Source organism: Lygodium microphyllum, chromosome 16 (assembly GCF_053477565.2).
Source record: "Lygodium microphyllum isolate KBCC chromosome 16, Lygodium_microphyllum_v1.1.10, whole genome shotgun sequence".
Classification (NCBI taxonomy): Eukaryota; Viridiplantae; Streptophyta; class Polypodiopsida; order Schizaeales; family Lygodiaceae; genus Lygodium; species Lygodium microphyllum.
Genome location: NC_141150.1, coordinates 53,870,338 through 53,942,426, shown reverse-complemented (window position 1 = coordinate 53,942,426; position 72,089 = coordinate 53,870,338). Strand labels below are relative to the sequence as shown.

Genomic DNA, 72,089 nt, shown 5'->3' with positions numbered 1-72,089 from the left:
AGTGCCATAACCAAGGATGGACTATGTGGGTGTAGTCCCAGATATAGAATCGCTGGCATATCCTCATGTTGGTCACCTAACATGCTAATGAATAATATCCTACCACATGCCCAAGGTGCGTAGTGGATGCTAACTCATGTAGAGCTCGACATCTCAACACTCCTTCTCGAGATCAGCATGAGCTCATGAACTCCAAGTATAGTCTTGAAGTGTTGAAGCTTCTCAGCTCCCAAGGCCTGGTGAAAATATCAACAGCTTGATCCTTTGTGCTTACATAAACCAAGTCAATATCACCTCTACCGAAACCCACTCTTGAATGAAATGGTAATGGACCTCTATGTGTTTGGTCCATGCATAATACACTAGGTTCCTAGTCAATTGAATGATACTAAGGTTATCATAGTAAATGATAACCTTCTTGTCCACCTGCATCCCCAAATTACCAAGTAGTTTACATAACCAAGCTACCTCACATGCTACAATTACAGCATCTCTGTACTCTGTGTCTGTACTAGACAAGGCCACTGTTGGCTATTTCTTGCTATTCCAAGTAATTGCAACATTGCTAAAGGAAAATATAAAACCATTGGTAGACCTCTTGTTTACAATACTACCAACCCAATCTGCATCTGTGTAACCATGCAAGTCCAATGTTACACCTGTACCATAGAATAAGGCATAGTCCAATGTGGACTTAGCATAGCGCAAAGTGCATTGCACTGCATTGAAATGTGACTTCCATGGAAGCTGCATAAACTAACTCTCCAAACCAATTGTGTAGTTTAGGTCTAGCCTAGTGATCATCGAATAAAGAAGGCTGCCCACAATCTTTCGATATAGAGTGACATCCTCAATCAAGTGTATACTAGGCTTAACATTAACATCCAAAGGTATAGAAATAGATTTGTAATCAACCATACTATAATTCTTTAATATATCCAATGCACACTATCTCTATGACATTTATATACCCCCTGGAGTCTTGATTATCTCTATGCTGAGAAAATAGGGCAACTCTCCCAAATCCTTCATCTCAAATTTAGTCTTGAGGAGACCCCTCACATTGTCAATCTCTATCTCACTATCACGCACATCAAATCATCCACATATACAGTAATGATCACAATACTTGCATCACTCTCATATACATAGAGTGAGTGATCAGTCTATGCTCTAAGAAATCTAATGTTGACAAGGTATTTTGTAATCCTATCATGCCATGCCTTGGGTGCTTACTTTAGCCCATACAAGGCATTGCAAAGCCTACATACATAATCTAGATGATTCTCATCCACATAACCAAGTGGTTGTTGTTGGGGTAAAAGGCCATTAGACCTACACATGTATATAGACCGTCCATTCTTTATTCATATATAATACGAAAGTGCAATAAGACTATCAATCATTCTTAACAGCACCTACATTGTGTGTGCTCTTCTCTCTCGCATCTTCCTCTTCTCCTTCTCCATGGCCATTGTATCCCCTTCAACTAGTATCAGAGCGGGTCCTTCGTGAGCGCTTCCAAGCCTCTTCACGACTTTTTCCACACAAGGTATGAGATCTTCACTTCAGCCATTTTCATAGACAGCAGGGTTTTGAAGAGGGCAGCCATTGTTGAGCTTGCGCGTGAAGCTTGAAGCTTCCCCTCCACCTTTAGCTTGATTAGTGGCCTTCCTTGGCCCCTTGGGGACCCCCCCACAACTTGGAACCTTCGTAGAAGCCCCCCAGCTCCATATCTATAGCTGGCGCAATCACACCATGTTGACAAACGTTTTTCCAGCATGATAGAGATCTACAGTAGCTCCTCACACACTTGGCACTTGTTCATGGTCTATTGAGAGCCCCAGCAATTGGTATTGAGCTTGGGCACTTACATTTGACTTGGGGCTTTGATCTTGAACTCCTCTTGGCTGTATAAATAGTAGTAGTCCTGATTTCAGCCTGTCCTAGACATTTACAGTAGCCCCTAGCTCATTTACTTTATCTGGCACTTGGTTATGGCTTGTTGAAGCCTCCCGACACTTGGCTTTGGGTTTGGGCACTGATATTAATGGTTGGCATTGAGCTTGGAGATAATTTAGCTCAGCCATGGACTATTTGAACAGTCCCGTCATAAATAGGGCAACACCCTATCATTGATCTTTATAGATATATGTGATAGTCATTCGATGCCCAATTATCCTCGGATGATGCCTACATGTCAGGGAATGTATGCCTATGATGTGAGATGCTTTTGGGGATGAATTTTCTCAACCATTTACTATTTTACATAGTCCATAGGCAGCCCAAAATAGGGCAGCCCCCTGTCATTACATTTTATGCTTGTGCTACATGATCTCGATTATGCCCGGTCGGTGCCTATACATATGGGAATGTACACCTATGGTTTGCCTATCAATTTGAGCTTGGTTTGAGCATTGATTTGCTCAATTATAGAGGTTATTTGCTACTGGAATATTCAGGGCTGAAGCTATTTATGCTACAGTTGGGCTGTGCCTATTGGTCATCGGGTGCTCCCGACTATTTGGGGTTATGTATTGATGTATTTGGATGATGCCACGTGATTCTTTTTTGCTCCCAGAATGCTTTTGAGCAAGAAGTAGAGCTCCACTTTATGGTTCACTGTCATTTTTTTAAATTTACAGCTAGCATTCCACTTATGACTGCTTATGCCTAGGCTACCCATGTGGGTTTATGTGTTGGTGGATGCTTTTGGGTTCGTCGACGCTGCAGTATGGCAGATGTTTGGGCTTGACAAGACTTGCATTTGAGGACTTTTGTGGAGCAGTTGGACATTGATTTGGTTTGTTTTTTTCTGTTATGACCTCGGATGCTACTTGGCCTTATGCTCCAATGGATTGGATCCTTGGGTGTTTGGTTTATGTGGACATGTATTGAGTAGTGTTGCTTCCTTGTCTTGGCAGTTGGTTATTGAGCAGTGATTGCTCATTGATACTTGGATTTATTGCGGGTTATTTGGTCGATCAGTGGACTTTACAGTGCTTGGGATTAGCAAATAGTTATGGCTTTCTTGCTCCTTTGTTGTCTAGCTTCTATGGTAGTTGGGCTACTACCACGTTAGAGAGAGGATGCTATGTATGCTTACCCATCTATGCACATGGTCTACTATTGTATACCTTATAGAGCCACTTGTATGGATGATGTTGTACATGTATTTGGGCTTCTCTTGGAGCTTGACCATTGCAGGATCTTATGCCACTTACCGGTCTTGCATTGACTTTGATGCTACTATGTGGTCTGATATACTAGAGAGTCATGTTTGCCATTATGGTTATGGGCTGATTTCATGGCTGAATATTGTATGCTCTTTTGACAGATGTGTTGCCTTTTACACTGTTGTGGTTGGTTATGTCATGCACTTAGCTACGAGTCTTTTTCATGTGGGAGCTTTTGCATCCCTAGTTGATGCTTCTGTGCTTCCCTCTTCAGTGTGGATGGAAGAGTGCTGCATGAAGAGTACTTGCAGCAGCATGCTTCTACCACTTGTGCTTCTACTGACAGTTGTCTTGATGAGCAGGTTCCCTATGTTAGGACAGCCCTAGACTCTTTGAGTTCCTTGGATGTGGATAGCCCTATTCATGATGACTTAGATTCCTTGTCGTCTTCTTCAGGTTCTTCAGTACAGATGTTGTATGCTTCCATTATGGAAAGCTTGGGCATGTTAAAAGAAAATGTTTTAGATGGATTAGAGAGCAACAAAGACAGAGGCGGACTCAACATGAGCAAAGAGTCAATGATGCAGCAGGTGTTACCACTCTTTCTTGTGGTGAGGTATATGTCGTTACCCATGATGATGCAGTTGAGCATGTCCTCTTATCATCTAGTTTCCCTACAGCTTGCTTACTCAATGATCAGGCCTATGTCTTTGATTGCCTGTTGGATTCTTCAGCCTCTTGTCATGTTACCCCTCATAGAGCATGGTTCTCTTCTTACAGGGAGGTTGATAGATGTATTGATTTGGGCCTTGAGCAGACTTATGCTATTGTTGGTACAGGGGACATACATCTAGCTTTGCCTGATGGGACTTCTCTTGTGCTCCATGATGTATTACATATTCCTATGATTAGTAAGAGCTTGATGTCTATCTCAAAGTTGCATGATGCACATTACTTTGTTTCTCTTGGGGATAGGTCATGGAAGATCTATCGTGGTTGCTATTGAGATATCAAGCTCCACTCGTGATATGCTAGGGTGACCGTTGTACATTTATGTCACCGACTTGTCAGTTATAGATGTGGTTGGTACACCGCCCATGAATAATAGCTAGATGACATCTATCCTTATCTACTCTAGTTCGTGGCTCAGTTAGTATGCCACCTTAGTTAGTTGAGTTTGGTTTGAGACCCATATATAGGGTTCTTCTATTTCTATGTACTTGAGTTCTTTTTGGCTTACACAACTAAGAAGAGGAAAACTGTTTTCAGCCTCCACCTTTGTGTGTATTCCCCCATTGTGCAAGCAAGAAAGCTACAAGTGAGACTCCTTCCTTCTCTCCCACAATCTTGACATGGTATCAGAGCCTTGTTCGTGGTAAGGAGCTCAAGAAAGCAAGCCAAGTTCGCGGTGTTCTAGTAAGAGGACCAGTGTTGCTTTCATTTTTCTGTTTGGGAGCAAGTCTCTGTAGGTAGCACTGCCGGAAAGTGCAAGAGTGCATTGTCTCAGATTGAGACGCCCTTCGCGGTGTAGCAAGAGGGCAGTTTTTTGATTTGAGGCCATTTCGGGGCCTGTTTTGGAGGCGGAGGTTTTCTGCACGCACTCAGGAAAAGGCCATGTTTTATGCTGTGCGACCACTGCTCTACAGGTCGGTGAAAAGTTACTGTAGAAATTGCATTGTATGCCTGTGCACAGAGACATTGGGAGGTACAGAATCATCCTTGTTGCCTGTTGATGCAAAATCGTCACTAGGAAGTGACTGTGTGGTCAAATACCACTTTCGTCAGTTTTGTAGATTTGCCCTTGTGAGGCTGAAGCTGTGTTCTTTGCAGTGCCAGAATTTTTTGCAGTGTTGTGTAATGGCGTCTAACTCTCTTTCACAGATTGTCACTGAAAAACTTGACAAGAACAACTTCCAAGCATGGAAGTTTAGAATGACGAATTTCCTTATGGGAAAAGGATATTGGGAATTTGTTGCAGAAAATGAAGAAGAACCAGTTCTTCCTGATGTTCCCAATCAACAGCAAATGCAGGCATTTAAAGCATGGCATGAGAGAGCCAGGAAAGTTATGTACTGGCTGTCTATCAGCATTTCAGACTCTATGATTGTGCATATTCAAGATGGAAGTACACCAAATACGCAAGCCAGGAAAATGTAGCTCAAGCAAGAGTTGCACAATGTGCAAAGAGAAAGTATGAGCATCAATGACTACCACATAAAGGTGAAGAAGATTGCAGATGCACTTGCTTCCATTGGGTCGCCAGTGGAAGATGATGATTTAGTTTCTGTGACCTTGAATGGTCTAGGAAAGGATTATGCATAGTTCCGAACATCCATTTCCGTCCGTGAAAGATTTCCTAATTTTGAGGAGTTGATTGCTCTTCTAATTTCTGAGGAGCAGAGAAATAGTGGTACATCTTCTTCAGGAGGAACTTCAAAAGAAGTTGTCTTCTACTCAAATGCTGGAAGAGGTAGAGGCAGAGGTAGAGGAGGCCGTGGTAGAAATCAGAATATGCAGCAACCTCAAGAAAACCAGTTCTATGGAGGAGGACGTGGTAACTCTAGAGGCAGGGGGAGCCAAAGAGGTCGTGGTGGATGGCAAAGAGGCCAAAATACAAACAGCAATGTTGAATGCTACTACTGTGGTAAAATGGGTCATATGGCTAAAGACTGCTATAAAAAGCAGAATGACATTATGAATGGAAATTTGCAACAAGGAAATTATGCATCTTCTAGTAGACAGGGTGATGTGACAGAAATGAGCACTTGTTTATGGTGCATCACATGACCAATTCTGTGACAAGTGTAGGAGAAAACAACGATGTGTGGTATGTTGACTCAGGTGCATCAAACCACATGACAGGTCATGCAGAATGGATGCAAGATGCAAGGAAAATGGAAAAACCAAGATTTGTGGAGACTGGTGATGATACTGCACATCCTATTGTGCAAAGTGGAAAAATTCCTTTGTCTATGCAGGATGGGAAAAAGAAATACCTGTCGGATGTATTTCATGTCCCGAATATCACCAAGAACCTGGTTTCTGTTGGTCAAATGGTTGAGCAGGGCTTGCAGGTCAGATTTAATTCTCATGGATGCTTTGTTGAGGATATGAAAAATAAAGGTTGCTTGATAGCAAAAGGAAAGAAAAAAGGCAGAATATTTACATTGGATGCAGACATGCCTAAATTGAGTGCAGCAATGTTTGCACATGGGACCGGTGTAGTTGCAGATATTGATATCTGGCATAAACGCATTGGTCATGTTAATGTACAACAACTTAAATGAATGCAAGCCCAAAATATTGTTGCAGGATTGCCTAAATTTAAGGTTGCAGAAATGCATAAGGTATGTGAAGCCTGTCAATTTGGAAAATAGGCAAGGAAACCATTTCCTAGACATGTTCAAGAGAGTAATAAGCCATTGGAATTAATCCACTCTGATGTGTGGACTACTAAAGCTGCATCTCTTGGAGGCTGTCATTATTTTGTTACTTTTATTGATGACTATAGCAGAAAACTTTGGGTGTATTTTATGAAAAAGAAAAGTGAAGTGTTTGGGCATTTCAAAACTCTTAAAGCTACGATTGAAAAAGAAACAGGCCTGCAAATAAAATGCCTAAGGTCAGATGGAGGGGGAGAGTACCTCTCAAATGAGTTTGCAAGGTTCCTACAGGAGCATGGCATAAAGCAGCAATATTCATGCAATCATACCCCACAACAAAATGGAATTGCAGAAAGGAAAAACATGCATATTGGAGAGGTATCTCATGCCATGCTCAACGAAAAAGACTTGTCATATTTTTACTAGGCTGAAGCAGTTGCTACAGCAGTCTACATAAGGAACAGGACTCCCACTACAGCAATACATGGGATGACTCCAGAGGAGAGGTATACTGGTAGAAAACCAGATATTTCTCATTTGAAGATTTTTGGTTGCATTGCCTATGTTCATGTGCCAGATGAGTTGAGATCTAAGTTGGATCCAAAGGCTGAGAAGTGCATCTTTATTGGTTACTCTCTAGCAGCAGAAAGGGTATAGATGTTATAACCCTTCTACTCGTAAGTTTACAGTGAGCAAAGATGTTGTTTTTTATGAGATGAGTAGCTGGTATAAACCAGTAAATGTGATTGATAATGTAGATGCACAAAATGGTAATGCTGCACAGAATTCACAGCAGCAGTCACAAGATATTAGTGGACTTGGAGTGTCCTCTAGCAGTGGTTTGCATTCTTCGCCATGGACAGGCAGATTGAGATCAGGAGAATCTCCTCAAAACAATGCAGATAGTGGTATGCAGGTTTCATGAAAAGGAAAAGAGAAGGTAGATCAGCCCATGTTTGATGTGAATGCAGGTCACTCTTATGTGGATGGTGAATCCAGTGGCTCAGAACAGAGCATTGATGATGAGTTGGGTATTCCTTCTATTGTTACACGTGGAGTAAGGAAGACCAGGGATGTTTTAAGATCACCTAGGAGTGAACCTACTTTGCGCAGGTCTATCAGAGCTAGGTATCCTATGGATAGGCTGAAATATGATGGATTTACAGCCATTCACTATGCCTATATGGTCAAAGTGATACAGGAACCAGAACCCACTTCTTTTGAGCAAGCCATGGGAGAAGAAAAATGGGAGAAAGCCATGGATGAAGAAATGGATACCTTGGAAGTAAATGCTACATGGGAATTGGTACCTTTGCCTAAAGGTAAGAATGCAATTGGTTGTAAGTGGATTTATAAGGTGAAGCACAATGCAGATGGTTCTATGAATAGATACAAGGCAAGATTAGTAGTCAAGGGGTATGCACAAACATATGGCATTGATTATGAAGAAACATTCAGTCCGGTTGCAAGGATGGCAAGCGTAAGAGCAATCATTGCTATGGCTGCATCAAAGGAATGGTCTTTACATCAGATGGATGTAAAGAATGCCTTCTTGCATGGTGATTTGCAAGAAGAGGTCTATATGGAGCAGCCACCAGGTTATGTGCATGCTGTTCATCCTGAGTTTGTTTGCAAGTTGAAGAAAGCCTTGTATGGCTTGAAGTAAGCACCTAGAGCATGGTCTGACAAGATAGGACAGTATCTTGTCACTATTGACTTTCAGATTTCCAAGGCAGATTTCTCACTTTATGTGAGAAAAACAGAGAAAGGTATTATGCTACTTGTCACTTATGTTGATGATTTGATTATGACAGGTGTCAGTGATGAAGATATCCTTCATATGAAAATGCTATTGAAGCAAAAGTTTGAGATGAAGGATTTGGGAGAGCTGAGTTATTTCTTGGGCATTGAGGTGATTAGATCACCAAGTGGGATACGGCTCTTGCAGAGGCAGTATGGATTGAACATGCTGTCCAAATATGGGATGACAGGCTGTTAGCCTATTTCAGTTCCTTTGGAGTAGAATGTGAAGCTGAGCGCAGATGCAGGTGAACTTCTGGAAGACCCTACTATGTACAGACGCATAGTAGGAAGTTTGATTTATATAACTATTGCCAGGCCAGATTTGAGCTATGCTGTTGGATTGGTAAGTCAGTTTATGTAGGCTCCAAGGAAACCGCATTTGGATGCGGCTAGATGCATACTCAGGTATGTGAAGTCCACATTGCAGTATGGACTACTTTATGAGACTGGGGTTCAGATATAGTTGTATGGATACACTGATGCTGATTGGGCTGGTAGTATTTCTGATAGACGATCTACCAGTGGATATGTGTTCTCTTTTGGGAGTGCTGCAATCACTTGGAGTAGCAAGAAACAGCCTACAGTTGCCTTGTCAAGCACAGAGGCTGAGTACAGGGGCGCAGCAATGGTGGCTGCATGTGAGGTAGCTTGGTTGCATAAGCTACTTTATGATATGCATCAGCCTACAGATGGGCCAGTTGTCATTTATTGTGACAACATGAGTAGTATACACTTGGCAAATAACCCAGTCTATCATGCTAGAACAAAGCACATTGAGGTGCATTATCACTATGTGCGGGAGGGGGTTTTACTAGGTCTTATTGATCTAGTTTATGTCAGCACAGAGGATCAGGTAGCTGACATATTCACGAAGGCATTTGGGCGCAGAGAAGCTGCGCAAGTTCAGAGACCTGCTTGGTGTGCAGAAATTGGGATTGAGCTCGAGGGGGAGTGTTGAGATATTGAGCTCCACTCGTGATATGCCAGGGTGACCATTGTGCATTTATGTCACCGACTTGTCAGTTGCAGATGCGGTTGGTACACTGCCCATGAATAATAGCTAGATGACAGCTATCCTTATCTACTCTAGTTCGTGGCTTAGTTAGTATGCCACCTTAGTTAGTTGAGTTTGGTTTGAGACCCATATATAGGGTTCTTCTATTTCTATGTACTTGAGTTCTTTTTGGCTTACACAACTAAGAAGAGGAAAACTGTTTTCAGCCTCCGCCTTTGTGTGTATTCCCCCATTGTGCAAGCAATAAAGCTACAAGTGAGACTCCTTCCTTCTCTCCCACAATCTTGACAGTTGCTTGGTTTTGGCCAAAGGTTCTAGAGTTGGTTATCATTACCCAATGTATGTCTCTCATGTGGGAGATTCTATGGTTATAGTTATCCGAATACCACATGCATTGTTATGGCAATATTGCCTAGGCCATATACACCATAGAGAGATGGAGATCTTGTCTCATTCAAACTCATTGTTGCCTCCTACGTCACATGCAGATCTTGATGCTTGCCTTGATTGTACTTATGGTCCTTGCAGAGCCCCTTTGGCTCATGACGATTGTGAGAGGCATGATCATCTAGATCTTGTCCATTGGGCAGTATATGGACCTATGCCTTCCCAGTCACTTGGTGGAGCATCATACTTTATGACCTTCATGGATCATGCTACCCACTGTGTTTGGGCTTTTCCCTTGGTACGGATTGAGTATGCCTCAGTTATACTTGACAGGTTTATGGATTCTACTAGTTGCAGGCCTAGGTGCTTACAAATGGATTATGAGAGTCATGCTATCTCTCCCAGCTTTTAGTCCTATTATCAACAATCTGGCATTGATTTCCTATGCCCACGGTATTATGGGATTGCCCGTGGCATGTGCCTGACTGTACATGCAAAGGTTACTTCTATGCTTACCACAATTGGGTTATCTTATAACTTTTGGGCTAAGGCCCTTATGACGGCACTCTACTTTCTTAATAGGACGCCGTGTCTAACTTTGGATGGTATTATACCACACGAGGCATGGAGTGGCATGAAACCCTCCTATGATTACTTGAGGAAGTTTGGCTGCCAGACATTTATATGTATGCCAGATATGCCTATGTCACGCAGTTGTATCCTCGTTGGTTATGGAGATGGTGACTTTGAGGCTTACAGGTCATGGGATTTGGGTACACAATAGGTTATACGTAGTCGTCATGTTGTCTTTTATGAGACACAAACATCTCTCAAGCCTCTTGATGTGCGTTGTCACACGAGATTCGCGCAAGAGTTCGTGAAGTCGCTCGCTACATGGATGCTTAGCAAGATGGGAGGAAAGGATAATGAAGAATACTCAACTTAAGGCAAATACATGGAGTAGAAGAATCATATAAGTGATCAAGGAAGAAACCATGTAATCATTCAAACTTGCTTTGTATTTGGGAACAAGAAACAATCTTCCAAGGTAAGAGAACCTCTCCAAGGTATGAGCACAAAATATAGTGGTATTACAGAGAAGGTGTGGAGGATAACACAATTGTAACATGACAAGTGATGAGTATGCAAGAGCAAAGTGATTTGTGTTGATTGAATGATTAGTACAATGATGAAGCATGCTTTGGTGAAAGATATAAACCTACTGAAGCCTTGATCTTGTTGTGCCCTTTTATCCTCTTCATGTCCTTTGTTTATCGCCGCGAAGGTGACAATCAAAAATCTTTTACTTCATAGTGGTATATTGCCACATATGGACAATCAGTATAAGAGGATATTGAATTTTCAGACCTAATGAGGTTTCAATAGAAACTCTTGAAAGTGTAGGAGATCTGTAGAAGCATTAGGTTTGCTTATTCCATGTTAGCACCATTTATTTTCTTAACAAAAGAGAGTGAGCCTATTTTCAGTAGTTCTTGCTTTCTCATGTAAGCTTCAGGGACTTTATCTTTCTCCAGCAATGTCCTTCGATCAAACCTGCATTCACAGAAACGTCAAAATAGTAGAAAAGACCTTTGGCTATTTCTTATAGCAACTCCTCTCAACATTGACACCATTACCCTTTAGTGTGGCCAGGCCGTTCCCATAGCACTATAACGTCCACCGTTCGAAACGAAGCAGCTACGACAAAAGACAATCAAGCAAGAGCTTCTACTACAGCTTAGGATTGTTATAGTGCATGATGACACCCAGCAAGTTGATCGTCCTCATCGTGTCTTGATCTCGTCTGCATCAGTCGAGAGCTCCTATCACACTCAATGATTGCAAGAGCTTGACGAATTGGAACCTGCCCTCCCTCCCATTCCACCGACCTCCTTTTAAACTTGTCATCCATGCTCACAAGCTTGTGCTTTTTTTCTTGAGAAAAGATTTCGAAAAGCTATTAGTGTTTACGTCAATCTTGTCGCCTAATTTTTTTAAATTAAAAGCATTCAAATTTTTGCCCCCTGGCTTTCATCATCAATGCCACTCCGATTGCCTCATTTATAGTTGTTATAATTTCCGTTGGCCCAGTAGCCCTTTCGCGTGACTGGCATGTAAGTATGTTGCCCAATGTATTGTCTAGAACCCATGCCACCAAGGATGAGCTCTCCTCCATTGTCATCATTTGTATTTTGGTTTAACCAGAAAGAGAAGACAGGTCTAGACACCATATCCCACTCAAGCATATAATACCATACAAGACTAATCCCCATCACTTCAAGTGTCTTTTGTTTTACACCAAGGCCTTCTGATTGTATAGTAAAACAAAGACAAGTTGCCCCAAGATCTTAAGGTTTTTGAGAGCCCTCAAAGCTTTTGTGATGTTAAATAAAGTGTGTAGGTATGATTCACATTAATTATCTCAAAGAGCTTCTCTTTCCAAGCATTTTTTGCTAGCTCTAAAGCTATCCGAATGGTGCAACCAAGACCTTCCATCTCACATCTCAATAGATATCAAGAGAGACCATTATCCAAGGTATGTGTAGTCCCGATGAGCTTTGTCAATACAAAACATATGTTTGAACTTCACACCATCTTTACAAAGAATATAAGTGTCGGATGTAGCAATACTCCACTTAAATGGCCATGATATGAGTGGATAACTTTTAGCCTTTGTAGGCTGCTAATGTTGAACCAAGTTTTCCTTTGAAGAGACCTTTAATCTGTGCTGGCAACATCCGAATTACAAGCCACATGGGGAAAATCCAAAGCAAAGGATCATTACAATCTTTTCCTCAAGACCTTAGACCTTAAATCTTAAAAAGGGAATCCTTTATGTGAATCAATTTTCCCATGCATTGTGCCCTATCAAGAACATACTTTGGGAAAGAACTTCATGCCCAATCACTCGTGCAGTTTGCAATTTAGGTTACATATAATGCAATCAATCGAGTGATGCTCCGCACAAAATTATGAATGCATTGAGTAATTTATGCCTAGCCTAACTACATGTGCTCATGCATTATACAAAAGAAACACAAAACAAAAAACAAACTCATAATGACGCTGACTTAAGAGTCCAATATCTTGGCAAGAAATTCCACCCTCAGGTTAGTAGTGGTAGACACGCAACGTCACGACATCTGCGCCCTCCAAACTTGCACATCCTCCGGATGAGCCACAACTACCCATCCACATCATCCCCAAGCTTGATGGTTAATGCAATCTCATCATCTTCTGCAAAAGCATCTTCAATGTCCATATCTTCACCTTCATCCTCTCTTGGCTCAAGTCCATCGTAATTTGCATCATCCAACTCCTCGATTGCATAGGCTGAAGCATCTCTTCTCTTGAAGAGTTTGATTCTCTTCCTTGCAATTGGAACCCTCAAGGCCGTACCATCAAGTTCTGCCGAGGAATATATAGCATTGTCATGGACATGCTGCACTAGATAGGGGCCAAACCATTGTCTAGAAACCTTACAAATAGCACTATACTAGTTGTCTAGACTGCTGTCATAAACCAACACACAATCGCCTCTTTAGTCTCTTTAGGCCTCAATTTGTGTCTGGTCTATCGACATGGTCTTTATTGCGAATTCTGGCCTCTTTGAGCTTTTGAATTGCTCTCTCAATATCTTCGAGTCTTCTCTCCAACTGACGAATATGAAGAGTCAAAAGATCTTCTCTAGACATGTCTTCTTGCTGCCACAATAAAGCACTCCAAGTAAGTATGCAAGTCGCTATAGGCATGACTGGCTTTTGTCCATACATCAACTCAGCTAGCATATATCCTGTAGTCACACTGTGAGTAGTGTGATTGGCCCATAAGGCATAAGGTAACAACCTAGGCCACTCTCAAACCTGTCCATCGCATGCTTTGGCCAAGGCTTTCACAATTGGCAGATGGCCTCTTTCGCTCTTCCCATTGCCTTCTGGATTATATGTTGAAGTCAAAGCAAAAGGCGATATAAAAACTCCTTGGCCTCATCAGCATCCAACTCACCTCTATCTGCAGTAACTTTTCCAATACATCCATACCTGCAAATAACATCCTCCAATAGAAACTTACAAACCATTGAAGTAGACTTTGTTCGTAATGCTCTTCCTTCCACTTGATTTGTGAGATCTTCTCGTGCCAAAACAATGTAACGCATCTACCATAAATCAAGAACCCACTTGTAATGAATACATAGTGGGTAGGTAGGATGAAACTCATCTCTATGTCTCACTGAAGAGAACAACTGACAATCAGGGCATGTCTCAACAAATTGCGAAATATCTCTATATATTCCTCTACACCAATAGTGCTCTTTGATCTTCTCATAGGTCGCTCAAACAGCTCGATGTCCAGCCCAAAGACTTTCATGGAATTCTTTCATGATATGGACATGTGAAGCTCTATCACAAACAACTCTCAATGGTGGCTGACCTCCTCACTTTCGTGGATGCTTCCAAAATAGCCCACTTCGCAATAAAAAACCATAAGCTTTTCTTCTAATCTTCTTGAAGTCTACATTAGTCCATCCATCCTATCTAGACATAGTACTCAAATAATGACCAATCTGCAAGTACTCTCCTAAATACAAAGTCTCATCAAATCCATATCATAATACCTCGCTCATGAAAGCATATTAGCTACTACTGGGTTGTCTTTACCTGCTATGTGCTTGAACTCAGGATTCATGGATTTTATGTACCCAATCCACCTAAGCATGGCAATATCTGGAGTACAACAACTCATGATCATACCTAAAAGAGGCAAACAATCAGTCTCAGCCACCACAGTAGCTCCAATGAAGTACTCTGTGTCATTCTTGAGAGCCATGACAACTCCCAAGAGCTCTCTTTTAACTTGAGGATACCTTCCTTGTCGCTCATTTAGGACTTTTGCCCCAAACCGAATAGCATACATATTCCCATCTACATCATCTTGGCCAATAGCCCATCCAATGCCAATAGGACTAGTATCAACAGTAAGCACAATAGGTTTCCCACACTCATAATCTGCCTTTCGAAGAGTCGGAGCAACTCTCAATAATTTCTTTAGTTTTTGCATGGCTTTAGTATGTTTTATCTCCTAAGAAAAATGTTGCCCTTTTCTCAAGAGCTGATAAAGATCATCTACAATATGAGCAATGTGAGGAATCCAAATAAGATAAAACACACAAGCTCCAAGAAACCTACGAACCTCCAAAGTAGAGGAACAAGTCTCAGCAATTCTTTCAATGGCATCAACCTTTGCAGGTGAAGGCTTCCTGCCATAATATCCACACATATGACCAACAATAAAAACTTCTCTGGTACCAAAAATAGGCTTCAACCCTGACAAGGTCAAATTTGCTTCTTCTAGTCTGCAAAGAATCCTCTTGACATCTCAAATATGCCAAGCCATAAAGAATCTGCATCCATGAGCATCTAAAGAATAATTTTTACCTTCTTCCAAGCAACCCTTGATCGGTAAGTCATCAATGAAAGGCATAGTAAGCTTAGGAATAAAATCTCGTAGAACATTGTTCATCCCATTCATCATATAAGCAACCGAATTAGTGGCTCCTTGTAGAAGCGTACACATTCAGACAAGACCTAGAGGTGTCTTCATCGTAGTCAAATCTTTGCTTTCAAGAGCAAGCTAAAACTGATCATATATGGAATAAAGATCACCAAGAGAATAGATAGCACGACCAGCAAAAGCCTTAGCAAACTCATCCACAATAGGTACTGCACCAACATTTTGAATAGTGACCTTGTTTACTGTTGTAGGTCCTGTGTATAAATCTGAGTGTCCCATTCTTTTTAGGAACTATGAACCACTTGTTGGAATATGGAGCTAAAGATGGCACTAGAATTCCCATCCTAATTCGCTCATTCAAGAGCTCTAGTGAGCCCTCAGCACAGGAATAGGCCGTAGATTCCAAGGGACATGCGGAATGGTAAAAAATTTACCACATGCATCACAACCCTAGGATCAACGCATCCAATCTCATGTGGAAAGAAAGCAAAAACTTTTTCATGTTTGCATAACATCTCTTCAAAACATCTTACCTCTTTAGGAAGTAGAAAATCTTCGGTCCCAATCTTCATCTCTTTCAATGTCTCAACTAAAAACTTATGTCCAATACCTGCAGGATCTCACAAAGGAGATTGCATAGCAACTCTTCTAATCATCTCATCACTATCCAAAGGTAGCGGTCCTACAACTGGTCGACCTTCTTATTAACTGTCTTATATTTTGTCTGAACTTTGGCTCCATTGCTACAACCTGCAAATTTCATTCCTCGATGAAAATACCCTGGTAAACACAAATTTTGATGTGTATAAACAGCAACACCCAAATCTTTTTGCTGAAATATGTCAGCAATGAATTCTTTTTGCTAAGAATCCTCAGCACCCAATTTCTTTTGAAGCATGAAATCAGCAATCTCACAATACATCGCCAGAGAATGAACCTATAAGACATATGACATCTCTTGATTGTTAGCATTTAGCAAAACCAAAAGTTCTTCCATGGTATTGAGCATGAAAGGCCATCATAGAGACCACCTATCTGGTCTTCTTCCTGCAAAACACACGCAATCATTAATTCTTTTTCTTTTCTTTTACATATTGCCTGGAAGCTATAGGCATATCAAAAATATGCTGAAAACACAAAGTACTTTCAATGGATACACCATAAACACATGAGGAAAAACTGCCGCTGCCAAGATTCGAGAGCTTTCCCTGACTCGTGCCACCATCGTCTCGCAAGACAGTGGTACCTAGCAAAAATCCGGCTCTCCTGCTAGAAGAGGGAAATCCCTCAAAGAATCTTTATTCCACTAATGATTAATACAAACATTCATGAATTGAACAACTCTCTTCCCATCCTTGCTTCGAATCCATGCATAGGCGACCCATCATCCAGAACCTTTGTCTCCATCCGAGACTCAGCAATAAATGGCTGCCCCAAAATAATAGGGTAATAATAAGAGTTTTGTACAAATAAATGATAAGACTCACCCACATCTCCAATAGAAATCTTCAAATTTGGACAAGCAACATATAAATCTCATGTAGTGTTGTTGGCCGCACACATGCGCTAACCATGATCAACATCAAGTGGCCATCTACCAGTATCATATAGACCTCGCACAATTACATTAATCTTGGAACCATGATCCAAAAGAGAAACACAAGGAGTCTCAGTCTTACCAAGCTCGATGATAGTTTTTGTAGTCGCATGAGCCCAGTGACTTCGAGAAAAATGGCTACGAGGCACCAATCTAGGTGCATCTTCGCTCTCTCATCATACTATACGGGCTGAAGTGAAGAATGAAGAGACTTCTTGGACTGCATACATAGAGATCCCATCTGTAGATTCCTTGATGATCTCTTCTTCAAAATCAACCTCCTCAATTTGTAATCCATAGAGAATAGCCTCGGCAACAGCTAAAGCCTCTTGATGGATCATATCTTGCGATGGTTCTTCAATAATTTGGCGCTTTCTTTTTATGATGTCAATGATAACATCATGGAACTCTCTCTTGGCAATCTCCAAAACTTCTCCAAGTGTAAATTCAATTTTACAATTAAGAATTTGATCCTCAAGTATCTTTTTCAAGTCTGTGGAAGTCTCGATGTTGGATAGCAACTTGAATCCAGGTTGCTTCTTCGGCTTCGAATCCTTTAACTTTGGGGCTTTTTGGTCTTCTTGCACTTTTGGCTTTTGCACGTTAGCCTTATTCTGCTCCGGTCCTAAAGAAGAAGGCTAAAGAATTGGTTCACTCCTCCTAGTTGTCTTCTTTGAACCTTCAGGTTGATCATTATCTCTTTTGCGCTTTTCTTCAACAAGTGCTTCAAATCCTTGAGATTTTGCAATATAAGCATAGATAGAGAAGACATCTATGCGATCATTCCATCCGATTCCTTTTCTAATTGCATCTCCTATAAATGAAAGTTCAGATGAAGAAGCTTTACCTTTCTTTTTTACATGCAATGCATAGAACCATAGAGGAGACTTATCTTTCGATAACTGCTCCAATTGAAGACCATAGGCAGCAGCTTCTCTTGACACCTCTTGCTTCACATAAGAAGAACATAAGAGACTCCCCTTCCAAAGAATGGCTACGGCATGTTCGCTAAGTAAGACTGGCCGTAAGGTTGCGAGTACGAAAGTCTTATTGGTAATCTACAATGCGCGACGTCATGACCGAACCTACCATAGTTAGCACAAGGTCTTGACCTAGGGTCTTGACACTCAGCTGGCAAGTGGTTTCTGCCACAGTACACGCATTGGATGTGTGGACGCGTTGATCGTCTCAACATGTCTTGCAACTTGGCTAACTCCATCTTTACATCAGCCAAGTCTTGGTTTGTCTCTGTGGCCTTCCCCTTATCTTGGGATGATGGGACTGATCGCTCACTAGAAGCTAATGCTCTCTTTGAGCTTTGCGAGTTGGTCTCTTCTAGGTTCAAGCTCTTGGAGCTCCGCTCTTTCAGTTGATCATCGACTCTGATGGCTTCCTCAAACACTCTAGCTAGTAGCATACTAGCAGATTATTGGAGTATCCAGGCTCGGCAAATCTCTTAATGAAGAGATCCTTGAGGCCACTGAAGTTGGCTCATTCTATGGCATCTAGGCTTGTGTACCAAGTCCTTCCCTTGTCACCTAAGCAGAGCCCGAACGCTTGAGAGCATTGAGTCAGGTCATTGAGGCCGTTGGCTTCGCAGACTTGCTCGAACTACTCTACAAAGCTATATGGATCATCGTGGGGTTGGTATTTGTCGAGTTGCTTGACAACAATAGGGATTTTAGACTGGCTCTTTGAGCCTTGGTTCGCTCCTAATCCTGCGAGCAGCGATGTCGCTAGTGCCGCAGCACTTTGCTCTGCTACCATGTTATTTAGCAGTCGCTTCATGAGAAGCTCGCTCAACGTCAAGTCTCCTTCTAGGGCTCTCTCGTGATCTGTTCGGTTTCTACCTGCTAAGTTTAGCACTCGGTGTACCTCACGCAACTTCGTGCTTTGCCTTTGGCTCCTAGCCTGCTGGTCCCTATTGTATTCGACTACGCTTTGCAAAGCCTTGTGGGCTAGTTTTCTCTCTTCCTCTAGGTCTGCGATGATAGCGTCAGCCATCCTTCCGCGGTGCTCGTACCGGGTGTGTACATCATAGCTGCTAACTAGCTCTGCTGAATAGCCTCCGGGAAGACGTTCAAGTCGAGTTCCTCATTAGACCTATGGTCTGAGCCTCCTTCTACCATAGTCGTGTTGTCGTGCTCCACCAAGCTGTCGATCAAGTTGAGTAGATTTATCAAATCCGCGTCTTTGACACCACCTGCTTGGTCCTACTTCACGCGTTGATGGTTTATTTATGTCTTGGGTCCTCTCCTACTGGTGGGTTCCTTGAGTGGTTTATCTGAGTGAGTTCCTTAAGTTATTGAATACAATCCTCAATTTATGGTCACTCAGTGTGCGTGTCGCTTCTCGTGCACTTGTGCTCAATCAAGCTTTCAATTTCCTTAAGTGCATTCAAGTGCGAAAATTCAAGGTGAGTGCAGCAAACAATCTCGAAGTGTCTTACGCACTCTCGCTTTGTTTCGGGCCTGATAGGCTTGTTGGTCAATTTTCTGGCCACCTTGATAGGGTTCAGGATTCTTCTAATATGTTGCCTCGTTTGTTTTTGGCCAATCAGGTTTTAACTGCTCAGCGCTTTGTGTCTAGGTCTCTGGGTCTCGCTGCTGCCTACTTCAAGCTGCTAAGCGGCTGCTCCATACGATTTCATCTATTCTATGTGCCAAAATCAAGTTCTAAGCGTGAGAAGGACTTTCGACAGTTTGTGCTTCTAAGCTCTAGCCGGGTCAGGTCAAATTTCTGAGAATTTGATAAAAATTTACACTTGACCCAGCTGGTCCGAATTGCAGGGTCCGAGTGGGTCACTCGGACGGGCCGAGGTACATGGACCGAGGGCCGAATCGTGACTTGGACAGGGTAGACTTGGACGGGCCGAGGCACAGAATCGGACAAAGTCACTCGGATAGGTTGGCTCAGACGGGCCGAATGGTCAATTCGAACGAGGTCACTTGGATGGGCCGAGGCACTTGGGCCGAGGGCCGAATATGACACGTGGCCGAGAGTTGAATCCTATGGCTCGGACGGGGGCCGAGGGCCGAATTAGTCGATGGTCCGAATGGTCGACTCGAACAGGACGAGTAGGTCTGGGTCGAGGGCCGATTAGGGTTTTGGGCCGAGTGGGCCAAACGAAAGAGGGCCAAGGGCCGATTCTGGGACTCGGCCCAAAAGCGACCGCTTGGACAGGCCGAACGCGGCGCGACGACGGCAAGAGGTCGATTTTGCTCGATTCTTGCTATTTAATCAATCATAGCAAGCATAAACCTCTAGATCCTATCTAGGGGGATAGGGGAAGGGATTCATATACCTGAATAGAGCAGTAGGCTCGTCGATGGTGCGATCGGATCGAATCGTGCGATGGCTCTCTCTCTCTCTCTCTCTCTCTCTCTCTCTCTTTCTCTCTCTCTCTCTTTCTCTCTCACTGAAATGGTCACAAATGAGCTCTCCCTTGGCCTCTTGGCTCTTATACCCCTTCCCGGGTATGGTGTTGATGCCCCCAATCACTCACTTGTCGATCTTAGGCATCACAAGCGAGATTTTTACCATTTTTTGCACGATTTTTGCCCTATTTTGCCCTGTTTTGCAACAGTAAACCCTACCCTTCTCCGGTGCGATTTCCTAATCCTAACCTACGCTAAATGCAACAAGAATCGAAAGCAAAAAACTGAAATAATTTCTCCATGTTTTCCAATCATCAAACAAACAAAATATCCCAAAATACTTACTTGTTTTGAAGATCAAAAACACCCAAACTTCCTACCTATCTCAAGCCCCGTTTCGAGGATGAATCCCTTACTTCAATGCTCGATATGAGGCGCGCAAGTGCTCAAGCTTGAATCCGTTGGTCCCGGCAACCAAAATGTAGTGGGAGCTCATGCTCAACCGCCAAGACCCATGGACCGCTTATTGCTTCAAGCGTTTCAAGCGAGCTCTAATGACTATCTCTCACCTAGCCGATGCGCCGTCGATCCTATGAGTGTAGTGAGCTTATCTTGATGCCGATACGAGTTGCCTCCTCTCTCGCACACCCCGGTAGCTCCACGATCCTAGATGCGAGCTCAAGCAACCTCAAGCCTCCTCCATCTCCAAGCTCCATCCTCCATAGCCGCGCGCGCGAGAAAAGAGAAGAGAAGAGAATAAGAGAAGAGGAGATGGTGAAGAGCTTCACCCTCTTGATCCCTCACTCTCACACACTCACTCCCTCACACTCTCACACTCCCTCTCTCAAGAGCACATACAAGCAAGAAGATGAGGAGAAGAGAAGAAGAAGAGAGCTCTTGTTAGCCACACACCAAAGAATGAGCTTCCATTCACTTTTTGAACTTTATATATACAAACCGTAAAAACCCCATGGGCGCCCATCCCTTTTTACATGACCGGCCATTGTGGCAAGGTCCCTTTTTCTAATTCCCTCTTCTTGCTTCATGCCTCTAGCCTACACCCGTCTAATATTTTACAATTGGCACAGGAGGGAGCCTGACGCTCTTTTACAAGAGTTTTCCAAGTTTTTTGAGGCGCCTTTCATTTAAAATTGCGCTTTTTGCCCTGGCTTAGCTTTGGAGGTCGCTTGCGTGTCTTTGCTCTTTTTCCATGTTTTTTTTTGCTTTTTCCTTCCTTTTTTCGCCATCTCGACTTGGGGTTAACAGTCATTATCCATAAGATCCCAGTACTCATTACCCATTTCATCCTTAAAAATTTCGGGTTCCACATCCTACACGACCTTAGTCATATATGCATAGTGATGAGCTACATAGCTACCATATGCCAATCAATGCATTGGTTTTCTTACTCTACTTGACCAACGTGCACTTGGATCACTACACTAGGTGCTTTAACATCATCTTGTGCCTTCTGCACACCATATGTTTTAATAGATGGAATTTCAAACTCCTCATTCAAGTTGTGTTCAAAGCCATTTGAATCAATATCAGCTGAGAGAAACCTGATGATACATTTGTCATAATAGGTGAATGCCCAACTTTCTCTTTACCTTTTCTTGACATCTGTGATGTACTTGGTGGAGTAACCTGTGACCTTAATCTACCACTCCAAGGTCTATCATAGAACCATGACTAGGAGACTCTTCTAGTCTACTCAATGTTTATGACTACTACTCTATTTTTTACACAACCGTACTTTCATACTCATCAATCCCAACTGCATTCTACATATTTTTGTACTAGCTATTCATTTCATAAAAAATAATATCCTTACTAACTCTCAGCTTACATGTAACAGGGTTATAACATCTATATCCCTTCTGCTCAAGAGAATATCAAACAAATATACATTTTTCTGCTTTGGGATCCAATTTATTACATAACTCATCAAGAATATGCACATAGGTAACTAACTAACTAACCTACTAACTTACTATATCTATTGTCAATCATTTAACGATCAATAATAAACTATCTCACTAAAGTAATCTAAGGTAAGTAACTAATGTAAGGTAAAACCTACTAACTTACTAATAAGCAAACTAAAGTAAGGTAAGCAACTAATCTAAGGTAAAACCTACTAACTTACTAATCAATCATCAATCATCGATCTAACTATCTCGCTAAACCAAAACAACAAAATTAAACCAACATAAAAAGCTCACTACTTTAATAAAAAATTTAGATTAGTTAACTAACTAAAGTTGAATAACTAACTAAATTAAACTAACTAATCTAATAATCTAATGTAACTAACTAAACTAACTAACAGGTAAATAAAATCAAACCAAAAAATAAAATAACATAAAAAACTTACTTAACTAAACCAACTAAACTAACTTACTATTTAAAGTTAACTATTTAACTAAACTAATCTATTCTAGTCTAAGATAAGTATCCAAAACAAATTAATCTAAGGTAAGTAACTAACGTTGACTAACTAACTAATCTAATAATCTAATGTAACTAATTAAACTAACTAACCGCAAATAAAATCAAACCAAAAAGTAAAATAACATAAAAAACTTACTAAACTAAACCAACTAAACTATCTTACTATTTAACTAACTAACTTACTATTTAAAGTTAACTATCTAACTAAACTAATCTATACTATATCCACAAATAAAAAATCAAAATAACATAACAAAATAACTAACTAACTTACTAACTTACTAATCCATGAACAATTAAACAAAAAAATAATTAAAACTTACTAACTTACTAATTAAGTATCTCACTAAAGTAATCTAAGATAAGTAACTAAATAGTCAATAAACCAAAACAATAAAATTAAACGAATCGTAAATAAAAATAAGCAAAAATTGGAATAACATAAATAACTAAATAGACTAACTAAACTAAACGAATGTACCATTCTCTAATCAATTTAACTAACTAGACTAACTTACAATTTAAAGTAAACTAAAACAAAAAATGAAACTAACCCTAAACTTTATCTACTAACTAACTAAACTACCTTATAATTTAAAATAAAATAAAACAAAAAAATAAACTAACCCTAAACAGTTACATGTACTAACTAACTTACTAATCTAATCAAATAATACAAACATACCAACTTACTAACTTACTAATCTAATCAAATAATACAAACATACCAACTTACTAACTTACTAATCTAATCAAATAATACAAACATACCAACTTACTAACTTACTAATCTAATCAACTAACCATAAACAATCTCTCTCTCTCTCTCTCTCTCTCTCTCTCTCTCTCAAAACTATTTAAGCTAACCCCAAACTAAACTAACCTAACCTACCTAACCACTAACTAACTAAGATACTAACAACTAACCTACTTACAACTAATAGCTAATCTACCTACCCACTAACTAACTAAGCTACTAACAACTAACCTACTCTCTCCCTCTCTCTCTCTCTCTCTCTCACACACACACACACACACACACACACACACAACCAAACTAACCTAACTAACTACTAACAATCAAAATCTCCCTCACACACACACACACACACACACACAAACTAAACTAACCCTAAACTAACTCTCTCTCTCTCTCTCTCTCTCTCTCTCTCTCTTTTTACTGTCTCTCTATTTACTCTCTCTCTCTCTCCCTCCCTCCCTCTCTCTCTCTCTCTCTCTCTCTCTCTCCCTCTCCCTCCCTCTCCCTCTCTCTCTCCCTCTCCCTCCCTCTCTCCCTCTCCCTCCCTCTCTCTCTCTCTCTCTCTCTCTCTCTCTCTCTCTCTCTCTCTCTCTCTCTCTCTCTCTCTCTCTCTCTCTCTCACGTGCCACTTCCTGTGACAGCATGAGAGAGAGAGAGAGAGCGAGGATGACCTCTCGAAGCCCCCGCCACCTCGCACTCCCGCCATGCCCACCACATCAGCCCTCCGCCACGTCCGCATGCAACTCTGCCACCTCGGGCCCTCCCGGCTCCTCCCAACTCCCGCTGCAACCCCGGGCGCCACATCAGCTCCCCGCTCCTCCCTGCTCCTGTTGGGCGACCTGCCACCATGGGCCCTCCTGTCTCCCACCACAGCCTTGCTCCCGTCAGCTCTTAGCTTCTCTTGACTCCTTGCTCTTGCTAGCCACCCCGCCACCTCGGGTCCTCCTGGCTCCTCCTAGCTCCCGCTGCTCTCGTCGACTACTCCCATGCACCTCGGCCTCCCGCTCCTCCCCATTGGTTCACCTCCCCTCTCCTCTCAGCTTAGGTTCACCTCCCCGCCCCTTCATGCTCCTCCCTGTTGGAAGCCCCGCTAACGTAGCGGAGCTGACATTAGCTCCCCGCTCCTCCCGGCTCCCTACTACGTGGAGGTCAAAGCCTCACTACCTCGGGCCGTGGCCCTGCCGCTCCCTGTTCCTAGACATCCCACCACCTCGGGCCGTGGCCCTGCCGCTCCCCGTTCCTAGACATCCCACCACCTCGGGCCTTGGCTCCCCACTCCAAGCCGACGTCTCAGCTGATATGGGAGAGAGAGAGAGAGAGAGAGAGAGAGAGAGAGAGAGAGAGAGAGAGAGGACTCACCTCCAGCGTGCATTTCTGGAGCATGTTGCTACCTCTGCTAGCTCCTGCCTCTGAGTGAAAGACGAAGTGAGAGTGAGAGAAAGAAAGAGCGAGGAGGTGGTGTAAAAAGACCACATATGTTTCTCTGCCCCCAATCATAAGCAATCAATCAATGACTACCCTTGGTTTGGTTTGGGGGTTAGGTTCGGGAGCTCTTTGGTGCTTCGATACCTCTCGAACATGTAGCTCAAATAATAAAGTAGTATAGAAATATTAAAAAAATGTATATATATATATATATATATATATATATATATATATATAGGGCATCGGTTACTTGGTGTGTACAACCAGCGCTGAGCGTGTACTTACGAAATGCGCTGATGACCACTCCACTTCAGCTATATGTGACACCTCTTTTTCGTCAATACTTTTTTCTGCGTTCTAAGAGAACTCTTCTTAGTTCTGACACGTCGGAAGTAGGACGGGGAGATCTTTCAAAAGGAAGCTCTCTTCCAGTCGGCCTCTTCCCCCTGTCTGCGACTCGGTAGTAGCCACTGGCGCAAGCTAGGGTTTGAATCCTCAAGTGTTCCAAATCGTAGATCTAAGCTGCAGCTCTGTGCAGATCCAAGCGCCCGGCTCATCTCATGGCGTCTTCATTCAGGAGATCTGCCGTCCTGTTTCTCTTCGCCGCCATCGCCTTCGCCTATGCTATCAGCTCCATTGCGGCAGATGACGTCGTGGCCCTTACTCCTGACACATTCGAGGCCGAAGTAGGCAAGGACAAAGATGCACTCGTGGAGTTCTATGCACCATGGTATGTAGCAGATCATGCTCTTTTCCAAGCCCGTAGTAGATCATCGTACTGAATCTATTTCATAGATCCAAGGGTAAGGACGTACTGCGACTTTGTTGTGACTTGATTCGAACTTTGCGGTCACATGAGTGTGACTGATTGTGTTATTGCAATCCAGACAATGGATAGAGCAATTCAGTCCTTTTCCTCATAAACTAGATGTCTTACAAAGTTGCTCCTTCATGCACATTCCGTTTTTGCAAGAATATCCGAGTGGAGTAATCAGTGAATTATGAGAGTCTATTGTGCTTTACTTGTATCAAAATTTAACAGGCCAGATTCTATCTTTGGATCATAACCCGTCTACTTCAGTGACCACTGTGTGCAATCTATAGTGCCAGATGATTTTACTCAGTACTAATGTGATTTATCACTCTTATTAACAGCTTACTTGCATAGAGGTGTGCTAATAGGTTCTAAATAGATGTATCATTCACTATTCACCGTATTTGTAGCAAGACTAAAGAGGTGGTTTTTGACATCTGTTGCACGATGCAAAAAATGCATGTTTCTTGTGTCACCATGTGTGTTAAAAACATGAAAGCTGCATAGAGAAGCCTTGGGCTATAGAAATTGTGCTTTGCAGCTATTACAGTTATATTGTCTTTTTATGCTGAAGTGTATTTGCAGATGTACAGTTCTGAGGGCTTGGTTTTGGAAATGTCCCTTCTTGATCATTAATTAATACGATGCTATTGCTTTTCCCTAGTCAAGCATGCCCTTTGCTATTCTTTTGGATTGATTTTCTTTTCAATCTTGACTTGTGTATGATGTAGGTGTGGGCATTGTAAGAAATTGGCACCTGAATATGAGAAGTTAGGGTCATCTTTCAAAAAATCTAAATCAGTATTAATTGCAAAGGTTCGTCTATTGAGTTATTGCTCTCTAGCATGTCCTTTTAACTCCTTGTTTTTCAAGTTTTTGTATAAGTTTGTACTCATGATTGGTATTATGCTTATGTTTGTTTGGTTAGGTGGATTGTGATGAGCATAAAAGCCTTTGCTCTAAGTATGGGATTTCTGGGTTTCCAACGATTAAGTGGTTTCCTAAGGGTTCATTGGAGCCTAAAGAGTAAGTTCCAAAGTTTCTTGATTATCTTCTAATTTACTGCCAATATTGTATCTCCTCTTGTTTTTCATCCACCATGTAACAAGCTTTTGATTATGGCAGCTATTCTGGAGGTCGAACTGCGGAGTCACTTGTGGAGTTTGTTAACAATGAAGCAGGTATAATGTTGTCTTTAAATAGTCTTTTAGAGAATATAAACCATGTTTTGGTACATAGTGCATTCATACTCGTGTGATTAGATGTATGAAAAACACATGAAAAAAACATGTTTGAAAATGTTATCATACTTTTTTCTTTTAAAGTGCGAGTAAAAAGCGTGAAAATGCCACTAAAAAAACATGTTCGAAAACTGTGTCCATCTCTAGATGAGAGATCATGGTTTTTTAAAGCTTTTAGTTAGGTTGAACTATAAGGCTTGTTATTTTGGCTTTGTTTTGTTTTTTCTTTCATATGAAGTTGTGTCATGGTTTCTCTTGAGACTTTCATGTTTTAAGGCTAGTTATTATTTTCTTCTTTTCATACTTTGAAATGGATGATCACCACTGAAATTAAAATCTTGTAAAAATTTGGACCACTTATGATTGAGTCTCTAGGTTTGGATCATACTTGCATTATTTTGTTCTTTGTATACTTATGAAATGGGTGATGAATGGACTCTAGACTATGAAACATATTTCTTTATTACGAACCAAACATGGATGTCTTGGCAGATTTGAAGGCTTATGAGCTTATGTATTATCATGGCAACTAATTATCATATCTTAAATTTGAATCTCATAAACATTTGGGGTCACTTACGATTTAGTCACTAGGTTTGAATTATACTTAAATCATACTTGCAATGGATCGTTGTAATCAGTTTTAGGATGAAGGTTCTTATTTTAGATCATAGCACTAATAAGTAGTCTAAAAGCGATTAGGTAGTGCTAGTTAGTACTCCATTTATTTAGTATTATAGGATTGCTTTAGAAAGTTGGTGATCTTTTAGTAATAGTTATTGTGGTCTATGTTAGTTTTGTTTTGGTTGTTGTTTTGATCAGTAGAGTCCAAGCTTACATCTTAGAAACATTTGGTAGCGCTACTCAGGATTATATAAATAGAAACTTTTGGTACATAGAGCCTAAGATTACCGAGAAAACAAAATACTTCTAGAACTGTTAGGAGATATGTCAGCTCATGTGTGAATCTATGCATACTTTAGGACTGTGTATTATTTAGATTATTTTATGTATTTTTATGGTTTTTTAAATCATATTTAGCATTTATTATTGGTTGACTAGCATTAAATGTCGGTTGTCTTGATCATATTGAGAACATATTTTTGTCCTATTTATTCAATCTCTTTCTCCTAAGTCATTCAGTCACTCACTATCACACTTATGGATCTTTTACTGGATAAAAGTAGATGTTGGTGTCCACATAGTCAGTGGCTCACCGTTGTATGTAATTGTTTGATGTTGGAAATATAGATTCCATTTTTTGAGCATACGTTTCTTTGTTGCTTACTAGTGGTGGCGATAATAATATCCCTCACGACTCTCTAGTGTTAGAGAGAGAGAGAGAGTGAGTGAAAGGGTGGACAGATGGAGTAGCCGCGTTTTATCTATACATCTTGTGAACGCCCCGAACAACGTAGTATGCTTAACAATTATGAAATTCACTTGTTTTCGAGACTTAATATAAAAGAGAATGAACACTTAAAGCTGAAAATGAAAAGTACTCACAAAATTTCAGCCATGAAAATGTAAAAGTAATGGAGACAAGATTGAGGGTTGAAGATGGGCAACCCCTCCCCCACCCTCCCCCCCCTCTCGAAGGAATGTATTTCTGCTCAACTCAAGTCCCTTAGGGAAGAGCTCAGTTACAATCAACCTGAGAGTGAGGAGAAGTAATTCTCACTCTCACAAGATCATGCAAAGATGTACAAACATACATGCATTATCTATAATGCAATGATAAGAACTGATTTCTTTATAGTATGAGAGAAGAAAGAGGGGAAATCAGCATTTCTCCATCGTTGATCAGCAGTACATAGATAGGGCTTGCTTCTTGTTGCTAAAATGGAAGAAAGAGCTCGAGAAGGAGGTGCTGTAATGAATTTACAGGCTTGCTGTCCTGTAAAACAGCAGTGATAGAAGAGGGAATATGGAGGAATTTGATAATGGAGAAGTGGGGGATGATGATGGGGATGGATGGGGCCAGTTTCTGGCTATTTGTGGGTGCTGTACATGAGTTTATAGCAAAGAAAAATGATGTTGAATGAAGAAAAACGAGCTCTTATTTATAGGGGAGGGAAGAGCTAGTACAAAAGGGGAAAGTGGAGTAGCATAAGACAAGTGTCCAGCCACATGTCATGAGATGTGACAAGTGATGGGACACTTGGAAACTTGTGTGACAAGTGTCTTGACACTTGTCTCTTCTCTATGGCCTTCCTTTTTGGGCTGAATACTGTCAAGAATAGAAACAACCAAATTTAGTAAGCACAGTCAAAGTACAGAAATTACTATTTTTAGAATGACATCCCTATTTTTTAGGACTAGCATTTTTAGGCTAATTCGAGGCTCCTAAAATTTAGGGATCCCTCAATATGGGTGTCATATGAAAGCTTTTTCCGTGTACATTGCAAAAACGGTATCAGAATCTTCATGTGACTTTCCTATGCAAAGAAATGTGCATTTCAAGCTTTCAGCCCACACATGCACTTTGTACAAGCATTTCATGATCATGCCATCTTGTTAATTGTAACTGTCTGTTCTGGCGGATCTAGCCCACACTTTAAGACATCAATCCTTTCTGTATGCGAGTCTAACCCTGATATGCGTGAGTTCTGGTCACATGCGCCCAATCGGGCCATATAGGTGGAAGTGTGATCTATCTTTTCTCTAACCCACCGCGTGGGTCCACCATAACCTATGACCACTCATCAATGGCCAGCTATATCTAATTAGTGCAAAGGAAATAAATTTAATAAATCATTATATAGACAAATTAATGAAAAATGATACAAATTCTGTTTCTATAGAGTTGTGACAGTCGTGTGACTTTTATTCAGTTGTCCTCAGTTGAAAAGCCTCTTGATATGGCTGAAGAATGTCTGGGTAATCCTTCATAAAATTTTCATCTACCCACTGTGCATCTATTGTGGGTAGATTTTTGAATTTTAGTAAGAATTTTCGTGTCACAAGGCCATTTCTCGTGGTTCGATCCTTGTGAAACAAAATCTGTTCAAGTTCTAAGAGTTGCTCTGTTTCTTCAACTTCTGGGGGATCTTCAGTAATGGGTTCCTTTGGTTTTGGTCCTATGTAAGGTTTTAGCAAGCTTACATGAAAAGCATTGTGTATGTTCCAATGAGCAAGAAGCTCAAGTCCATAAGAAACTTCATTTATTTTTTCAATCACTTTGAAGGGTCTAAAGTATCTACTGGAGAGCTTTGGAAAAGATGAATTTTGACCGGAACCTTGTTTGAGCCTGCTTTTATCAAACTTTAGCAAGACATATTGACCTTTTTCAAAAGCCAAAGGTTTTCTTCGTTTATCTGCTTACTTCTTTTGTCGCTCTTGGGCAACTTTGATAGTGGCTCGAACTTGATCCATTGCTGTTTTTAAATCTGAAGCAAACTCATCAGCAGCAAAAATCTTATCTTTAGTGCGAATAATTGGAGGAGGAATCACTTTACCCTGTACTATTTCATTTGGAGCTTTCCTTGTGGATGAGTGCACTGTATTGTTGTAAGCAAACTCCAATAATGGAAGATATTTCTCCCATTGTGACTTATGTTCACTAACATAAGCTTTCAACATATCCAAAAGAGTGAGATTTATCACCTCTGTTTGGCCGTCAGTTTGAGAATGAAAAGCTGAGGAGAACTTTAAAGTGGTTCCCAAATTCTCAAATAAAGCACGCCAAAAGTTACTTGTGAATTTGGAGTCTCTATCTGAAATGATCTCAGAAGGCATACCATGTAATCTGAAGATATATTGAATGAAAAGTCTTGCAGCTTGTGCGGATTTCAATGTTTTATGACATGGAATAAAATGTGATTGCTTGCTGAATCGATCAATTATGACCCAAATCATATCATGACCTTGAGGTGTTCTTGGAATACCTGAGATGAAATCCATTGTGATAGATTCCCATGGATCTTTGGGCACTGGAAGAGGTTGCAACAACCTGGAGTTTTCTGCCTATCATACTTGGATTTTTGGCATACTAGACAAGCCTCAATGAAGTTATGTGTATCTCTTCGTAATGTTGGCCAATAAAAGTAGCGCTCAATTGCACTTAGAGTGGCTGCCCTCCCTCTATGCCCTGCATAAGGGGGTTCATGACTTTCTTTAAGCACCTTTTGTCGAACAGGAAGAGTGACACAAAGGCGATTGTTCATGAGAAGGTAACCGTCTTTGATGGAATAATCTGGATGAGAATCTGCTTGCTGTAAATTTGACCAAATTGTTGCAAAATCAGTATCTTCATCATAAGTATTCTTCATCGTTTGAAAGTCTTCATGATGAGCCACTGTAATAGTTACAATGTGAGGCACTCTAGAAAGTGCATCAGCAACTACATTTTGTTTCCGTGGAGTGTACATAATTTGAAAATGAAACATAGACAAGGAATTTTTTCATCTTGCATGTTTCTCTTGCAAATGCTTTTGAGTCTTGAAATACTTCAAGCTCTGATGATCAGTTTTAATAAGGAATTCATTGCCTAAAAGATAATGTTTCCATATCTTCAAAGCATGAACCACTGCTAAGAGCTCCTTTTCGTAAATGTCATAGCTTTTCTCCACATCATTTAGACGGCGGCTTTCAAAGGCTACGGCATGGCCTTCTTGATTTAGCACTGCACCAATATAATCACCGCAAGCATCTGCTTCCGCCACAAATGGTTTTACCAAATCTGGAATGATAAGAACAGGTCCAGAAGTAAGAGCTGTTTTCAGCCTTGTGAAGGCTGCCTTCTATTTTTTCTTCCATTGGAAAGAGGTCTTCTTCTTTGTAAGGTCATGAAGTTTAGAAGCCATATATGCAAAATGCTTGATGAAGCGGCGGTAATAAGAGCATAAGCCAAGAAACAATCGCACCTCATGTACATCATGAAGATGAGGCCATTCTTGGATTATCCTGATCTTTTCAGGATCCATTTGAATCCCTTCAAAAGAGATGACATGTCCAAGGTAATTTATTTTATGCATGAAAAATTCACTCTTTTTACCATTTACCAAGAGTTGATTTTGTTGAAGTAATTGTAGAACAATCTCCAAGTGCTGATGATGTTCCTCTTCATTCTTGCTAAAGACAAGAATATCATCAAAGAAAGTACCAACATATTGTCGATGCTCTCTAAAGATGCGCTCCATCATTCGATTAAAGGTGGCTGGTGCATTGGTTAATTCGAAAGGAACCACCAAGAATTCATAAAGACCGTATGAAGTGCGGAAAACAGTTTTGTGTACATCTTGTGGTATTACCCTAATTTGATGATAACCACTCTTTAGATCAATGCGGCTGAAAACCTTTGAGCCTCCTAGACGATCCAAAATGCCGTTAATTCTAGGAATAGGAAACCGATTCTTCACAGTGATTTTGTTGAGGGCTCGATAATCAATGCACATCGTGAATGTGCCATCTTTCTTTTGAACAAGAAGAACCGGTGAACAAAATGGTGAGCTACTTGGCCTAATTAGCCCACGGTTGAGTAGGTCTTCGACTTGCTTTCTGATTTCTTCTTGTTGAGGACGGCTCACATGGTATGGTGCTATATTAGGAGGAGAATTGTCCGGAATAATATCAATATGATGGTCTTTTGGCCTTTTTGGGGGAAGCTGATAAGGAAGATCTTCCGAAAAACAATCTTTATACTTTTCCAAGAGCTGAAGTCGCTCTTGGTTTTCAGCATTCATATTATCTTTTACATCAGTGACATAAAGCAAACAACATTGAACATAATCCTTAATTGCTCTAGAGACTTGCATATGGCTTACCATAGGTATGGTGTCTCCAGAAACTCCAGCTTGGATCTCGTACTTCTTGTCTTTGTTGGTGAGTTCTACCTTCTTTTTCTGAGAGAAGATGGTTGAATCTACTCTATGATTCCAGGGCATGCCAAGAATTACATCGCAACCATAAAGGTCTCCGATACAGAAGGTATCTTTGTCATTGTAGCCTTGAATTTGAAACTTGAGCTTGCCAATGTAGGGTGTCACAGTTTTCACTATGTCACCTTCATCGACATTTAAAGCTTGGCGAACTTCTGTCGGAGTGTCTCTCTCTTCATTCTTTAATCCAAGCTCTTTAGCTAATTGGAAGGAAATGACATTTTCATTCGCTCCAAGATCTATCAAGAATAGTGCTTGCTTACCTTGCAACTGTCTCCAAGCTTTTAATAATTTGCGCATCTCTGGAGTGTGAGTTGTGTTTGCAACTATATCACTGATAGCATTGATTTTCACTGGCGACTTAGGCTTGTTGTCAGAAACCTTGCTTTGTCCTTTGTTTGGACATTGCTTTGCTATGTGGCTTGTTTGTCCATATTTAAAGCACTTCCCTTTTTTCATGAAGCGCTGCTTTTCTTCTTCGGAAAGTTGCTTTGCTTGTGGGTATAGATTGGAGCGAAATTGAGGAGCATTAGGAGGTGCATAGGGCTTCATCTTCTTTTGATTTGATGGCTGCTTTTGCCGCTGTTTTTGTCCTTCATTTGGGGTTGAACACTCCTCATCATCAACTACTCTCTTCTTATCATTCTTTTGGAATGATTTGCTGCCATTGTGCTCCATTTCCCATGTCTTAGCATGGTCAATGCGTTCCCTGAGACTAGAACAATGATAATGATTAAGAGCAATATGAAGTTTAAAATGCAAACCTCCTTGAAACTTCCTAAGCTTTTCCGAACTGCTGATCTTATTGAAATGTTGGACCTTCAAAAGTAGCTTCCAAAATCTCTTGGTATAGTCACCAAGTGACTCATTTTTCCTTTGCCAAAGCCGATCCCATTCCATTTTTACATCTCTTTTGAAATGACCAGGAAGAAATTGGCTTTGTATCATGCGAACAAAGGATCGCCATGATTTTGGGGCAGCATGATTGTATGGGCTAAGTCGGTCAAATGTAAAGCTGCAAACTTAATCTTTTCTGTTTCTTTATACTTGTCACGACCATACAAAATTTGAAATTGACGAATAAACTTCAGAAGAAGATCAGGATTTCGGGAACCATCATACATGCTGAACTTGATCTTCTTTTCAAGTTGAGATAGTGACTGTCTTCTTCTTTTTCTTATGCCTTCGTCGTCTATGCCCGGATCTTGAGGTTGAAGATGGTGAAGTGCTTGATGGGGATGAAGATGGAGACGAGGGTGAAGAATGTCGACGTCTTTGACGATGATGAGGTCTTCCATGAGAGGGTGTGACTCTTCGTCACTAGAAAAGGGTCCACCAGAGTAGGCACTAGATGACTTTGAAGAAGAGGATGAGCTTCGACGCGATCTCTTTCTTTGTCTTGAAGTAGAATGGGACTGCCTCTTAGAAGCAGTTGGACTTCTTGATCGGCTCCTTTCATTGGTATGGCTTTGTCTCCTTGAAGCAGATGGGCTTCTTTCCTTGAATTCTTTGGGATTCTCAACTTTTTCTAGTTTGAGAAGTTGCTCACGAATTTGCTGATTCTCCTCTCTAAGACTTTGAATGGCTTGAAGGATAGCACTTGACTGATCCATTGAGACTCTAAGAAAAATATGCTCAAGCACTCAATGCAAGGGCTGAAAACAAACAAACTTATAATTGTAAGCACTACCAGTGTTGGGGTGAGGACCGAGCCAAAGCTCTGATACCACTGTAAACGCCCCGAACAATGTAGTATACTTAACAATTATGAAATTCGCTTGTTTTCGAGACTTAATATAAAAGAGAATAAACACTTAAAGCTGAAAATGAAAATTACTCACAAAATTTCAGCCATGAAAATGTAAAAGTAATGGAGACAAGATTGAGGGTTGAAGATGGGCACCCCCCCCCCCCCCCCCCCCCCCCCTCCCCTCCCCTCCCCCCCCTCTCAGTGTGGTTCATGCGATAGGGAGCTCGGGCCGGTGGGGCAGACCTTGGAATCAGCTCGATCTTGTGATCCACATCTCGTCTGGGTGGTAGACCCTTGGGTAGCTCGGCTGGCATTACATCTTTGAATTCTTCAAGTATTTCTGCCACCTCTGTGTTCCTATTCTGTTGTTTGGGTTTCTTGCCATTTTCTTCTTCTTCAATTGGTCGGATCATACACAGATAGACCATATCTCCTTGCTTGACTGATTTTTCGACTTGCTTTGCACTGCATGTCATGATACGTGGCCTGATCACGGTCCCTCGGACCGGTGCTTTTTGGGTCTGGCCCTTTGGTTGGTTTGCAGTTGGTTTTATTGTTTGGCATGATACTCCTGGCTTATTCTCCTTTATTTGCACCTTGATTGGGGTCCTGCCAGGTAGCTGCATTCTTTTGCATGGCACTCTGACGCCTTCTCCTTGCATATCTAGCATCATTTCATTTACACCCTTATCAAACATTGCAATGACATACTTGTCATAGAATTCTAAGCCCAATATCACTTCAAAATCATCCATGGGGATTACTAAGAAGTTGAGTTTCGCTTTCCACTTGTCGGCTTCCACTTGGATTGCAAAGACTTGTTTTACTCCCTTGGCTTCTCCTTGTGCAAATGTTACTGTTAATCCTTCTGGGGCCTTTGATAGTTTCAATCCATGTTTTGCTGCACACCCTGGTGTCATGAAGTTGTGTGTTGCTCCTGTGTCCACCATGATAGGTTGGTTTCCTTCGCCCATTCGGCCTTTGATGTATAGATGGTGGACTGCCGCTACCCTGGCTGCCATGCATTGGGTTTGGGCACTAACTGACCCTACCCTTGGGTGGTCTATGCTTTCTTCACTCCCATTTGGAATTTCCTGGATACGCGGTGGTTGTAGTTCTTCTCCTCCATATGCACAAGTTGCATTCACCCTTGATCCACTCAATGAAGCTGTATCTTCTATTGGGCATCTGTTTTGGTAGTGTGGACCCCCGCATTTGAAGCATCTGATGCCGGTGGAAGGGCCTGGGGGTCTTCACCATGATGTATTTGATCCTGCGGGCCCATATGATGTGCTAGGGGTTGGCCTGTAGTGATTGTTTCCCCATCTTCCTGCTGCTCCTCTTGGTACTAATGCGGTTTGTGATACGGCCGTGGTGGTAGTGGTGTTTTGGCTCCTTGTATCTGTGAATGCCCTTCTAGGAGCATTGGGCCTCTGGTTCCATGAGTTGTTGCTGCTGAAGGTGTTGTTGAAGTTGTTGTTGAACCTGCTTTGATTCCCTTGTGCTGTTCTTCTGCCTTCCAGGTCCACCAATCGTTCGGCCATTCTCATGGCTTCTGCTAAGCTTGTTGGCTCCTGTCTCTCCACATCTCTTCTAGCCTATTCTTGCATCCCAAACAAAAATCCATGTAGCTTAGTGTCTGTATCCATGTTTGGTAGCTGCAGCATGATTTGCCTATATTTGCTGACATATTCTTTCATCTTTCCCTGTGTTTGCTTGAGGTTCCTCCATTCATCTCTCACTTTGAATTTCTCCATCTTTGGAATAAAGTAGTCCTTCAGTTCTTCCTGGAGTTATTTCCACGAAAAGATTGTGTGGCCCTGCTCTTGTTCTAGCAGGTACCAACTGGCAGCGTCCTCCTCCAAGTAAATGACTGCCACCTCCGCCTTCCTGTCTTCGGTAATTCGTGAATACTTTAAGTACCTGTCCACCTCTGCGATCCATTTCTTCAGAACCAACCCATCTCTCTCTCCCTTGTACTTGGCGGGTTGGGGCATCTTGAACTTTCCATAATCATCTTCTGAACTACTGCTATCTTCCTCTTCTTTGCGATGGTGCTTCTTCTTCTTCTTCTTGTCTTTCTTTTTGCTTCCTAATTCTACTACTTTCTCCTTCTCCTTCCTTGTATCTTGCGCCCTCCTAGATGTCTCCTCTCTACCCGTTCTATCCATCTCCTCTTGCATTCGATGTCTTTTCTCCTCTTGTTGTTGTTGAATCACCCATTGTCTATAGCCCTGCTCTACTTCTAGTTTTTTCCTCCTTTCTTCCTCCCCTTCTTTCATCTGCATGTTCCTCCATATTGATTCTAGTATGCCTGACATACCATCTAATTGTCTTTCTAGTCTGGCCACCTTCTCCTCTCGTCCTCCATGTGGTTGGTGGTGGTGTCGACGCGGGGAAGCCGTGTTTCGCCTGTGGTGGTGTGGGTCGTGCCGCGGGGAAGCCGCGTCACGTCTTCAGACGGTGGGATGTCGAGGTTGGGGCGTCACGCCGGGGCGACGCGTCGGGGGGCGTCGCGACGTGGGGCGACGCGACGTGGGGCGTCGCACTGTGGGTCGTTACGACTTCGATCTCTTCGGGGCACTGGATCTTTCCTCCTGCTTCCGTGAGCACTCCTTCACTCCGAGCAAGAGTTGCTCTGATACCAAGTGTGATAAACCTGCACTCGTTACGCACTCAACACGGCACAGAAAGGTAACACGATATGAGCTCAAGGTATACTCTTGTATTATTCAATCCAAAAAGCGGGACAACAAAGACACATCCCAGGACTACACCCTCGTGACGCCGCACATAAGAGGGTTCACCACTGGGCATAGGGAATCACACATAGAGTGGAAACAAGGCAGGGCTTTGAGTCACTACTCCCTATATAGGTGCAATCGGTAGCAACGGCATGGTATAGCTACAAAGCCCTTACACCCCCCCGCGAAGGAATGTATTTCTGCTCAACTCAAGTCCCTTAGGGAAGAGCTCAGTTACAATCAGCCTGAGAGTGAGGAGAAGTAATTCTCACTCTCACAAGATCATGCAAAGATGTACAAATACACATGCAATGATAAGAATTGATTTCTTTACAGTATGAGAGAAGAAAGAGGGGAAATCAGCATTTCTCCATCGTTGATCAGCAGTACATGGATAGGGCTTGCTTCTTGTTGCTAAAATGAAAGAAAGAGCTCAAGGAGGAGGTGCTGTAATGAATTTACAGGCTTGCTGTCCTGTAAAACAGCAGTGATAGAAGAGGAAATATGGAGGAATTTGATAATGGAGAAGTGGGGGATGATGATGGGGATGGATGGGGCCAGTTTCTGGCTATCTGTGGGTGCTGTACATGAGTTTATAGCAAAGAAAAATGATGCTGAATGAAGAAAAACGAGCTCTTATTTATAGGGGAGGGAAGAGCTAGTACAAAAGGGGAAAGTGGAGTAGTATAAGACAAGTGTCCAGCCACATGTCATGAGATGTGACAAGTGGTGGGACACTTGGAAACTTGTGTGACAAGTGTCTTGACACTTGTCTCTTCTCTATGGCCTTCCTTTTTGGGCTGAATACTGTCAAGAATAGAAACAACCAAATTTAGTAAGCACAGTCAGAGTACAGAATTTACTATTTTTAGAATGATATCCCTATTTTTTAGGACTAGCATTTTTAGGCTAATTCGAGGCTCCTAAAATTTAGGGATCCCCCAATATGGGTGTCATATGAAAGCTTTTTCTGTGTACATCGCAAAAACGGTATCAGAATCTTCATGTGACTTTCCTATGCAAAGAAATGTGCATTTCAAGCTTTCAGCCCACACATGCACTTTGTACAAGCATTTCACGATCATGCCATCTTGTTGATTGTAACTGTCTGTTCTGGCGGATCTAGCCCACACTTCAAGGCATCAATCCTTTTTGTGTGCGAGTCTAACCTGATATGCGTGAGTTCTGGTCACATGTGCCCAATCGGGCCATATAGGTGGAAGTGTGATCTATCTTTTCTCTAACCCACCACGTGGGTCCACCATAACCTGTGACCACTCATCAGTGGCCAACTCCAATACACTTTTCTTTATATCTAATTAGTGCAAAGGAAATAAATTTAATAAATCATTATATAGACAAATTAATGAAAAAGGATACAAATTCTGTTTCTATAGAGTTGTGACACATCTATACAGATGTATAGGATGTAGTCATGAGTTTACATGAGGGGATACTTCGGCGGTTTGACAAAAGGCGGAAAATCCATGGTTACGTATAATTTTAGAGGCATTTTTGACAGGATGTTTATATATATGCTACTGAGAGACATTGAGACAAACATAGAGATATGCTATGACTTTTTTTCTTTTTAGGTGTTAGTACGATCGATATGAACATCAGGTTTTCTTCGAGGTATTTGGATGGTGGCTTGTGTATCCATTGCTTGGGTATTCATGGCTCTACTTGGTGGTTTTATGTTGTATGATATATGATTCATTATCATTGTACCATTGTATTGTATCATATTACCCATGATCTGCGAGAGGGTGTTAGCAGATATATCAACTCATGTCTGAGTTTGTGTTTGCTTTAGGGTTGGACATTATTTAGATTATTTTAGATATTTTTAATGGTATTTATTTTGGTCGTATTTAGCATTTATTATTAGTGGATCAATATTAAATGTTGGTCAATCTAATCATATTAATGATATATTTTTGTTCTATTTATTCAAGTCTTCCTTCTCAATCAGTCAGTTAGTCAGTCACCATCACACTCGTGGATCTTTTGTTGGAGAGAGAAGTGCGGATACTTGCGTAATTAGTGATTCATTGCTATATGCAACTATCTCGTGTTGAATATATGGATTCTATTTTTCGAGCATACATCTGAGTTTTTATATGTATTGTGTTTTTTGTGTTTTTTCTTTCCTTTCTTTTTTTTGTATTCAACAGTTTATTTCAACATATGTTTATGCTTTTGTTATTGAATCTACTTTTGATAAGAACTTACAAAGTTGAAGGATACAAAATACGGAGGAGATACTTAGATAAATGAAACTTAGCTACTAATATTGATGATTGGATTTGAGTAGGATTTGTATAATGCACAAGTTTCAATTGTTGGGTAAAAAGTCAGAGTGATAGCGTTTACTTGGGTATTTACTTTCCTCTTTCTCTAGACTTTTAATTTTTTTTCTTTTAATTTTTCGTTTTTTTGTGAATTTTCTTATTCATATTTTGATTATGTTTTTTATATTTTTCTTTTGAATGTATTTCACATTGATAGACTTCATAGAGTTTAGCATGTTGAATAATTGAGAAGTAGAGTGTAATCGGAGTATGAAAATGTTATGGAATAAATGATAACGAGCTTTGAAGAGTTTTGGGTATGGCTATTCATATCACATTTTTTGTGTATTTTGCTTATTATGAGTGGTAGAGACATAATTTTGTAGAGCCTTTATGGGTGTGAAGTTAGTTCATTATGAGATCTTAAAAAGTTCTATGAAAGTCCTTTTAATAAAGCTTACTATAGAGAGTATTGATGGTTTGTTTTTCAAGTAACAAAATTTATGTTAGATTTGAAAGAACTTTTAATATTGGGTCATAGAGAGTACAATATAGTCGATTGAGATGTTAGTAAGTTGCGTCTAGAGCTAGTGAATATTTTCTTAGTTTAGATTTGCAACTAATTCAATCTGTATCTCTAGATATGGGTCTTCAAAGTTGGGTTGGTGTATAGCTCAGAAATGATGATGAGAGAAAAGACTAAATAAAGGTAGTGTGCTAACTTTGACTAAACCACTAAACTTAGGCTTGATATAAAATATAAGTGAATTTAATAGAGTGTATAAGTAATCATTTTTAGATGTATGAATTTTATCTTAGTGAGTTGAATTTTAATGATGAATAAATAAAATGAAAATAAACTTAAATTAATGAAAAAGACTTGTCTAATGATAGTTTTTACTTTGATACCATGTTAAAAAACACGGTGTCTACTACTCATGAGCTCAAATCTTAGCTATGAAGGATGATATCTAAAGATGCTCATGATGTGTGGATTAGAGAAAATAAGTATGTAGAAAAAAAAGGGAGAGATTAATACAAGCTAAATGTAAGAGAGAATGATTTTCATTAGATTCATAGTGTTATGATACAAAGAGAAAAAACCTCTTACATGGGCTGATACAAATTGTTTTGGTAACATCATTGATGATCACAAAGTAGGTTTATCTAACATTCTCTCATAGATGTAAAGGAGTCAAATACATCTCATTTTTTAATCAAATAAGGAAGCAATCTTATGAGCTTTATTGAGGAGTCTATTTTGAGCTAGTGTTAAGTGAGGGAAGGTATTGGAAATAAGCTTCTCAACTAGGCTTATAGAAATGCTTTCTTATTTGATGGAAAATGGAGATATATTAGACTTTTTTATACCTATGAGAGCTTTTTTTAAAAACCAAACAAGGGAGCATTTTTATGAGCTTTATTGATGAGCCAATTTTGAGCTAGTTTTAAGTGAGGGAGGATATTGGAAATAGGCTTTTCAACTAGACTCATAGAAACACTTTTTTATTTGGTGAAAAATGGAGATATATTTGACTCTTTTATACATATGAGAAAATATTATGTAAATTTACTTTGAGATTATCAATAATGCTAGCAAAGTAATTTGCATTTTTCTATATAAGAGGCTTATTTTTTTGTATCATGATACTTTGTGAATTTAATGAAAATCATTCTTTTTTGCATCTAGCTTGTGTCCATCTCTCTCTCTCTCTCTATCTTGTTTTTTAAATATTTATTTTTTCTTTGATCTACACATTATAAGCATCTTGAGATACCATCCTACGTAGCTAGGATTTGAGAGTTTATGAGTACTAAAAAATGTATTTTCTAACATGATACGTGTCATGAGACATGTATTTTTGAAACCTCACTTAACATGTGGATTAATTTTTAATCACATAGTTAAATAGACGTATACGTGAGGTGTAATTGGGGTTAGAGTAAATTTAGAAGCCTGGGACTCGAGGAAATTATGGAATGTCAAAGTCAAAAGTTGCTATAAGTTATGCCGCACAAGTACTTGGTGGTATATGGTATGAGTTGTTGGCCTAGGTCATCCATTTGGCCATAAGTGTCAGTTGGTAACACTAGAGAAGTGGCGTTTAATGGTATCTAACGCCAATCCGATGGTCAGAGATGGTGCAGAGACACTTGGGAATGAAAGTTGCCTAGCCAATTTAGTTATTGACCAGTCCGATTATTTTTGAAGACACCAAAATAATTATTAGATTAAATTTCGATATTTAAAGGTTGAAAATTAATATTTAGTTATGAAGAATGTTGGAAAACCATTTTGGAAGGTTGCTACTTGTCAAAAATGCCCATGCAAGACTGAAAAACGTCTTTAGAGGTTGGAGAGACATTTTTATAAATTCAGCCTGCAAGAGAGAGAGAGAGGAGGGCTACTGGTCTGATTTGCAGCTATTGGAGGACCTTTTGAGGCAGCCAAGGGCAAGTGAAGACCAATCAACAGTAGGTGACAGCACCTATAGGCTACTGAGATAGGGCAACAACAGTAAATGATTGATTTTCTCTTGTTCTTTGCATCTACAAGCTGTTGTGGTAGGGCAGGAGCTGCATTTGACCGATTTTCTGTCATTCTTTGTAACAAAACTTTGAATTTTCTCTCTCTAAAACTTTCTTTCTCATCTCCCAACCATTTCATAGCCTGGCTTCAAAGATCTCAACGTTGGGATCCTTGGAAACTAAGAAATTGTAAATTTCTTTGCTGTAAACCCTAATTTACATCAAAATTAGGGTTTAGAAGCAGCCTCAAGAAGCGTGCCAAAAATTGGAAGCTCCAAGGCTTGGATTCAAGAGGGTTGAAGTTGAATTTCAACTAAATTTAGGTGGAGGACTAGGTAACCATTTAATTTGGGACATTTCCATCGTCGAGTGTAGAAACTATTTTTAAGTAGATCTTCTTCATTAATTTAAGTTCACATATAGCCGTGTAAGTTGTATGTTGTCTTCATCTCATTTATTATTTCTTTAAGTTCAACTTACAAAGATAGGATTCATACATCTAAAAATGGTTACTTGGATATCTTGCTAAATTGACTTGTATTCTATATCAAGTCTAAGTTTAGTGGTTAAGTCAAAGTTACTACACTACTCTTATCTATAGTTTTTTTTTTCTCATTACTATTTTTGGCCTATGATAGAGAGGTTCATATTTTAAGATATAAATCAAATTAACTAGATATCTAAACTAAGGAAATATTCATGAGCTCTAGGTGCAACTTTTTGGCACCTTAGTCGATTATATTGTACTCTTTGTGATTTCACATTGAAGATTTTTCTAGATTTGGTGTAAATTTCGTCGTTTCAAAAACGGGTCATCAATACTCTTTATAGTGAGCTTTATTGAAAAGACTTTTATAGGGCTTTTTAAGGTCTTATAGTAGGCTAATTCACCTAGGAGGGCTAAGCAAAAATCTCTCTCTATAGCTTACAATGAGCAAAATATAAAGAAAAGATGTTGTGGTAGCCTAGCCAAAACTATTTAAAGCTTACTATCATTTTTATTTCTTAACATTTTCATACTATGGCTATACTCTATTTCTCAGTTATTTAGTATACTAAGTTTCGTAGAGTCTACCAATGCGGGATACGTTTAAATGAAAAAGATAAGAAGCATAATTAAAAGCAAACAAGGGAGTTTGCAAAAAAATGGAGAAGACAAAAAAAACTAGAAGCTCGAAAAAAATGGAGAAGTGAAAACCTAGACAAACAATACTACTTTGATTTTTTGCTAGATAATTGAAACTTCTATAGCATGGAGTTTTTATTGAAGGCTTCCCATGCGAATTTCATATTTTGTATCCACGAATTTTGTAAGTCCTAAAAATATTTTATTTTCTTGGTAATCTTAGGTTTCAAGTATTAGAAGTTTATTGATTAAAAGTTTCGGATGTCTCTTTTGTAGTAATCCTAAACATTGTTCTAAATGTTTTATCTTACTTTGTATTCTTGGACATTGTTTTAGATGTTTTCTTATCTTTATCTAGGTAATAGGAAGTGAGTATTATTTAGTCAATCTTTTGTATATTTTTATCTAATCTATGAATTATCTTTTGTGAAGCCAATTTCAAGCCAAGGAGGTTGTTGGAAATAGGCTCCTAGGAAGGCTCTCTTATTTGGTAGAAAAGGGAGACGTGTTAGACTTCTTTACATCTAGGAGAGTATGTTAGCTGAACTCACTTTGAGATATTTAATGATGTTAGCGAAGCAACTTATATCAGCCTACATAAAAGGCTTTTTCTCTTGGTATCATTTTCTTTTGCATCTAGCCTATGTCCATCTATCTCTCTCTTTTCTCTCTACGCCCTTATTCTTTCTCTGATTCACACATCACGAGCATCTTGAGGTATCATCTTCCATAGCTGGAATTTGAGCTCATAAGTAGTGGACAACGTATTTTCTAAAGTTTAATTAAGCCAAAAAATTGAGTTCAACTTAGACATTAGTTTTCCATGCTTAATACTTTCTATAAGGCTCGAAAAGATGGCTAAGGGGAGAAAGCACAATTGTATCTATTGATATGCTAAAGATCCCATTCCAAAGATGTTGAGATATCGAGCTCCACTCGTGATATGCCAGGGTGACCGTTGTGCATTTATGTCACCGACTTGTTAGCTGCAGATGCGGTTGGTACACCGCCCATGAATAATAGCTAGATGACAGCTATCTTTATCTACTCTAGTTCGTGGCTCAGTTAGTATGCCACCTTAGTTAGTTGAGTTTGGTTTGAGACCCATATATAGGGTTCTTTTATTTTTTCTGTACTAGAGTTCTTTTGGCTTACACAACTAAGAAGAGGAAAACTGTTTTTAGCCTCCACCTTTGTGTGTATTCCCCCATTGTGTAAGTAAGAAAGGTACAAGTAAGACTCCTTCCTTCTCTCCCACAATCTTGACATGGTATCAGAGCCTAGTTTGTGGTAAGGAGCTCAAGAAAGCAAACCAAGTTCGCGGCGTTCTGGTAAGAGGACTAGTGTTGCTTTCATTTTTCGAGTTTTGGAAGCAAGTCTCTGCAGGTAGCACAGCCGGAAAGTGCAAGAGTGCATTGTCTCAAGTTGAGACGGCCTTCGCGGTGTAGCAAGAGGGTAGTATATGCTGTGGTATAGGGCTTTAGCCCTTGGTTGCCCAGTTTTTTTGATTTGAGGCCATTTCGGGGCCTGTTTTGGAGACAGAAGTTTTCCGCACGCACTCCAGAAAAGACCTTGTTTTTTGCTGTGCCACCACTGTTCTACAGGTCGGTAAAAAGTTACCGTAGAAATTGCATCGTATGTCTGTGCGCAGAGACATTGGGAGTTACAAAATCATCCTTGTTGCCTGTTGATGCAAAATCGTCACTAGGAAGTGACTGTGTGGTCAAATACCACTTTCTTCAGTTTTGCAGATTTGCCCTTGTGAGACTGAAGCTGTGTTTTTTGCAGTGACATAATTTTTTGCAGTGTTCTGTAATGGCGTCTGACTCTCTTTCACAGATTGTCACTGAAAAGCTTGACAAGAACAACTTCCAAGCATGGAAGTTTAGAATAATGAATTTCCTTATGGGAAAAGGATATTGGGAATTTGTTGCAAGAAATGAAGAAGAACCAGTTTTTCTTGATGTTTCCAATCAACAACAAATGCAGGCATTTAAAGGATGGTATGCGAGAGCCAGAAAAGTTATGTATTGGCTGTTTATCAGTATTTCAGACTCTATGATTGTGCATATTTAGGATGCAAGTACGCCAAAGGAGGCATGGGATACTTTGTCAAAAATGTATAACACAAATACGCAAGCTAGGGAAATGCAGCTTAAGTAAGAGTTGCACAATGTGCAAAGAGAAAGTATGAGCATCAATGACTACCACATGAAGGTGAAGAAGATTGCAGATGCACTTGTTTCCATTGGGTCGCCAGTGGAAGATGATGATTTAGTTTCTGTGACCTTGAATGGTCTAGGAAAGGATTATGTACAGTTTTGAACATCCATTTCCGTCCGTGAAAGATTTCTTGATTTTGAGGAGTTGATTGCTCTTCTAATTTCTGAGGAGCAGAGAAATGGTGGTGCATCTTCTTCAGGAGGAACTTCAAAAGAAGTTGTCTTCTACTCAAATGCTGGAAGAGATAGAGACAGAGGTAGAGGAGGCCGATCTGGAGGCCGTGGTAGAAATCAGAATATGCAGCAAACTCAAGAAAACCAGTCCTATGGAGGAGGACATGGTAACTCTAGAGGCAGGGGGAGCCAAAGAGGTCGTGGTGGATGGCAAAGAGGCCAAAATGCAAACAGCAATGTTGAATGCTACTATTGTGGTAAAATGGGTCATATGGCTAAAGACTGCTATAAAAAGCAGAATGACATCATGAATGGAAAATTGCAACAAGGAAATTATGCATCTTCTAGTAGACAGGGTGATGGCAGAAATGAGCATTTGTTTATGGTGCAGCACATGACCAATTCTATGACAAGTACAGAAGAAAGCAACAATGTGTGGTATGTTGACTCAGGTGCATCAAACCACATGACAGGTCATGCAGAATGGATGCAGGATGTAAGAAAAATGAAAAAACCAAGATTTGTGGAGATTGGTGATGATACTGCACATCCTATTGTGCAGATTGGAAAAATTCATTTGTCTATGCATTATGGGAAAAAGAAATACTTGTCGGATGTATTTCATGTCCCGAATATCACCAAGAGCTTAGTTTCTGTTGGTCAAATGGTTGAGCAGGGCTTGTAGGTTAGATTTAATTCTCATGGATGCTTTGTTGAGGATATGAAAAATAAAGGTCGCTTGATAGCAAAAAGAAAGAAGAAGGGCAGAATGTTTACGTTGGATGCAGACATGCCTGAATTGAGTGCATCAATGTTTGCACATGGGACCGGTATAGTTGCAGATATTGATATCTGACATAAACGCATTGGTCATGTTAATGTACAGCAACTTAAATCAATGCAGGTCCAAAATATTGTTGCAGGATTGCTTAAATTTAAGGTTGCAGAAATGCATAAGGTATGTGAAGCGTGTCAATTTGGAAAACAGGCAAGGAAACCATTTCCTAGATATGTTCAAGAGAGTAATAAGCCATTGGAATTAATCCACTCTGATGTGTGGACTACTAAAGTTGCATCTATTGGAGGCTGTCATTATTTAGTTACTTTTATTGATGACTATAGCAGAAAAGTTTGGGTGTATTTTATGAAAAAGAAAAGTGAAGTGTTTGGGCATTTCAAAACTCTTAAAGCTACGGTTGAAAAAGAAACAGGCCTGCAAATAAAATGCCTAAGGTCGGATGGAGGGGGAGAGTACCTCTCAAATGAGTTTGCAAGGTTCCTACAGGGGCATGGCATAAAGCAGCAATATTCATGCAATCATACCCCACAACAAAATGGAATTGCAGAAAGGAAAAACAGGTATATTGGAGAGGTATCTCATGCTATGCTCAACGAAAAAGACTTGTCAGATTTTTACTGGGCTGAAGCAGTTGCTACAGCAGTCTACATAAGGAACAGGACTCCCACTACAGCAATAGATGGGATGACTCCAGAGGAGAGGTATACTGGTAGGAAACCGGATATTTCTCATTTGAAGATTTTTGGTTGCATTGCCTATGTTCATGTGTCAGATGAGTTGAGATCTAAGTTGGATCCAAAGGCTGAGAAGTGCATCTTTATTGGTTACTCTCTACAGCAGAAAGGGTATAGATGCTATAACCCTTCTACTCGTAAGTTTACAGTGAGCAGAGATGTTTTTGATGAGATGAGTAGCTGGTATAAACCAGTAAATGTGATTGATAATGTAAATGCACAAAATGGTAATGCTGCACAGAATTCACAGCAGCAGTTACAAGATATTAGTGGACCTGGAGTGTCCTCTAGCAGTGGTTCACATTCTTCACCATGGACATGAAAATTGAGATCATGAGAATCTTCTCAAAGCAATGTAGATAGTGGTATGCAGGTTTCACGAAAAGGAAAAGAGAAGGTAGATTAGCCCATGTTTGATGTGAATGCAGGTCACTCTTATGTGGATGGTGAATCCAGTGGCTCAGAACAGAGCATTGATGATGAGTTGGGTATTCCTTCTATTGTTACATCTGAAGTAAGGAAGACCAGGGATGTTTTGAGATCACCTGGGAGTGAACCTACTTTACGCAGGTCTACCAGAGCTAGGTATCCTGTGGATAGGCTGAAATATGATGGATTTACAGCCATTCACTATGCCTATATGGTCAAAGTGATACAGGAACCAGAACCCACTTCTTTTGAGCAAGCCATGGGAAAAGAAAAATGGGAGAAAGCCATGGATGAAGAAATGGTTGCCTTGGAAGCAAATGCTACATGGGAATTGGTACCTTTGCCTAAAGATAAGAATGCAATTGGTTGTAAGTAGGTTTATAAGGTGAAGCACAATGCAGATGGTTCTGTGAATAGATACAAGGCAAGATTAGTAGTCAAGGGGTATGCACAAACATATGGCATTGATTATGAAGAAACATTCACTTCGGTTGCAAGGATGGCAACCGTAAGAGCAGTCATTGCTATGGCTGCGTCAAAGGGATGGTCTTTACATCAGATGGATGTAAAGAATGCCTTCTTGCATGGTGATTTGCAAGAAGAGGTCTATATGGAGCAGCTACCAGGTTATGTGCATGCTGCTCATCCTGAGTTTGTTTGCAGGTTGAAGAAAGCCTTGTATGGCTTGAAGCAAGCACCTAGAGCATGGTCTGATAAGATAGGACAGTATCTTGTCACTATTGGCTTTCAGATTTCCAAGGCAGATTTATCACTTTATGTGAGAAAAATAGAGAAAGGTATTATGCTACTTGTCATTTATGTTGATGATTTGATTATGATAGGTGATAGTGATGAAGATATTCTTCATGTGAAAATGCTATTGAAGCAGAAGTTTGAGATGAAGGATTTGGGAGAGCTGCGTTATTTCTTGGGCATTGAGGTGATTAGATCACCAAGTGGGATACGGCTCTTGCAGAGGCAGTATGGATTGGACATGCTGTCCAAATATGGGATAGCAGGCTGTAAGCCTATTTCAGTTCCTTTGGAGTAGAATGTGAAGCTGAGCGCAGATGTAGGTGAGTTTCTTGAAGACCCTACTATGTACAGACGCATAGTAGGAAGTTTGATTTATATGACTATTACTAGGCCAGATTTGAGCTATGCTGTTGGATTGGTAAGTCAGTTTATGCAGGCTCCAAGGAAACCGCATTTGGATGCGGCTAGACGCATACTTAGGTATGTGAAGTCCACATTGCAGTATGGACTATTTTATGAGACTGGGGTTCAGATACAGTTGCATAGATACACTGATGCTGATTGGGTTGGTAGTATTTTTGATAGATGATCTACCAGTGGATATGTGTTCTCTTTTGGGAGTGCTGCAGTTACTTGGAGCAGCAAGAAACAGCCTACAGTTGCCTTGTCGAGCACAGAGGCTGAGTACAGGGGTGCAGCAATGGCGCCATGTGAGGTAGCTTGGTTGCATAAGCTACTTTATGATATGCATCAGCCTACAGATGGGCCAGTTGTCATTTATTGTGATAACACGAGCAGTATACACTTGGCAAATAACCCAGTCTATCATGCTAGAACAAAGCACATTGAGGTGCATTATCACTATGTGCGAGAGAGGGTTTTACTAGGTCTTATTGATCTAGTTTATGTCGGCACAGAGGATCAGGTGGCTGACATATTCACGAAGGCATTGGACGCAGAGAAGCTGCGCAAGTTCAGAGACCTGCTTGGTGTGTAGGAATTGGAATTGAGCTCGAGGGGGAGTGTTGAGATATCGAGCTCCACTCGTGATATGCCAGGGTGACCGTTGTGCATTTATGTCACCGACTTGTTAGCTGCAGATGCGGTTGGTACACCGCCATGAATCATAGCTAGATGACAGCTATCCTTATCTACTCTAGTTCGTGGCTTAGTTAGTATGTCACCTTAGTTAGTTGAGTTTGGTTTGAGACCCATATATAGGGTTCTTCTATTTTTTCTGTACTAGAGTTCTTTTGGCTTACACAACTAAGAAGAGGAAAACTGTTTTCAGCCTCCACCTTTGTGTGTATTCCCCCATTGTGTAAGTAAGAAAGTTACAAGTGAAACTCCTTCCTTCTCTCCCACAATCTTGACAAAAAATATCAAGGTGTCAGACCAAGGATGTCGTGGAAGATTGCCCAAGGGCCTACTGGACCATAGAGATGATGGATACTCTAGAGGTGATGGGTTTCTTTTTTTGAGTAGCCCAATTTACAATGTGTATGTGTTGTTTGGGATGGATCCCATGGTTCTTAAGTTTCACGAAGTATAGACAGTTGCAGTGCATTCTACCGTCAAGGGTTTCAAAGATGAAGTAATGACAAGGGAATGCTAAGGTAATGGCAAATGCTATTGGGGATTGCTAGGTTGAGCTGTTTTGTTAGTAGATTGGTGGGGGTATATGATGATGGCTATTGTCTTTTGAGTAACCCAATTTATTATGGATATGTGCTGTTTGGGATAGAGCACAGACAGTTATAGTACATAACTACCCTCAAGGTTTTCAGAGATAAAGTAATGATGAGTGAATGCTAAGGTAATGCTGGTTGGGGATTGCAACACTCAAAACTTTTTCTGGTTCCAGCATTTCTATGACAGGGGCTCAGTGTGCACATTGCTTGCATCCTTCTTCCCACATTCTATGTTGTCGCCTCAAGCAATGTCATTCCTTCCTCATCATTACTCTGATCACTGGCTGCTGCAGGCTGCTGCCCTGCCCTTGATGCTGCTGCCTACTCTCTCGGAGGTGTTGCTCCTATTGCCAATCTGCCCAACTGCCGGACATCATCAGATTAGCTCTGTTTTCTTCCTATTGTGTTTTCATTAGGTGGAGCTGTTTCAGACTGCTGGACACACTATACATAGTTTAGAACTAACTGTACAGCTGTAGCTTGACAATGCCAGTCCAAATGATGACGAAATCTTTAACAGTGGCTGCTCCATTAAAGATTATTTGCACGACTTTGATCACTACTTGTGTGTAATGGTGTAGGATATTGTGATTTTTCAAGGGCTTCAACAAGTTTTCTATTTCTTGGTTTCACATTGTTGCCTTTTTTTGGGTTTTGTTTTTCGCGGTGGTGAATATCGCTTTCGCATGTTGGCTAGACAGTCTCTTGTACATCTGATTATTCTTTTCAGCAACCTCTATTTGAGGGGGAGGGCACACAGAGAGAGAGAGAGAGAGAGAGAACGGGTGTAGCTCAGTTGGTTAAGTTGAACACATGGCGACTAAAGGTCTTGGGTTCAACTCCTACATTTTGCACGATTATTTAGTATAGGTGTAAGAAAAGGGAGATTTGAACCCGGACAGTGGGTTAATAAAATAAGTGGCTTACCACTAGGTTGGTCACTTAACTGAATTGAGAGAGAGAGAGAGAGAGAGAGAGAGAGAGAGAGAGAGAGAGAGAGTAGCTCACCTCAAGAAGTACAAGGTTTGGGCCTTGTTATACAGGTAGACACACTCTCTCTCAATATCACTCATACCCATTCTAAAGTATGTTCGCATGGTCGAGGATTAATATCTAATAGATTGGTGTAGTTTTGGCCCACATAAAAATTATTTCAGTACTCTGGATGTGAGTGCTGATCGGTTGGAGAATTTATGTAGAAATATTCAGTTTGACATCCTTGTTTGTGAAGTTGGTCATGTGAAAGAGGTTAACCTGCTTTGCATGTTTATGGCATCTAAACACTTAAATAATCTATCCACTAGATTTGTAGTTTTTTGGAAAAAGCAAGGATAACAGTAGCTTTTAAAGTTCCTCTATTGTTAAAGGACTCATCTAAAGACTCATTTCACTTAGCCACATTGTTTTGGTTGTAGGCAGACGCTCACAGTTTAATATGTTCAATCGTGAACTTTTCCAGGAACACACGTGAAGTTGACTTCTCAAACCTCTGATGTTGTTGTCTTAACTCCGGAGAATTTCGATTCAATTGTTCTTGATGAATCTAAGGATGCTTTAGTTGAATTTTATGCTCCATGGTAATGGCCAGTTGTCTTTTTCCTGCTGTTATACACCTATTGTGCAATACTTAGTGTATGGGTAAATATGGGATATTCACTTTGTTGATCTATTGATTGTTGTTCCAGGTGTGGCCATTGCAAGAATCTAGCTCCTGTAAGTACAGTTTGATTATCATGTGAAGATCAGCATCCGTGACATGTTGCTGAATTTTTAACATATTTACTGTGGACTATACTGACCAGGTTTATGAGCAAGTTGCCACTGCTTTCAAGGGAGAAAAAGATGTAGTTATTGGAAAAGTAGATGCAGATACACACAAAACTTTAGGTGAAAGGTAAGCAGGAAATACAATCTTTGTTTCTTCTCTGTGTGATTGACTTGGATTTCCTGTTTCTTTTCTTTGTCTTAGGCCTGCCAACTACTTGGTGTTTTTAGGTATGGTGTTAGTGGTTATCCCACCTTGAAATTCTTCCCCAAGAGCAACAAAGCTGGAGAAGATTATGATGGTGATAGAGGTGTTGATGATTTTGTTGCCTTCATTAATGAGCGCACAGGTACAAGTCGTGACAGCAAGGGGCTGCTCACACCAGAGGTAATGGGCGAATTTCAAGAGTCTGTTGCCTTACCAGTGCAAGTTGTTGTGTGGGCATTGAGTGTGTTCTACATGTGACTTGTAATATGTTGTACAGGCAGGGAAGGTTGCAAGTCTAGCAATCTTGGTAGAAGAATTTGTAGTTGCTGAGGTTGTGAAGCAAAAGGAGATTCTTGAGAAGTTGGAGGATGAAGTTCAAAAGCTGAAGGGTGCTGCAGCCAGGTAAAATTATTACAGCTTCTTTACTACTTTTATGCACCATGTGCTTTGATAAATGCTTGCTTCTGTGCAGATCTTGTTGTACGTTGTATGCTTTATTCTGCCTTTTTGTGACAAGGTTTGGGCCCAGATTGTATGTAAATGTTGTTAAGGACACAATGATGTTTAAAGCGTAGAACATTGTTTCTGAATGTGCTTATGTGCTCAGACAGACACATACAGGGTCAGAATGAGAGGACATGACCATTTGGCATTATAGATTTAAGATGCTAACAGGTATTTAACAACAACAAATAAAAGCTTTAAGGTAACCACTAGACTTGAATTGGCACTAGTCCTCTGTATTTTACCCAACTTGCATTCTACAGAGTCATTCTACCAAGGAACCAGAGAACCTTGGTTTGGATTACAGGACTAGTGTTGAAGGGTGCATGCTAAGGATAGGAAAGCCATTATGACGGTGTCTTGTATGCTTGAATGCTGTTTGGGGTCCTAACATTCAGCTCTATTTCTGATTGTTTTGGACATGCCCTTTGGGAGGAAAGGTGCCTTCTTCTTGCTTTTAACTGTTTTTTTTTCTTTTTTTTTTCCGGGGGGGGGGAGGGGGTGTAGGAGGATCGGGGGGCACTATTTTATACATCTTTGGATGGGAGTCTAATGTGTTTTTCTTTAACAGTCATGGTAAACACTACGTGAAGGCTGCTCAGAAGACCCTTGAGAAAGGTCAAGACTATGCCAAGAAAGAAGTGGAGCGATTAGAACGTCTTCTTTCAGGGGTGAGAACATAATTATCACCACTTTATTTTGGATCCATGAATAAATAATCTAATGTCTACTCATTAATGTTTATGGTTGTGCATTTGTGCAGCATGTCAATCCGGCAAAAGCAGATGAACTTACTTTGAGGAGGAATGTGTTATCATTGTTTGTGGTTCAAAAGGATGCTTGAAGCAGGCTTTTTTTGGTATAGTCTTCTGGGAGTCCTCAAGGGAGGAAAGTTGATTACTTCTTCAAGGCTGGGACAAGCATAACTTTTGCGATTTGAGACTATTATTAATCATCAGAAGAGTTTATTGAATAGCACATTCACCATTTTCCTGTGGTAAATGTGTGTTTTACTCACCCAACAATGTCTGGGGTGTTTGAAGAAGCAAAACCTGCCCTGTAAACAGCAATCAGCTTTGGCTATATTGTACCAGGAAGGTGACCAGAGTGCCTTTTAAAGTTAGTTAATTGATGTATGGAGATGAAGAAGAATATTATCACACCATTTGCACATGTTATTGTTCTGGAGAAGTTTTCTTTGAAGCATTTATTCTTCTAGAGAAGGTTTCTTTGAAGCATTCTATTGCACATGTAATTGTTTTGGAGAAGCTTTCTGTGAAGCTCTATTTGTGTGTGCAATCAGCGTTCCTACAAAACATATTTTGTTGTGTGTCTTTCCATGTGCATGTGCACATGGGCATGGAAGTGTGGAGAAGGTGTGGTTAGCTGTTCCTGGCTGAACCAGGTGTGACCACCCTAAACTCTTTCATGCTCCAGGGACAAGATGCAAATAATAGACTAATGACTTTTACTATTTTTTGAGCAATGAACACCAAAAATATATTTGGAACGGTAAAGAGATGCAAAACACATTGAAAAAATGTCATGATTTGTTGCTTGTTAAATGCATAAATTATTGTAGATCCATGAGGCTTAACACTGACGACTTTTGTATGGTCTAGGAATGGGAGTGCTAGCAAATGTCTAGGTTAGTTGCCACTGTTTTAAAAGAGATTTCTATTTGATCAGGGAGTTTAGTATCGTACACTTTTTATGTAACTGTTTGAAGTATGGTGGTTTTTCCATATAGCATAAAGAGGACTACGGTTGCAAAGGGTGTTGCTCATGCTGTTAGTAGTGGACATACATATTTGAAATTGTGAACCCTCCAAGGGAGGATACAAAAGTTGCATCCATGACAGTATCCATTCAACAAGATATGGTGTTAAAGAAGTGAAGACAACATTTGGCAATTGTCTATGATTTAAAATGAATTTTATTTGGGATGCTATAGATTCAGGCCATCAACCAAGATATACAGAGATTTTTCTGGCAAAAGCTGCATGAGGGCAAAACATTTTTTAACACTCTTTCCTTGATAGCTTGTCAATGAAAGGCTAATTAGTGCCACTGCCGAGTATGATCCTTCAAATTAAAGGCCAGACAGAATAAAACTATCTTTGATCTAGGATAATCTCATTTGCCAAGAGTCAAAAGTCTTCAAGCTTCTACCATGAGGTGAATGTCACAAATCTGTGAACTTTGGTTGAAAAATATTTACCTTTGTGTAGGTTTACTAGTAAGTGATTTAGAAGGTCTAGCAGGTGGTAAGGGTCTTCCAGCATATGGTCTAGACATGAACACCAATGGGCAAGTAGATGTATAAGCTGATGGCCTGAGCAATGGAAGTGCTAGTGAAGGTAAATCTTTTGAACCAGTATGGAAGTCCCAATCAGTATACTATAAGGTAAGATAGGTAGTCTAGACGATGCTAGAGATCACACGATGTTTGGAACTCTTCATTACCCATGGAAACTTTTGGTGCAATGTAATAAACTTTTGAAAGGTGAGGTAATCCATTTTCCTAGTGGAGACTTCTTACCCAATTCTATTTACCAACCCCAAGCAAAACGCCACCAGTATGGGAGTCTCAATCAGTATACTACAAGGTAAGTTAGGTAGTCTAGACGATGCTAGAGATCACACTATCGGTTGGAACTCTTCATTACCCATGGAAACTTTTGGTGCAACGTAATGAACTTTTGAAAGGTGAGGTAATCCATTTTCCTAGTGGAGACTTCTTACCCAATTCTATTTACCAACCCTAAGCAAAACGCCACCATATATTATCAGTTATTTTTAAAATAACATTCCAATCAATGATGGAAAAAGCACTTGCAAAGTTGTCATACATTGGTTCAATGAACATAGCTTGAAGCAAATCTTTTGATCCTCATCCATAACAAAATACTTGACCTAGTATTCCTTGATAAATATAGCGTATTCCTTAAGATTTTGTAAATAATTGTCCTTCCTAATACAAAGAAGGGCTTGAATATCTATGATTGAAATATGTCATATCATCGATGGGGAATGTCGAGAGTATGGATAGAATATGATCTCTTTATCCTTCTTTGATCTAGATCTACTACTCGTACTATTGTTATTGCTTCTATATTGTTGCTATTGCTATTGCTCTTGCTAGCATTGTTGGTACCACTAGTACTATTATTGCTTTTGCTCTAGCCATTGTTGGTACTATAGCTACAACTTGCTATTGTTGTCAATACTAGTGCTACTATTGCTACTACTGCTGCCATCACTAATGCTGCTATTGATGCTAGTGCTACTACTATCACCACCAACACCACTAGTACCACTACCATGACTACTAATACTACTACAACCACCACCACCACGATTGACTATGGCAACCACAACCACCACCGCTACCACTACCACTCTTGTTATGATAACTAATACTACTATCACGGCAATGGCCACCACCATTGCCACCATTACTATTTTGACAAGAGAGGAATCTACTTTGGCATGCTCTCTTCTCAAACCATTGCTAAAGACTTGGAAACTATATGCTCTCTCGTCAACTAGGTCTATTGGTTGTGCAACCTTCGGAATATCACCATTTTTTTCTTCAAGGAATTTCTCTACCACTTGAATCTCTTCTTTTGTCTCTATCCCATCCTCTTCAAGCAAAGTATGTAAGTAGCAAACAAAGCAATGGAAAGTCAACATTGAACTTCTTTATATCTCTAGAAAACTTAAAAATGGCAATGATGAGCTTCCTTCTAAAGGACTTTTCGATGTATGTGTGTATTGAATATTGTCAAATGAATAATGCTCCAGAAGTTATAAGCTCATGCTATAATTTCTCATACTCTTAAAAATATGTGCATCCATTTCCAATCAACTCTCCCATTGAGACAATGTTAGAAAAAATTTGAGACACTTGTGGATGGAGATGGTGCTATCCCACTTGGTAGACACAATATGTTGGAAAGAATGGCATGATGGTAAAGCAAGAAAGCAAGCCGTGGTTCAAAAGCAATGGAGGAGGAAGAGAAAGCTCACAATTCTATTACTTAGAGGAGAAGAAGATACAAAAGATAAGTACATAACATTAAAATTAAATATGATAAACTGTACTAATCCAAGGGGAGAAACCTCTTAATGAGGGGAAAAATCTAGAGTAATCCTAACAATGTTTACACATCCCTACCAAATTATATGCTACAAATCCCCCTAGGAGTAATGATGTGAAAAAGTACCATAATGTGATGGATCATTGTGGAAAGAGTATGTATCAAAGTTTCTAGAAACTTCAAACTTCTCAAAAGTGACAATCTTTATGAAGAGATTTGCCAAGTTATCATGTGTATACACATAGACCAAGTTGATCTTGCTCCTTGAGAGGTACTCTTATACAAAAAGAAATGCATCTCAGTATGCTTTGTGCAATCATGGAAGACTGGATCTTCACAGCTGCCCAAGCACTTTGATTATTAGTGTAAATACTGGTAGGAGATGGCCGATCTCAATACCCAAATTGGCAACATGTTATCTAAGCAATTAGATATGCTATAAAGGATAACCCTATACTTAGTTTTATAGGTAGAAATGACCATTGTAGGTTGCTTTTTTCTCAACCATGATATACATGGAGTAATAAGACAAATGCATAGGTTGCTAACTGGCACTTTAGTGTCATAACAATGTGCCTAGTCTAAATTTAGGAAAAGCATGTAGTTGTGGATCACTACTTAGTGGATAGAATAGAGGATCGTCAAGTGTGCCCTTCAAGTGATGAATGATCCTCTTTACAAATTGCCAATCCTTTAAACTTGGGAATGCATAAACTTGCTCATGTGTGATACTACATTTACATAACCAATGGGACAAACATAAAGAAGACATGCTATAGCCTATTGACATAAGAATGGATTAATTAGATTACTTGGATCTTGGAGACTAAGATGTAGTGTAGGTTTTACAAGAGTAGTCACATGCTCATGTGGATCAAGACTCATCCTTTTGAGTAAGTTCTAAATGTAATAAGCTTCTATGCAGCAATGCAATTGTTTTAGTCAGTAAACTAAATGTTCGAGTAACAATGCAACAATTTCAAGCTTGACATCACAAAAGAAGATTGCAATTTAGGTTTGGAAGGTTAACATTTTAGCATCATTTGGATCGGTGGGAGGAAAAGCATCCATATAAAGATTGATGATAAAAAAAGAGCCCATCTTTTTTCACAAAGTCTACTTTCAATTGAACTATTACAAAAACCACAAGCCAAGAAGTATGCATTTATCTCCTCATACTAAACTTACAGTTTCATTTTCTATTCTATATATCATGTCTATGTTCTCTTTTTGCTTCTTCAAATGAGACCATTTCCTCTCCATTAGATAGAAGAAATATATTAGGAAAAATGAAGATGAAGAAAGGGCCTTGTAAGGAATGCATTAGGAAATATTAAACTTGGATTACCCTCTTTAGATGGTCATCATTGCATGTCTTTTTGTCTTGTAGCCCCTCTACATTCCTCGGACCCACCCTACTTTTTGTGACTTAAAAATTAAGGGATCACCCTTTCTTTTCACCTAGATAACTACCTTTTTACCCTTTAAGCTCAGGTCCACTAGAGGAGTTACATAAACCCACCTCTCTCCTCAAAGAGCCACATCAACGAGTTACATTAAAAAAAAAACCAAATGAATTTTTAAAAATTCTCATAGAAAAAGAAAATTTAATTAAAAAAGGTATCCCAATATTATAATGCACAATTTCTATGCTTCCTTTTGCACCATAAGGCCTCCAAACCGATATCACCTTTGCACACTCCATATGTGTGTTTCCTAGGGTCCACCAAATGCAACTACAAAACTACATGATGATATCAACATGCATCCTACTTTTGGCCCCAACAATTGAGTTTTTTTACTCCCTCCCAAAAAGTAGATTTTGTCATCTCTAAAGGTGCATAACCTTAGTATATGTCCAAGTAACCATTTTTTATAAGCAATCTTGCCCTCTATTGCCTCCAAGCCAATATTTCACATACATAATTAATCAATACAATCACCTCTCTTATCCTACATTGTCTAATGGAACCACTTACAAATTTCAAACGAAAGTGCATTTGCATGTTCATGTGGATCACTAGTATGCTATTATTAAGACGCCATATGGCAAGCATGGCCTAGACACAATAATAGCTTTCCAATATCATTCAAAGAGAAAGGAAAATATTGATATTTGTGTTGATGGGTCCTTGTATCCAATTGATCCTACTTCTAGGCTACATTCATATTTTCATTTTGTTACTTCATTGATCAGTTATGTTGGGAATTAATGAATGTGATATACTAGGTTATTTCACAAATGTTTACATAATTATAGTCACATACATCAATACAATCAATCAATACCTTATAGTACTCTTCATCAATCCCTTTTGAAATCACAAGGTTCTTTGAATGTACTTCAAAAAGACTTGCAAGATCACAAAAATAAGTGCTAAAGCTACAATAAGAATTAAAGCAGAAAAGGTAATATCTAGCACAAAAAAGAGTGATGATGGAGGACATGCAAAGGAAATCATCCCTAGAGATGGAGAATGCATCTTTGAAAGCAACATTGGAGCAAATGGAGATGGCTAAGAACATAACTGAGAAAAATTTATAAGAGCACAAGGAAAATGGGTTATAAGGGAAAAAAACTTCAACTAATATTGATGGTGTACCTATGAATGAATGGTGGAGCACAAAATAGATGCATACAAGCATTGGGGTTGGCTCTCCTCCATTTATAATGTATCTTGATTTATGATATCCCTTGATGTTTTTCTTAGTTTTAGGCACTCTTTTGATGAAGTGGGTGGTCAAGATGAGGGCTAACAATTCAAGCTTTTGAATGAATTCTTGAAGTGCAAGATTAAACAAGTGATCTTGCTTTAGCCATATAGACTTAAAGCTATTTGATGAACACACAATGTATTCGTTGGAAATTCAATTGGGTAAATATCTTTTCATTTGGAAGAAAATTGAAGTGAAAGGGACTAAAGTTTGAATGAAAATCTCCTATAAGTATTTGATCTTATTAAATTGCAATGTGTTATGGCTTAATTCCTACAAAGTGTAATGCATAGAAGGTATCGAATTCTAGAACATGCCATAGCATGTATGCCGATTTTAGTATTCTCATGTTTTATCATTATAGTAATATTTTTAGCTCAATCATTTTTACCAGGTCCTAATACACTATAAGAGTTTGTTGTGAAGCTTGACGAATGCCAAATTGGGGAGGGATGCAAGCTAGAGCAAGTGGGTCAAACATTGATGAATTATGCAATGGCTTATGCTTGCTAAATGTATCACATGTATTCCTCCTTTTAGTGTGCAATTTGGAAAGCAATTTTGGTGACTTGTGGATGTTGAAGTGGTTGAGGTGACTATTAACCCCATTAGGTGATAGATGATAGGAAAGAAAGCAAGGCACTAAGTTTTTTTATAATAGTGCAAGTGTTGGTAACACCAAGAAGTAATCAATGTAATTTGAGTGTCGAGCTCACTCCTGTGAAAGTTGTAATAATCTTTGTGGAGTCGAGTCCCACTTAGCTTTAACATCTATGTGTAAATGTCTCACCAAGGGGCAAAAGGGGCTGAAGCCCTCTAAACCTATGTATAAAAGCCAAAAAGTACCTCAAATGGTCAAACTCATGAAACAATAGGAGCTCCACATGTGTCTCAGTTGTTGAGCGTGGTTGTAGACAAACATTTTGGTTCCATTGTCGAGACTGCAGAATCAACCATCTAGAGCATTCACCTCTCTACCATGCATAGGAACATGACATTTTGGTTCCATTGTTGGGACCGCAGAATCAACCATCCAAAGCATTCACCTCTCTACCATGCATAGGAACATGACATGGGCTATGAAGGGTGAGCGAGATAATGAGGGAGGTTCGATTTTTGCTTGCATGATGTTTGTTTTCGAAACATGCATCGCTAGATTAGGAAAGGAGAGAGAGAGTGGTGTTGATGTTTCTCTTAATATAGTAGGTTACAATAGGTTATTGTAGAATTTGGAAGTAGTCTCAAGTAGGAATAGAATAGGTTAGGAGTAGATACATGTCAAATGCATGTTGCAAAACTTCAGGGGGAAGACTTAGAGTGTTTGAGAAATGAACATGATAAGGGAGCCCCTTTAGGATTGAAATGAGAGATAGCATTGGAGTGTGAATTTGAGTGTAACCATTCGAGGGCAGGAAGCACTTGAACATGGGAGACCTAAATAGTTCCCAATCAAAAAGCAAAAAATATGTACATAAGAAAGCAAGTAAATGAAATGGGAAATCTCTCTTTGGGAGGGTCACATGTCAAGGGGTGACTTGAGGAGGAGGGAATGTCACGAGAGAGAGAGAGAGAGAGAGAGAGAGAGAGAGAGAGAGAGAGAGAGAGAGAGAGAGAGAGAGAGAGAGAGAGAGAGAGAGAGAGAGAGAGAGAGAGAGAGAGAGAGAGAGAGAGAGAGAGAGAGAGAGAGAGAGAGAGAGAGAGAGAGAGAGAAGGTTAGAGAGTGATGGCATGAGTTAAGTAGAAGACCTAGTGATGTTGGACCTTGGAAAAGGAGGCTCAAGTGCCCACCGATAACTGCACTCGAATTGGATGAGAGGGAGAAGGCATGAGAGGTGTATCTGAGTGCACATCCGAGTGTGTGATTCAATGCTAGCATAGAGCAACAAGGATAGTCTCAAGGGATAAGGAATTTTGAGGAGAGAGAGAGAGAGAGAGAGAGAGAGAGAGAGAGAGAGAGAGAGAGAGAGAGAGAGAGAGAGAGAGAGAGAGAGAGAGAGAGAGAGAGAGAGATTAAAATAAGTCATAGGTAGCTTACCTATGAGCCACGCCTAAGTTGGTGCAACACCTCCACTATGGCCTCTTCTCTTCCCTCTAATGAGACCATAGTAGTGTATGGTATGAGAGGAGGCAAGGCACGGAGGAGTAGAAGGAGGCTAAGTAAGAGAGAGAGTGTGTCAAAGAAGTAAGGAGAAAGGGAGAGTTGAATCGAGTGCGATTGTTCGTTAGCTTCCAAGTCCGAAGCCAATCCAAGAGTCACTTTGGAAGAGCCATTCGAGGCACTATACACTAAAGCGAGTGCATGTCAATCAAGGCAACATGGACTTGAGTCCCTCAAGTTGACACCCATTCAAGTCACTTAACAACTCGGACTTGATCCATACAAGTCTGAGAAGCATACATGGCACTTGAGTGGTTGTGGGACATCCAAGTCGCACACCCTTTGGAAGGAGAAGGCACACCTGCTATTTGAGTGTGAAAGAAAACACACTATTCAAGCAAGAATGCTACGCGAGTGTGAGAGACCATCGAGTGAGGATATTACTGTGGAGACCTTGGCAATCGAGCAAAGAGGAGCCATATTGCAAATTCACCACAAGGCCACTATACACTCGAAGAGCATAGTCCTGCCACAAGACCACACATGGAAGCATGGTTGAGTTTTAATCGAGGTAAGAGACACACATCCTAGTCAAGTGCTCTTGCTTTATGATTCCATCTTGCTTTTAATTCTAGGCTTTCCATATGATACCACACATGTTTCAATTACCCAACACCATTCAATGACTCAACCCTTGATCCAAGTCTACACAATCCTACCCAATTCCTCAACTTGATCGAACCCACCTTCTTGATCGGCAACATGAGTTGACTGCCCTTCCATCCTATGCAAGACTCGACTAGTTAACTTGGATTTCTACTGGGAATTAGGACGTTGAGCTTTAGCCAAAACCCCCCATTGCTCACAAATACATGGCCAAGGGTAAGACACTTGTGTCACGCGTTGTCTCAATAGAGCCTATGCCTTCTACTCATGGCAAATACCCATTTGGGTTTCTGACGCATCCTGCAAGCCCCCCACGTAGTCTGTGAAATCAAGGTTGATCCTCTTTAGGCTAGTTGCTAAACCTTGGACTGAGCCAAGTAGAAGATGGGGGTGAGAGAATTGAGACTAAGCGAGGAATCGAGGGACCTAAACTGTTGGGAAGAAATCCCTTTGTATGATTGTTTTGATATAATTTGCCGCATGTTGTATTGAAAGTGGGATTGCCTATGCATCAAGAAATGGCAAGCTACCATAATGTGCGAGAAAAGTCAAAAAATTGATTGCACACTAGGCCCTATACTCACACTAATAAGAAAGGCCGCTAAACCATAAAAGGAAGAGGAAGAGAGAGAGAGAAAGTACACAAACAAAATAGACCAAATGAGAAGCAGACTTTTAACCATTGCTTGAATCGTAGGGAAACTAATTTTATAAAAAGCTAGGAAACATCAAGAAGACCTAAAAGTGACATGGACCCATCATTCTGACCATGCTAAACTCTAGATGTGCAAGGTGTCTTTCATCAGGAGAAATCGTCCCCTTACTTGACCTCATTTTCCTTGTTGAGATCCTTGTTGCACAAGAAGAAACTGTAAACATGTCCACCCCAAACACAAATATAGATGACCTCGGTTTTGACCTAACCACTTTTCTAGCTAATATTTAGTAAAACTGCTCACATAATATGATTGAATATAGATTTCTGGATATCTATTCCCAGAATCCTAATTACAATGCGATGGATATATCGCAATGCCATGCCTAGATTTTGGTAGGAAAACCTTTTCCAAGAATAATATGAGCTCCTGAACTACTCGAATAATGTATTCCCTTCCTATTGATGTAAATAATTATTTTTGACCATTCTTTTGTCTCCTTGATAATCAAAAATAGTGAAAAGATATTATATGTTGGATGATATTTTTTTTCTGATTAAAATTAAAATTCTCTCTTGAAGTGTAGGGTTAGTCATGGTTGGCCTTATTGCACCTTTACCTCCACTAGCTATGTGTAATGCCAAATGATTGATCATTATCAGAAGGACAAGTAGTACATAATTTCCTTCCTAAATTAATGAGGTAGATTAAGTAAGTAAACATATTTTTTTGAATATGGTTGGAGAGAAAGTTGATCATAAAATTGCATAATTCCCTAGAATGTCACTCCAAATCTCAATATTAAAGAAGCTCAAGAGAAGACATTTCTTCTCAAGTAGTACAAACCATCGGAGTTTGATGGTAAAGGGAGGGACATTCCAATTGAAGTAGAAACATGGATAGAATCTATGGAAGACTATTTCACTGGTGCAGGGACTACATTGTCAAATCAAGCCATGATCACCAAACTAAAACTCACAGGAGATGCCTGTCTTTGGTGGAAACAATGGTGCAAAGGACCAAAGAACGTCCAAAAGCACTATCACTTGGGATAGTATTAAGGACGTTGTGCGTGTGAGATATATTCCGCCCACATATCAAGCCCAAAAGATGAATGAGTTCTCCAACCTAAAGTAGTTAAGCCTAAGCCTACAAGAATACTACTCTAAATTCGTAACACTTATAAAATATGCACCTATGATGGATGTTTCATAGCAAGTATCCAAATTTCGCAATGGTCTAAATCCGCCCCTAAATATGCGCGTTGAATCAATGAGACCATCAGATTTACAGGATGTACTGATTCGAGCAGCTTCAATAGTTCAGGAGATCGAACAAAGGTCAATGAGTGCAAAAATTTGGAATAGAAATAGTTAGAATAAGGGCAAGTTCCAAGGTTCTGCAAAAAGAGCCCAGGGACAGTACCAACCAAGCAGGATAAAGAAAGCCAAATCAAATATAGTGGGAAACTTTATATCCACAAGAAAGAGCAATGAGGCTCCAAGGTGTTTCTATTGCAAGGAACCAGGACATTTCAAGAGGCAATGCTTGAAGCTTTGCCAATGTCAGTTTCACAGGCAAATCCAAAATGCCAGGGGAAATGTTGCTGGAATAAACCTAAAGGAGGTTAGTAATGATAAAGATCCTACAATGGAATCCAATATGGAAAGAGCCAAAGTATACGCCACTCTCAATAAGAAGAGTCCAAATTTCCAATTCTCAGTAATTCAAACACCAACAAATTATCAAGGTAAACCCTTTCGAATTTTAATCGATTGTGGAAGTACCCACTCTTTCGTATCACCAAAATGTGCAAAAAGGCTAGGCATAAACACTACTCTTGCACCTAGTTTGCTTGTGGAGTTAGCAAACAGCAAAGAAGTTCTATCAACACAACAAACTAGCAAGATAGAATTTAGATTGGGTGAAAGTTCTTCCAAAATGAGCTTCCGAATTTTGAACCTCGAGGCTTATGAATGTTTGTTAGGAATGGATTGGTTAATTCCAAATAATGCCCATATCCATCACGGAAAGGGTCAAATCACATTTCAAAACTCAAATGGAGAATAAATAACCACTTAGGGAGAAGCACGAAACCCTAAGGTTCAGCTGGCCAAAGCTTCTTGAATAGTAAAAGGGCTAAAGAAAGGATTACCCGTCTATCTAATTAAACTCAACAAGACCAAGCAAGATAGTGAAGCCAAGGATCAACCATGTTGGCTAAAAGAATATGCGGATATTTTTCCAGAAGACCTAATAGAACTTCCACCAGCAAGGGAAGGAGATCACGAAATTCAACTCATTCCAAGCACTGCTCCCATTGCCAAACGACCCTACCGAATGTCAGTTTCTGAAGCCATTGAGAAAAAGAAAGACGGAACACTCAACCTTTGTATTGATTACTATGGATTAAACCAGGTGACGGTGAAAAACAAATATCCAATTCCCATGATAGGCGAGTTGCTTGACTGACTCTAAGGAGTGAAGGTCTTCAAAGATCGATCTCAAATTAGGCTATTATCAAATAAGAATTAGGGAGGAAGATATCTCTAAAACTGTTTTTAACGCAAGATACAGTCATTATGAGTTTATTGTGATGTCATTTGGATTAACAAATGCTCCTGCTACCTTCAACAAGTTGATGCAAGATATTTCCTGACCCTACCTTGATGACTTTGTTCTCGTCTTCTTTGATGATATCTTAACATATTCCAAGAATGTAGAAGACCATGGACCACAGCTATGAGTAGTTCTTGAAACAATGAGAGCCACAAACTATATGCTAAAAAGAGGAAATGTGCCTTCTTCAAAAACTAGATTGAATATCTAGGATTCATAGTATCAGTAGATGGCATTTCAGTGGATCCTGCCATGGTCCAAGATGTACAAGATTGGCCACCCCCAATAACGGTCAAGGAAGTGCGAAGATTTCTAGGGCTAATGGGTTGATATAGAGTCTTCATTAAAAGAGTATGCCTCAATTGCCATACCTCTCATCAACCTTGTCAAAAAGCAGGTTTCCATTACATGGCCGCTGAACAATCTAGCTTTGAGAAGCTTAAGCAAAGTTCGGTAATCGCCCCTATCTTAAGGCTACCTAACCTAAGCAAAGAATTCGAAGTCATAACTAATGCAAGCTCTCTTACTTTGGGTTGCATGCTTATGCAAGAAGGACATCCAGTAGCCTATGCTTCAAGAAAATCAAAGATCTATGAAAGAAAATATGTCACACATGATCTAGAATTACTTGCTTTAATTCATGCCTTTAAATTATGGAGACATTACCTACTTGGTAATAGGTTTTCTCTAGTTACTCATCATAAAAGCGTAAAGTGGATTTTTACCCAACCAGATCTCAATATGAGACAATGCTGATAGATTGAGACCTTGTAGGAATTTCACCTTGAAATCAAATATAGACTAGGCAAGGAGAATGTGATTGCGGATGCCTTAAGCCATAAATCATTTCTTAATGCCCTAATTCCGTAGGAACCCTCTAGGGCTGGAACTCTTACTACAATGATTTCAATGCCTAGTAATGCTCTCATAGAAATGGCTAAAGAAGAGGCAATAATGGATTCAAGCTATCAGAGATTGTTAAGAGAAATTTCCACCAAGAATTCAAATCCAAAACTCAAGACTAAGTATCAAGATTTTTCATAAACGAGGAGCTTGCCTATTACAGAACAAGACTATATATTCATGCAAGTCAGAAACTCAAAAAGAAAATACTTTGGGAAGCTCATGATTCTCCATTTTTGGGTCATCCTGTTATGCTAAGACTCTTAATACAATCAAACGAAGCTTCTATTGGGAAAGACTCAAGGGTGATGTACTCAAATATGTCATCGAATGCCTAAACTACCAACGAACTAAGGCCGAATGTGTCAAGTTGCCAGGAAAGCTCTAGCCACTTGACATCCCTCAAATGAAATGGGAGTATATCAAGATGGACTTCATAGTTGGATTACCCTCGGTACAAGGAGGATATAACTCCATAATGGTAGTCAATGATATTCTAACAAAAGTTACACATCTTATTCTTGTAAAAACCAGTTACAAGGCTTACGATATCACTAGACTTTTCATTAATGAAATTTTCATGTTACATGGATTACCCCAGAAAATCATAAGCGATCAGATTCTCTCTTCACCTCAAAATTTTGGAAGAGTTTGTTCGAAGCTTTAGGAACCCAGCTCTGCTTCATTATTTCTTACCATCCCCAAACCGATGGTCAAACAAGGGAGGTCAACCAAATTATTGAAGACATACTGAGAGGTTATTGTAATAGGGAACCGAAATGGTGGATCCAACACCTACCCTTAGTTGAATTCACTTATTATGCATCATATCATCAAAGTATTCAAATGACTCCTTTTCAAGCACTATATAGGCAAGATGGTCTTACACCATTTAATTTTTCCGATCCTACCCTACCGATAGAAGCATCTAGGCAAATGCTGGAAGAAATGGATCAATAAATGAAGACTATAAGGCAATATATTCAAGCCGCCAAGGATTGACAGAAGGCATATGCCGATCAGCAAAGGCAAGAATGCATTTTCAAAGAAGGTGACATGGTTTTCATACGAGTTCATCCAAACAAAGGTTTCTTATCTTTGGGGGAATTCAAGAATCTAAGTCCCAAGTATTGTGGGCCATATAAGGTGCTAAAGTATCTAGGACCAAATGCCTATAAGCTACAACTCTCTAATAACTTGAGAGTACATAATCATGTCAGTCTATTGAAAGTTTATGTTCCTAACTCAGATCATGTACTTAACAACCAACAAATTGTGATGCCAAGTCAAGGAGTACTCAAACTTCAACCAGAAAAGATACTTGACATGCGGGAGAAGAATCTAAGAAGCAAAACCCTTAGAGAGTATCTTGTCGAGTGGAAAGACTACCTTGAAGAGGATGCCACTTGGATTTACCAAAAATCACTATGTAATCAATATCCCCAGTTTCATTTGAGATGAGGTCATCTTGATTCCTCCAAGGGGAAGAGGATGTGATATTCTGACTTTATTTTCAATCTTCCTGACTTCTCGTAAATTGGACTTGAAGAATTCTAAACCACTAAATAGAGGAAGTCTCGAGCAAAACAGTCTAAGGATCGTAACATGACACTTTCTCGGGTTGATAGAGGATTGTAGCCATTCTTCACGAAAGTTACCACACAAACACGAGTCATGGGCGATAAGTCGAAATTGATTCAACACATTTAAAACTTAGCAAAGAAAACAAGTCTCAAAGCTTTAAGCTTTAAATCTTAGAAGTTTTAGAAGAAAAAGAAGAAGAAGAGGAAAATGACGATGACAGGCCACCCCCCCCCCCCCCCCCCCCTCCCCCCCCTCTTTTTTAAAAAATAACACATCATGATCCCAATTTCGGAGTCCTTGATTGCTGAAGAAAAAGCATGAACTCTCCTTATGTATTACAATAGATAACTCCAGTAATCTTCTCCTCTTCATAGTTCAATGAGAGACTTGGATTGAAGCAAGATCATCTCAGAGCTAGGCGAATCAGTCATGGCATCTCTTGCAGCCTCTCTGGACCTTAAAGATCAAATTGCCAACATCGGATTGCATTTTGAAAGCTTCTAGATTGCTACTTTTCCAAGATACCCTCCATAAAGAGCTCTTCTTCTTGGCCACAACTCTTTTTCTTCAATCTAGCTATAAATGCAAGGCATGAGGAGCCTTTGAGCAAGAGAGGGGAGGCCCTTCTCAGGAGTATAGAGTAAGAGGGAGCAGGGCAAGAGAAGTGCAAGGACATGAATTCTCGTCACAAAGACAAGGAGGATACTTTGTGAGCTCTTGGAATCAAATCCTCCATCCCTTCTACCCTACTTCCCTGTGGAATCAAGACTCTTCTCAACTTTTCTAAATTCCTAGTGATCACCAACCTCCATCAATCAAATTCCCATCAATCCAATTGCGACAACCCCAAGCTCTCTTGACAAAAATCCCCTCTATGATCTCACGATTAAAGACCATGGCCTTGAAGAAGAAAGTTATGAAGGTTGTGGAGGCAGGAGCTGCCAATAATGCTGCGTGTACAACCACTACAAAGGGAATGACGAGTACTGGGATTACAAATGAAGCTGTGAATACCATCAACCAAGCACTCGTTATGGATCCCTAGGTACTATATTTTTATAATAAAGGCAGCTAGTAGGCCATCATCCCATGAATTGACAACAAAAGTTGCATTCATAAAATATGATTTTTTAATTTCCTGCATATAATCTTTTAAATGAATTCTTAGCTGCAAATTCCAAGGGGTAACTTGGATTTGTACAAGTTGAACCTAGTCGAGTACAAGGAAGGTACTATATCCCCTAAAAGACTTAATATTTTTGATTTGTATCGATCTAATGAAACCTCTGATGGATAATCATGGATGATAATTCTTGGCATATAAAAGACCTTGAGATGGAATTGTCGAAAGAATGCTTTTTTGTAATTAAATTAACCAATATATTTTAACCGTGGGCAAGGATACACGAAACTCCAAGGGAGTTATTCTCAAGAATAGAATTCTTGTTTAGATTCAGTCTAGACTAGATCTCAAGGAAGGGGAAATCCAAGAAGACTATTGGAAGGTATTGCCACTTACGCTAATTTTTACCTTGATGTTATTATTTTTGGAAAGAAAAGATTTGTCTTGGAAGTAATTTTTTTAAAAATGCATTCAAATGAAGATGTATGTGATTGCAAGTGAGGTACTAATCTTTCCTAAAATCATTAGGCTAAGAGATGGATGACCGAGTATAGGTCACCAATTGAGGTAGTGTTTCAGTGAGCACAAAACGCCAACTGAGGCAGTGTTCTTGATGGGGCTAGACCTTCCCATGACTAGTGTGAATAAAACCTACTCTAAGGGTTTTTTTTTCTTTTTCTCACATTAGTGAGTATAGACCAATCATGACGCAAACGGTCTTGTCGTAAGGAACTCTAGTCAGCAGGAGGACATGATGATACCAAGGGGCTCTGGTCATAAACTCCTTAGGCTCTTACGAACTAGCAACTACCCTTCGATTTCTAGATAGTGTCCTTTGGGAGTTCCAATACTAGTTGAGGAACAGAACTTGGAAAGAATAATACCTTTGGGTTGAGGCTTCATTCTAGTTAGAATAAAAAACATTGTAAAATTTATTTTTCTTAAAGGAACCTATTGAGAAAATATTGCTTTACTCTGTTTTTGTGTCGTGAATTAAAGGCGTGTAACGAATTTGTATTAGGAGATAATTCAAAGAAGCTGTTTTGATATGTTAAACCTAAAGTGGTAGGTAATTGGGTAATTAAAAATCTTCTCTCAAGGGAAGTGGGAGGATGGACCCCCAACAATCCAAACCTATGGGCTGGGTGGTCTTGGTAAGCCAAGAGCTTTCCTAAGAGGGAATAAAAATTGCATTTTTGATGAGATTAAAAAGCTTGACTTGTGTCACTTTAGAACCATGGGCATGGGATCAAATTCTCTTTGAACCTAGTGCAACGTAAGCCTGTTTTAGCTAGCAATTTCTATAAGGGATGGAATCTCGAACCATTGACACTAGTCAACCGTTAGTATTTGATTTGACAAAAAAGACTCAGGTCGATCCTTGTGGGAACATCTGGAACTTCCACTATGGGGTAGACTCAAGCGATCCTAGTTAGCAAACTCTGAGGGTTTTCATCAAAATCCTGGATGGTGCTTTATAGGACATCTCTTGATGGGATACTAAGAACGTACCACCAAGGAAAGCTCAGGAGGGCATGTTACAGTCCCCAATAGTATTGGATGTGCCTTTCTTTCTACGCTCCACTACTCCCCAAGCCTTTTGCCCATGATAATCACTTCCTCTACCACTTTAGGGGATAATACTCGGTTTAGTGTGGGTGGTTATCGAAAAGTGAATTCGAAGGGCTTGCACTTGTTCTCCCACTACTCCCATACTGCAAGTTCCATGTTCCAGTTGACTGAAAAGCATTCTTCTCTTTATGGGATGGGGGCTTTTGGGGTTGCTAGGGGTCATGCCCTTAGTCTTCTATGTGCTTGCTCCAGCATCTTCTTTCTTCTTTTTTTGGTTTCCTCTTTTCTTTCCACATTTGTGTCCTCAGGTGGCACTTCTTGCTCGGCTTCCAGTCTTGCAGAGGGTGGTTGGGGGAATTGTTCCTCATCTCGTTGCCTTACTTCAAAATCTTGCCCCTCTTCTAGTTGCGGTGCCTGCTACTCTTCCTCTGTCATTGACTCTTGTGGTCCTTGTCCCTCCTTAAAGCCTAACATCTCCACCTCTTGAGTTGTCAACCCTGTCCTTAACAAATTCTCTCGTTGCTCCTATTAGCTCAAGCTAGTTTCCTCTCCTTGTGATTGTTCACACAGTCCATGCCTTATGGCTCTAGGGTGATCTCTAGCTTCCTCTTTAGAGTTTCAATGGCCTCCTCCTCTTATGACTGTGTGATGTCCAAGATGGTACTAAGGAAGGCATGTTGTTGGACTTCCAATATCGTGTTCATAGCCTTCTCTACGCCCTACTTTTTGCTAATGCTATATTACATTCTGCATGGGCTAGATGGCCTACCAAGCCTTTTACACTTCACTCTACGTCACCCATGTTCGGCTTTCTATTTTATCTCCTCTAGGCTCTCACTCTGACTTTGGGCTAAGACTGCTCATTGGCTCTTGGTCTTTCCACTTTTGGATCACTTTTTCCTTCTCCTCCTCCAAGTACTTGATTTCTCTTTCCAGCCTTTCTTGCTCCTCTATCTTCATTAGCAGTCTATACCTCATTTTCTCCATCTCTCTTTGATGCACTTCTCCTACCTGAGCTCTCTCTGCTTCTTCTACTGTGTGAGCTAATCCATGGCTTCTTGAACTATTGTCAGGTCTTCCTGTTCCACGATTAGTAGCTTGTACTATCTTTGTAAGCCAATTAGCTCCTGCGCTTCTTCTGCAAGCATTTCTTGCCACCTATCTTTGTTTCTTTCTTTGGCCTTGAGCTCTGCCTTCAACTCAGTTATCTCTTTTTGATAACCGGCCACTTGGCGAGTCCTCTCTAGTTGAAAGGCTACCAATGTTTCTCTTTCAGCTTCCAACTTAGCCATTGCTATTTTCTTTTCTTCATTAGCCCTCTCTAGCTATGAAAGGAGCTCTTTAACAACGTACTCATCGTAGCCTATAGAAGGCGGCATTGCTACAAGGATGGACATTGTGGATGCCTCTATTTTTTGCTTCTTTGGGTCTTGTCTTGACTTAGCATTGGCAACTGCGTCGATCTCTTTGTTCCAGTTGTTGGGGCTCCTCCACTTGAATCTGG

The 72,089-nt window shown here is 40.1% G+C and overlaps 1 protein-coding gene across 1 annotated transcript; it reads left to right on the top strand.

Moving 5' to 3' along the window:
* The first annotated feature begins 25,194 nt into the window (after window positions 1-25,194).
* Window positions 25,195-53,711, top strand: UNE5 (thioredoxin family protein). Its single transcript, XM_087695765.1, has 12 exons — window positions 25,195-25,348; window positions 25,427-25,618; window positions 26,434-26,518; window positions 26,631-26,728; window positions 26,828-26,883; window positions 51,530-51,647; window positions 51,756-51,783; window positions 51,873-51,964; window positions 52,066-52,222; window positions 52,320-52,444; window positions 53,118-53,217; window positions 53,310-53,711. The coding sequence occupies exons 2-12, from the start codon at window positions 25,449-25,451 to the stop codon at window positions 53,388-53,390; spliced, it is 1,110 nt and encodes a 369-aa protein (XP_087551891.1). The 5' UTR covers window positions 25,195-25,348; window positions 25,427-25,448; the 3' UTR covers window positions 53,391-53,711.
* Window positions 53,712-72,089: the final 18,378 nt, after the last annotated feature.

Coding starts and splice junctions, on each gene's coding strand:
- UNE5 (XM_087695765.1), top strand. CDS start 25,449: ATGGCGTCTTCATTCAGGAGATCTGCCGTCCTGTTTCTCTTCGCCGCC. Junction 26,729..26,827: donor GGTTCATTGGAGCCTAAAGA/GTAAGTTCCAAA, acceptor TGATTATGGCAG/CTATTCTGGAGGTCGAACTG. Junction 51,784..51,872: donor ATTGCAAGAATCTAGCTCCT/GTAAGTACAGTT, acceptor TATACTGACCAG/GTTTATGAGCAAGTTGCCAC.